Genomic DNA, 72,089 nt, shown 5'->3' with positions numbered 1-72,089 from the left:
TTGCCAGAACGGAGTAAGCATGTGCAGGTTGGTAATTCATTGCAACACAGTAACCATAGCGCGGGAAGAATGCAGGACAAAAAAGAGGCAGGACAAGCACTAACTTTCAACAAAGCGGTTTTTTTGCAGACCGGGAGCGTATATACACAGCTGATACAACCAATAGAAAGATGAAAAGACAACACAAAAAAATGCCACATGCCGTCATGTCATAAAATCGAGTTCTTAACTTGATAATGCCACATACGACCTGCTGACGCTTCCATCTCCTACCCGTGCTATCTCACGCACTTCCTTGATTTTTCTAGTCAAGTCGGTACGGTGCCGCTACAAAACGATTGCCTTATCGAACAGGGGTTGGCAAGGTGGTTCTGCGTCACATTTTTGCAATTGGCCGTCAGATGGCCGTCTGTGGTGATATTTCTAACATTACTGATTTTCTTCTAGGAGGCGCACATCAAAACACCTGCCCGTTTCCCATATGTAGAGCCTACCACATGAAAGTGGAATTTTGTATACCAATCCTTTCCTGCAAGGAACGTGCTCATTTCTGTGCTTAATTCTGCACTGAGGTTTGCACGTTGCGGTAAGGCAGCTCTTTTCGGACACACTCAACAGCTTTTTGGGTGCGCTGCCGCGGTGGTTCAGTGGTTATGGTGCTCGGCTGCTCACCCGAAAGACGCGGGTTTGATCCCGGCCGCGGCGGTTGAATTTCTTTGGAGGAGAAATCTAAAGGCCCGTGTACTGTGCGATGTCAGTGCACATTAAAGATCCCCAGGTGATCGAAATTTTTGTAGCGCTCCACTAAGGCGTCTTTCATAGCCTCGGTCGCTTTGGGACGTTAAACCCCATAAACCAATCAACCAACCAGCTTTTTAGGTGCCGTGAATACTACTTTTACGCCAGAACGCTGCCCTACCTTCCTTAAACAGTGAGAGACCTTATGCAGGTAGGAAATCACGGCTACCTTTTTTTTTTTTTTTCTTCCATTGCCCTTGTCTCTTCCGCTGTCTGTTCGTCGCTCGTTTGTGACACAACTTCCCTTCTGCGATGCAGGCCTTCGGCGACTGAAACAATGATATGTTTGGAATAACTCGCCGCCTCCAAACGTTCTACCTACTTTGTACACTTTCTTCCACAGCATGTTCGCATAACTTACAGAGAGCGCTCGACAAAAAGGAAAGAACAATGCTTCTCTTTACCAACTTTGAGTGTGCAGAGCTGAACGGTAAAGGAGGCTTGTTGGCTCTAGGCTCACACATCCAGCAGGCATGATCATGGTTGAAACGCAGCCACAGATCTAAAAACCTAACGCCTGACTGCTCGGGCAACTCATGAGTAAACTCTAGGGACCTGAAGCATTCATTAAAACAGTCTAAAATATGCTGTACTTTACGGTCAGTGAAAACAGGTCCACCTAAACAATGCAAAAATTATCAACGTACCTAAAATTTTCGAAATTCTAAGCACATCTAGCCGCTCAAAACGAGCCTTGTCACAATGAGCTAAAAACAGATCGCTTAAAATCTGTGCAATACACGAAGCTATGCAAACACCCTTCTTTTACAGGTAAAAGTTATTGTCCAAGGCAACATACGTTGACGTCAAAAACAACGATACAAACACTAAAAACTCGCCGTACTCATGTCACCGGTGTTCTGAAAATCGACGGCACCACACTGATCAATTGCAGCCTCGATGCAGGACAGCAGACCACCATGCGGCAATGAATAAAACCAGTCTTTGATATCTACAGACAAAGCTGTGATATATTTGTAGTCAGTAGATCTGAAATAGTCAATAACCGCACAATAATTTTTAATCAAGAACGGGTGAACCACAATAACCAATTTCAGGTCCCTTGCAAAAACTTCGCGGCGCACTTCTGCCACGTACCTGACTTAGAAATGATTACGCGAGAAGGGCATTCGACTTTGTGTGTCTTAGCAGAAAAAAAACATGTCCAGAACGTTAATGTCACTGCTGTCTGCTTGCTTCAGAACGTTGATCTGGTTGAGCTGCTCACACAACTTCTTCGCTCCAGACTTGATCTTCCACGCAGTCTTAAAGCAACTCCACGGGTTTCACTGAATAAGGTCAAGTCGCGAGCAAAAAAGTTGTGTGAGCATCAAAACATGATTAAAGTTCTGAAGCAAGTAGACGCCAGTGACATTGATGTTCTGGATATGTTCTTTTCTGCTAAGACACAAAAGTATAATACCCTTTTCGCTTCATCGTTTCTAAGTCAGGTTCATCGCAGAAGTGCGTCTAAAATTGCTTAGCGCGGTTGACCCTTTCTTGACTAAAGACTCTTCTGCATTTATTGACTATTTCACATCTACTCACCAGGCAGTGCAGCTCCTGCCCCTTCCTACTATTAATCAGCCACAGAAACTACTACCTCTGGCCTTTCCTCCATGGACACTCTCTCCTCTAAAGGTGAAGAAGTCTGTTCCAGGTGTGAATGCAAAGAACCGCATGCCACAGGCAGCGCTTCTGCAAGCTACTCTCGCCTACTTAATCGAAGAATATACGCTGCACGCCCATATCTTCACCGATGGTTCAACTATTAAAGAAACCTCTTCTTGTGGCCTTTATGTGCCCTCAACAGGCCATGCCCTTTCTTACCGGCTGCAGCGGAGGACATCCTCTACGACAGCTGCGCTTCACGGCATTAAAGAAGCTGTTTCTTACGTCCTGCGCCGAACCGCCGGCAGTTGGGTTATCTTCACCGATTCAAAAGCATCTCTGCAGATCCTGGCCAACCTGCTGAAGAAAACGAATCACCAGCCAGTTTCCCTGGACATCGGGTATATACATCATTTAGCTATTGCCGCAAGCCACTGCATAACATTTCAGTGGGTACCTGCTCACTGTGGCATTCTCGCTAATGAAAAAGCAGATGAAGCGGCCCGTAAGGGCCATCGAAATGAGAGATACATTCGAACTTTTTTCACGAAATCTGATGCGTCCCAAATGGCTCAAAGTTTTGCTTACGAAGAAACATATCGGCTTTGGAGTTTGCAGACACATCAGTACCAATTTCTTCACTCAATCGACCCACATCTTAGATCAAGACTGTCACCCAGAATTCCTCGACTACTGGACACACTTTATCACCGATTTCGTCTGAATGCTGCATATACAAATGGCTTGCGATACCGTTTTGGACAAATGACAGTCCGCATTGTGACAACTGTCCCTCGATAGAAACGGTGCAACATATCCTGCTTGAGTGCCCTGCGTATGCTAACGAGCGTGCGTACTATGAACATTGCATGCAGAAGCTCTGCCCAGTGCCCCTAACAATGGACAAAGCTTGAGGTCTCTTAGCCTGCTTCAGGCAACAGAGCCTTGCAATTAACTTTCTTTTTACATATTTAAAGGACATTGGACATCTCGATAAGCTCTAAATTCACTTGCACGTTTCCTTCATGCATTCTTCATGCAGTGAACTTCGTCAGCCCATTTGTCGGACTATGCACTCCATCATTACATCAATACTCGGCATTGCATCCTTAGTACCCATTTCATGGCCGCATTTTATCTTCTTTTTTTTTCTTTTACCTCTTCCACGCTGCTCTCCTTCTTTCTTTATCTCCCAAATTCCCCTCCCTACGCAGAGTAGCACGCCAGCGATATTGAAACGCCGGATAAATTCTCTGTATTTCATTAAAGAGTCTCTCTCCCTCTCTCTCTCTCTCTCTCTCACCAGAAATATATTACAGTTTTGTCTGTTGATATCAAAGATTTGTTTTATTCATTACCGCATGGTGGTCTGCTGTCCTGCGTGGAGGCTGCAATCCGCCTTTTTCACGACGCGACTGCGCATGCGCCCATCCACTGGCGGCGGTGTCGCGAAACATACTGGAAGTGTAAACAAACCGGCTTCCTACGCGCCGAGTGCTTTGCTGCAGCCGTCGGGCGTTCAGCACGACGCATTTGGCGATGCCTACGACATGTGTTGCATACGGCTGCAATGCCCAATATGTAAAGGGAGAGGAAATCCAGGGGCGGGCGAATTTCCTCTCCCTTTACATATTGGGCATTGCAGCCGTATGCAACACATGTCGTAGGCATCGCCAAATGCGTCGTGCTGAACGCCCGACGGCTGCAGCAAAGCACTCGCCGCGTAGGAAGCCGGTTTGTTCCTCTCTCGGGTTCACTTTCCTTTCACTGGCAGGTGACAGCCGAAACTCTTCTAAGTGACCACTTTCTCATCCACATCACCGCCTCTCTTTCCCACATCCCTCGATGTCATCCGGTTATTCACACTGACTGGCATGCTTTTCGCACTAATCTCGCCTCCGACTCCTTTCCATCCTACGACGACTGGACGTCGCGCATCTCTGCAGCGCTCACGTCCAGTAGCCGTCGCGTTCGCTCTCGTTACCCAATCCAAGACCCAGATCCTCACCTTCTCCGTTTATGGCGTCGCCGTCAACGCTCCTTTCGCTCCCAACCACACAATGCCCAACTTTCCTCCCGGATCACTGCTCTGCGGGCCGAGATCGTCGCCCACTGCGCCTCCCTCGAGCACTCTCGTTGGAGTGCTCTTTGTGATGGCCTTGATTCTTCTTCTTTGCACTCGCGATCCGCATGGTCTCTCTTTAAATCCCTCCTTGGCACTAAGCCTGCCCTTGCTCCCATTCTAGCTAAAGCCCTCACTCAGGGGACTCCCTCCGAAGTTTTTGATCAACTCGCCTCTCTCTACCTCCCGCCCCCTCTGGCACCCTCCTACCCGGTGTACTCAGGTGGACCTAACCCCGATCTGGACCAGTGCTTCACTCTCCGGGAGCTCGAATCTGCTCTGGCTGCTAATGCTACACGCTCGGCTCCCGGTGAGGATGCCATTACATACACCACACTCCGCAACCTTCCTGACTGCGCCAAAGAATTCCTCCTTCAAACCTACAACGAGGCCTGCAGAGCGGCTGCTTGCCGAGCTCCTGGACATCCTCCCTTATTTCTATGAATCCAAAGCCGGGCAAACCTCCCTTCCCTCTCTCTCTAACCTCCGCCCAATCTCCCTGACGTCGTGCGTTGGTAAGACCCTTGAGCGAATGGCTCTGACTCGCCTCTCTGATTTTCTTGAGGCATGGGAGTTCTTCCCCCATTCTCTCATTGGCTTCCGACGCCGCGTCTGTGCACAGGACATGTTTCTGATTCTCCAGCAAACGTTTCTGTCCCCTACACCCACTCAAATTTACGCACTTGTGGCCGTCGATGTTCGCAAGGCCTTTGACGGTGTTTGCCACGATCACATCCTTTCTCAACTCGCCTCTTTAGATTGTGGCTCCCGCATGTACTCCTATATCCGCTCATTCCTCACTAAACGTGTGGCTCGCTTTCGAGTAGATACCCACTTGTCTAACCCACACCACCTCACCCTTGGCACTCCTCAAGGTGCTGTTCTCTCTCCTACCCTTTTCAATCTCGCTATGGCCCCTCTCGCCTCCCAGCTAGCTGAAATTCCCGACCTGCATCATATATTTTACGCCGATGACATCACATTATGGTGTTCATCTGGCTCTCCCGGTCACGTACAGGACACCCTGCAACGTGGCCTAGATCTCATCGACTCCTTTCTCACCACCGCTGGCCTCTCTCCTGCTCCTGAGAAATCCGAGCTTCTCCTTCTCAACCATTCCTCCTACCAGCGCTCACACAACCACTTCGTCTCTCTCCACCTTTCTGGCTCTCCTATTCCTGTCGTCACACAGTGCAAAGTTCTTGGCTTCCCTTTGCATGCGGCTAAGAATGTGCAAGCCCTCCACCGCGCTGTCACCACCTGCCACTCTGTAACTCACCTCCTGCGGCGCGTGGTCACTCGACGCTCAGGTCTCCACGAGGCTCACGCGTGCCGAGTTGCCCACGCGCTGGCCCTCAACAAGGTCTTGTACTTTGCACCCTACGCTTCCTTCACTCAGACTCAACTTAACGCTCTCGAGACTGCCCTTGTGGGCCTCTACAAGGCAGCTCTCAACCTCCCTATCACTACCTCTACCACTAAGCTCTTTGCCACAGGCCTCTTCCATCCTCTTCGTTCTCTTCTCAGTCTCCATCGTGACTCGCAGCTTGCCCGGCTTTCCCTTACCCGTCAGGGTCAGTGGTTATTGACTCAAGCGGGTATCTCGCTCATTCCAATCTCCCCGTTTACCTCTCCTATTCCCACCCCCTTCCCAATCTTCGTATCCTTCCCCTCCCGACCAACATGTCCCCCGTCCTGCACGCCGGACGTCGTCATGCGGCCGCACAGCACCATTCCCCTCTCTTTGATACCCAGGGTGTAGCTTACACGGATGCCTCTTTCGTGGCTCCTCGAGGTCCCTGTGACTACGCCCTGTACCATCCACACCTCCCTGCTCCTGAAACCCACACCAGCGGGCCGTATCTACACCCTCCAGACGCACTGTCCCTCGAGGTTCTCGCCATTGCGCATGCCCTCCAGTCATTTTCCCTCCTTCCCTCTCCCCAAGAGTACACAGTCTATTCAGACTCACAAGCCGCTATACACCACATACAGAAACGCACCCTGACCCCTTCTCTCCAACAGGAGGTCGAACGAGCGGTCTCCGCACTGCAGCCTTCCATCGTTTTCCTCCGCTGGGTCCCTGGGCATTCACGGATTGACGGCAATGAGCTGGCCCATCAGCTCGCCCGCGACACACTTTTCCGGGCACCGTTGATCCCCTGGCCCAAGCCCTCGGAGGGCGGTGGGAGACTCACTCTTCGCCGCACCATAAAAGAGGTCTACCTTGAGCTCCGCCTCGACAAACGCCTTTACCCTCCCCCTCATCCATCACTCACGCTGCCGGAGTCTCGCCTTCTTCGGCACATTCAGATGAATGCAGTTATCACCCCGTCCCGCCTCTTCCTCTATCGCTATCGATCGGACCCTTCCTGTCCCAACTGCCCCTGTATCTATGCGGACCTGGCCCATTGCCTCTTCTATTGCCCGGCTGCTCAGCAGTCGGGTTCCTTCCCCCCACCCTCTCTATCCATCACCACCTGGCTCGACTGGCTTGGCGCTGAAGGGGAAGAAGAACAGCGGCTTCTGGTCGCCCAGGCGGTCGAAATGCTCGGCCTATAAATTTTGGTCGAATAAAAGACTTTTACTACTACTACTACTATGTAAAGGGAAGCAAAGTCGGATTTTATCGCTTTCCGAACGCTTCCCGGGACCGCCTTCGACGCGAAGCGTGGATAAAAGGAGTTCGCCGGCTCGACGATCGTGGCCGGCCTTGGGCACCGTCTAGCACGTCAAGACTGGGCGGGAATCACTTTTTGACAGGTACGGACGAGGTACCGTGGTTAAATGCGTGCGCAGTCTACAGTATCACGAAATCTTTTATTCATGGGCAGGAAGGCCTCGGATGTCACCGCGGCACCCAGACTTCCGGTCGCTGATCTCAAGATCGCGGTTTCGATGCACACCACGACAGCCGCGTTTCAGTGGAGGCGAAATACAAAAGCACTAGTGTGCTGTGTATGTCAATGCACGTGAAATAAGTCCAAGTCGCATATATTAATACCGAGCCCTCCACTGAAGCGTTCCACACAGCCCATGTGTCAGACGTTCAAGTCCACGTATAATACCATGGCGTGCGCTCATCGCAGGAAACATTTTCAAGAAACACGCAAAGGTGCACTGCAGCGGTAGCCTCACACGCTTCCAGTTCGTCACCAAAAATGGCTTTAGGTTTGTATCCTGGTAGGGCAGAAAGTGAATCGGATATATTTAAGTTATCTCAATACGTTTTGCAGTGCGTATATACATACGGATCCCTATGGACGGGCGGATGGTGGAATGGAAGAAAACATAGAGGACACACGAGGCAAAAATGTGGCCATTTCATCTGTTCCTACATTAAAACACTGCAAACTGGAATCGCACACAAGCAAGCACATACGAGTTTGCACATTCAATATCTCGGCAGTATGCAGATCAGCCTCCATGCAACTAAGCTGCGGCACGATTTTATAAAGCTAAACAGCACTAGCACCAATAAATGCGAAATGATTGTGGATATTTCATTCAACATTACGTTCCGAATGTAGCCTTCATCTTTGAAGCGGCGGCCCTTGCTTAGCTGTATCGCATGCCGGATGATCGGAGATACTGAAGAATTTGCTCTTCAGTGGGCACAGCAGCCTGCCTCGGACTTCGCACCCCGCCATCAGTCAGCCCAGAAATTCTCCAGATACCAGGTGCTGCCCAGGACACGCCATCGTCGACAGATTCCAACAAATAGTGCTCCGCAACGGCACTCAGTCCGGCCGGGTTGGGCGCGCAGTACCCTTCCAGTGAGCTTCGAGCGTTGTACGCGAGGTGGCAGCACAGGAAAATGAAAGAGGCCGATTGATGAGTGTGGTGCCGTCGATTTCCATAACGCCTGCTGCATGAGTAACGCGAGTTTTTAGTTCTTTTGTCTTTGTACTTCCCGTCAACGTATGTTGCCTTGGACAATAACTTTTCCCTGCAAAAGAAGGATGTTTGCAGAGGATCGTATATTGCTCCGATTTCAAGCCATCTGTTTTTAACTCAATCTGACAAGATTCTTTTTCAGCGGCTAGATGATCTTAGGATTTAAAAAATTTTCAGGAACGCGGAAACCTCAGTGGGAATTAAGCACAGAAATTCCCACGTTCCTTGTAGGGAAGGAGTGGTATAAAAGATTCCATTTTCTTGCGGTAGGCACTACATAGGGCAAACGGGCAGGTGTTTGAATGTGCGCCTCGTAGAGCACAGTAATAAAGTCGGAAATATTCCCACAGAAGGCCATCTGGCGGCCCATTGCAAAAAGTATGGCGCAGCTCCACCTTGCCATTCCCTTTTTGATAAGACCGTCGTTTTGTATCGGCACCATAACGACTTGATTAGAGAAATCAAGGAAGCGTGTGAGATAGCACGGGCAGGCGATCAATGCGTGAGCAGGCCTTGTTTTAGTTGTGTATATATGCTCTTGGTCTGCAATAAATCTGCTTTGTTGAAAGTTAGTTCTTCTCCTGTCCCGTCTTTGTCCTGCGTTCTTCCCGCGCTACGATTACTGTGTTACGATCTAGTTACCCCTTCTTCTCGCGAGCGGTGGGAGACCGTGCTGGCTAGCTCTGACCCGAGAACGCTGGCTCTGGCGATGAAGTGGGCTTACAAAGTCGTCTAAGGCTATGTACTCTCGACCACTTAACGCGACCTGTTAGCACCAAGCTCTTTCCGATGAATAAAATGTTTTTCCGTCAGTCACAGGCAGAAGGCGGTTTCACCTTTGGGGAGCCCCAAAATATTTTGCTCTCTAGCACCATAGCATTTGAAAGATGATATTGATAGCGCTTATCGTGCGTTAGAAGCCTCTCAATGAGCAAGTACCCTAATGCTAATACTTGAAAAGGTGTCTACTGAATGTAAGTTAACCGGCCTGCTTGTTGACACGTCTTATATTTTTCCTGTTCCACACCACTACAGACAATGCTGTGCCGAACAAATCGCTCTAGTAACTCAAAAAGCCCATTTAAAAAAATTTAACAGCGCGCCGCTCAAAGCAATAATGGCGCAATAATGCAGCCGCGAAGCCAGCATTAAGAGGTAGAGATAAAAGCCGGTAAAAAAAACTGGGGACACTTACGCTCCGCCTTTAATGGTATGACGCGACAGCGCTCTTCTTACCCACGCATACAGGGACGCTGCTTCCTCTTTCACAATCGCGATCATTATGAGAAAGACCACACGGCATACGTATAAGGCTCTGCTTTAACCAAGCCATACGAACGTGTCTGCATGGCATACCGGTAGCATGTCTGACTCACAACCCGATGGCCCGAGGTTCAGAGGTTTACAATGCACGGCTGTACGGTGCCTACATGGCCAGCGCCGTTTTCAGGATAAAGAAACCGCTCTTAGCGCGGGCATACTGCGTACCACTCTCCCGTTCGGCTGCACTGAGCGTAATGCGACGGTGCGCCGTTTCGGAGAGAAAGCTGCAGCTGCTGCGTGGAATTCAGGAAGTTTGGAATTCTACCAAGGCAGGGTCGCACAGGAGATAGTTTAAACATTGAATCGTATTGAGTTTCTCTAAAGTACACCATCTTTCCCAGCTAATCTGACGACAAAGTCGGCACCTTGTGGGCAGTCGGTGCGCTAATGCACAGGCAACGAGTTTTCAATCTGTAGGAGGGAGGGGGGGGGGGGGGGCAGGGGCCCAGTTAAAACCTTCTCTTTTTTTTCATTCTCCATCCCCTCTCCTCTAGGCATGCTCCTTGATAAGTTATACTTATTTATTTATTTTACTCCCTGGATATATAGTACTTTATAAGGGGAACGCCAATGGACAGCAATATAGAAGATCAAAAAAAAAAGGTAAGGAAGCCAAGTACTAATCCTTGAGGAACCCTACAACCAAGCGGTAGACCAGGAAGCTGACAGAACACAGTAGCCCAGATGACATTCTGTGCAGAAGGTCACTCAGCATGGGTGTTAAATACGGGTCTACGCAGACGCCTTCTATCGTCATGTAGTACTGATTTCAGAACTTGATGAGCAAGAAGTGAAGGTAACAGCTGACCATGGCTACACTCTTGCGCTTCCCTACGTAAGCAATCTGCAAGTGCACTTCTTCGAAATCTTTTATGCTTTTGCCGACATAAACATCATCGCTGTGTGTGTCAAGAAAAAGAACATACACTTCCTGTCAAGTGGCAGTGCACTCAGAGGGCCCCCAGTAACAGCTCACTGAGGTATTTGATACATCTACAGGGGACCTCACGAGGAACTAATTCTTAAGATTCAGAACACAGAGCGCTCTTTGCAAAAACTACCTCAAAGTTTGTTGCTGCAGGGACCTCTTCACAATGATGACCCAAAAAAGCGAGCCTTCCTTTAGTGTCTTTGTTGTGGAAGAAGATCCAGGAAACGGTCTTTTTGCTTCTCCATTAGTGCCAAAATGTTTTTGAGGGAGATTTTTCGGAGATAGAGAATGATTTAACAAAATGCTAAAAAAGAGACTGAAGCTGTGTGAAACAGCACCGGTAACAAACGTTTCACAGCTTATGAACAAGGAGAGAGACCCATGTCTTCATCCTTTTTTCACCCCATACACATAATGACACTTTGTCTTGCTGGGTCATCGTTTCAGAAAGGTCCACATGGCAACGGCCGTCAGTTAAATTTCTGCAAAGAGCCCATTCGAAAAACTTGAGAATCCGTTCTTTGCGAGGCACACTGCAGAGGTATTGGAATACATTAGTGAGCTGTGACCTGTAGCTGCGACTAGATTTTCACTTGACCTCAAAGATCAGTACATTTTATTGCACACTCTGAAATAATGGAAACTGTGAGTGCAAGCACAAGTTTTGGGGGAGTGCCCTTCCAAATTGGTTGTAGACAAGTGTTCTGCTTTTTTCAGATGTTACCATTGTTCCTTTCTCGCTGAGTTGTGCATTGAGTACTATGTATACAGAAAGGCATCTGCATCGAATTGTATTTGGCACCCTTCCTGAGCTAATGTCTTTTTGCACGAAATGACAGACAACTGTAACGACCTTCATGCACAGTTTCGTCTGGGCAAGGGCATTTTGTCTGCTTCTTCCTGGTCCTGCAGTTTTTACTCATTCCTGTTATGAAAAATGAATTTTGGGCAATAAGGCGTAGTAGTTCTCCGTAAAACGCTTTTGCAAGCTTTTACGAAAGCCAGTTGTTCAAAACCGGATGGTTCAAACGTATTTGTGAAGTTTATCATTGGTATTGGGTGCTTACTAAATGAGGATTATTTTTTATGCTTTTCAGATGATTCCGACAGCAATGTGCAGAGGTACAGTGTGTGCTATTTGTCATGAAAATAAAACGTATGTATCTGTGCCCATCCAAACACCACTTTTTAATTCTAAGCTACATGCTTTTTATTTATGCAATACATAACATGCGTAAAGGAAGGTCTTGTGCATAGTACTCATTTCTTCGGCACCTGGCCTGCTGTGAACATTGTGCGCAGCAGCTATACGAAAATACTTAAGCGTGCATGTGCTACAGGACGTACTATCGGGGACAAAAGTTTGCAGGACGCGAGTTCTTGGAAAAACCTTTAATGTAGCTCTACTATATACTGTATAAAGGTTTTAAAGGCCTAAATGCTCCTACTTCTGGTAACAATGTCAGGAGACTGGGTAGCGAGTTGGAGGAACAATAAACACTTTTCCGAGAACTTGCGTACCGCAGGCTTTTGCCCCCGATAGTACATAATAACAATACAGATTATATCCGCTTTTAGCTCGAATGACTTCGTATGTGTAGGTATGAGGACGTATGCGTACGCATTACGGAACCTTAAGAACACAACAGAAGCATCCGTTGCCAAAAAAGAAATTCGTTTCCGTGCATAGCATGACGTAACTTTTCATAACCATGGATACGATAATCGTCATACGAAATCTCCGTTTCGGACATTTTGTTCGCACCTCATGTTACGAAAAACCCTGTGGCAACCCATTACCAGTGGGTTTCACTGTACATTTTTTTTTACAGCACGGCTTCGAAATTGACTGCCTCTTTGTCGTCTTCAGAGCAAGACGCGGATGGCAGTGGTCATTGCACCAACCAGTGCGATAAAGAGGAAATGGATAACATGACAAGTCGGACAGCAGCGGTCACGAAGAGGGCGGGCGTTGACGACAAGTACCATGTAGTTCATTGTATCTGGAAGGGCTGCTGCCGCCGGCCCTAGTTCGCCTTCCTTTCTCTTGGCGTTTAAAACATATACACTTGAAGGGCTGCCATTTCTCACCATCATTATCAGCCCTGATCGCATCCACTGCTCGACAAAGTCACCTCCACTAACCCCCGTTTAGCCCTGTCCTGTGTGAGCAGTGGTACGCTACACCAGCAGATTTCCTTGCCTCATTTGTCTTCCTTTCTTCTGCCCTCGGTTATCTCTTCTCCGCATTACAACCCCACAACAATAAACTTCGTCCTCGTTATTTAGGTTAAGAGAGCATTAAATAGGGCTTCCCCGCGAATGAACATCCCTCGTTTTCTGTCTAAACGTTACTCAAACTGCGTGATACCACAAGAGATCAAAATGCTTAAATATTTCGCAATTTTAATTTCTTCAATTATTTTATATAAATTGCACACATAGTAGGCAAACACTGAATTTAGTTTTGTAAAATGTTGATATTTGAGCAGAAGAAAATTATAACGGTGTCGTGGCAGAGGCAACGTTTTGGCGCTCCGTTCAATTTCGCAACGTTGCACTGCCGTAAGAATCAAGGTATTTCATCAATGGTGGATATGTGTTGCGTGCTAAAAGCACAGGAGAGAAAGAATATTTCAAGCTTATTTCCTCAGTTGTGAGGAAGTTGCCGCGTCCTAGAAAAAATAGACTGGCAGCGTGGGAGTCGCTGCCACTTCCATGGAGTTGGCATCCCCAGAGGATGGGTCCCGGCTATACCCATCCCCACCGCTGGCGTTGCACCAGAACCTAGTAGCAGCCGAAGCGAGACCGATCCGAAACTGATCGCGAGGGAAGGGGGTGGGGGGGGGGGCACGAGCAGGCCGCACAGTCGAATTCCCCCCCCCCCCCCAACCACATCAACAGGCAAGCCACGTCTGTGTTCCTAGAGGTTCGCGTGCCGGGAGCAATTAAAGATGTGAGGGTGAATCGTTTTAGGAATGTCGTCGCAATTAATGTCATTGACCAGAGCACGCTTGAAAGTTTGAGCAATATCAAAACGCTCAGTGGCATCTGCGTTCGTTCCCATGTCCTTCTGGGTCAGCGGCACTACGGCAGGCGTCATCTACGAAGCCGACGTGGCCATCCGCGGCTCTGACCTACCCATTTTGATCCAACCAGCTACCGACGGTGTAGAAATGCTGCGAGCTCAAGGCCTTGGGAGGACAAGGTACATACATCAGGTTGACCTTCCAAGATGACTGCATTCTAACGTTCGTAAATGTTGGCCACTTTTGGCACGTGGTTAGGCCTTTCTTCCCGAAGCCTCTCCAGTGCCCGAAATGCATGAAGATAAGACACGTAAGTAATGCGTGCAATTTCTCCATCGTGTGCCCACGGTGTACTCAGCCACACAGCGAAAACGCATGCGTGGCACGAGTCCTAAAGCGTGTCAATTTCCGCGGCCCTCATGACGTCCCTCAAAAGATTGTCCTTGCCTGAAAAGAAAACAGGAGATACTTAAATGACAACAGACAATTCCACACACAGAGAAGCCACCGCTTAGGTGCCGCGACGTCCTCACCCTCGTTGCAGGCCTTCTAAGGGTTTAATTACCATTGCAAAGGATCGTCCAGGGATTTCTGTAACTTGTTCTCCCCTCCACATACCACTCTAAGAAACGGGAGCCATATGACTGGCGAGGCAGGGACGGTTGTGGCAGACTGGTCTTGGCCATCCCTGCCTGAGCTACACGCACCAGCAGTGACCAAGAAGGTATTGCGCACACAAAGCACCGAGGCTATTGCTAATCAAGCAGAAGGCCGAATTCCAGTAAGACCGTGCACCGGCATGTGGCTTCGTAATCGCTCCCGAAGCAATGCACACTCTCAATGATGGAACAGTCACCGCGCACGAAATTTGTTGGGCGTACTTTTGGTCGGGCAGTAGGTCAGGACCGACCAAACTCGCAGACGAGCAAGTAATTGCAAAGTTGAAGACGTTCGTGAACACCATGCGTGTGCTGCTTTCCAGCTTTCACACGCCAGCTGCACAAAATGTACTGCAGGTGCTAGATTTGTTCAATCCACTCCTTGCAGCCCTCCAATAGCTGACACAACGCCCAAGATGAAGTCGAGGTGTCTTACGTTGTCATCCCCATAATCAGCCGCAATGGCAAGCAGCCTTTCTTCACAGTGGAACATTTGGGCTGCCTGACTGCCTTGTGTTAGTGATGGAGGACTGTCGATGTGTTCTACTCAGGTAGCAGCACACGGCAGCCCTCAAGCTGTGCAGCCTACAGCTGCAGCAGCCTTCGACTTTCAGTGCCTTTATCATTGCTTGTCGTGCTTCCTACGGACCGCATTTCCCTATTTCCTCTTATCCTTTTACTCTCCCCTCGTCCCTCTGCCGCAGTGCAGAGGGATGAGCCTCAGTGTTCCGGAGCATAATTTGAACGTGAGAGATAAAAAATCTAGCAACTTGGCCGACCACCCTCGTAACTTCTCCCCCTACAGGCGACATTCCAAGCTTCGCGAAAACCAGAGGCATGACAAAAAACAAGAGCCGGCTCAACCGGGAAATAATTGAAGCAGCCATCATTGCAAACATAACAGCAGGCTGAGTAAGCGTGCCATCAGTAGCCCTCCTGGATAAAGAGATCACACTCCTGCCTGGGTCAATATCAATATATTTCATTCTAAGCCACCTTCAACACCTTCCATACCCCTTTGAGCTTTCATCTCATCACTTTTTCGCCTAAAGTGGCTCAGTGGTTATGGCGCTCGGCTGCTGACCCGAAAAACGCAAGTTCGATCCCGGCTGCGGCTATTAAATTTCAATGGAGCAGAAATTCTACATGCATATGTACTGTGCGATGTCAGTGCACATGATAGAACCCCAGGTGGTCGAAATTTCTGGAGCTCTTCCCTGCGGCGTTCCTCATAGCCTGAGTCGCTTTGGGTCGTGTAACCCCCATCACGGCCGGTCTCGACGCGCGCGCTCTTTCTTGCGGCCTGTGCATGAGGGGCAGCTGCTACCTATCGCCGCAACTCTCCGGGGGCGCTGCGAGCCAACCCTTGCAGCTCGAGGGGAGGCGCTGAAATGTACCCACGACGTAGCCTTGGCGGGCGCTGGTTCGGTTACTTTGCACATATTGCTGAACGGCTGCTCCGAGCATTGAACAAGAACTTGACAGCCATATCTTATGCAGCCACTGCTATCGGCACGCAAAGCAGGGTACCAGTAGATCGATCTCAAAACATTGAAGTCGGCATGCAATGATTGCGCATAGTATTAGCGGATAGGGCTGTATCATTTGCGACTAACGGAATAAAAGTGAGGCAAGATATTGTCACGGGTCGTTCAAACGACGCTCAAACGACGCGGGTCGTGGGGACACTAGAGACCACAGGACAGCAAGCGCCAGGGACAGTCCAAGCGGTCGCGGCCGGGCTCACGAGCGATTTCCCACCGAGCCTCTTCCTCTTTGGCGGCGATCGGCTCCCCGCTCGTTGAAGATGACGTTAAGTGGAAAATAACACACATGACAATATTACAGGGCGAAGCCATGTTTAGGAAAACATTTATTTTCATCTTCAGAGCTGGCACAGTCTCTGTCGATACATGGAAATGTGTGAAGAAAATATAAAGCACTTTCCGTTTGGAAACATTCGAAGTATCTGTTCCATTTGTTCTCACTGCGCTAAACACACCAGATCAGAAAGATTATTTGCTCTTTGGCACTCGGATATCGTTTCACATACTTAAAAGAACTGAAAAGAATAACAGGCACTGCTTGTAATGACCTATAGAAGATTGTCGTGCGGCTCACAGTTCAAGGGATGCCAGTTGCAGCCTTAAATGCTTTCGAGTTGGCTTGTGGATGAAACGAGATGGCTTGTCATTTTGGTTTGTCAATTTCTTTGTGTAGTTGACGAGAAGAATTCGGTGAATCTTCCCACAAATGAGGCGTACTAAGCATTTGGTGTGGCTTCTGTCAACCCCTTCCGCGCAGCATAGGAAGGGTGAATCTTTTAGATGTGGTTCAGCGATTAGTTACAAGGCTTCGAGAAATTTTTGATCGTGGGAGATATTTGGCCGCCTTTAAAAAAAAACCGCCGAAATCATTTCCAGGAGGGCTAGAAACTCCGGCTTTGGATAGTGAACTTCACGATTCTCTTGAGTACGCCGAAGTCTGTACAGAGGACTGCTAGTGTTGTTCGTCGTCACAAGCACGCTAGCAAGGCGCGCGAAGCATGAGGCAGGCGCAAAAATGACATCACGTGGCAAACCTTTCGTACACGCGCTTAAGTACAGCGACACAGCAGTACACCATATGCGCAGCTTCACTTCACAAATTTCTGAAACGAATATCCATGAAAAGTCCGATGCAGAAAACTTGCTGAGAAACGTGACCCTGCCAGCAAGACGCGCGAAGCATGAGGCACATGGAAAACCTTTCGTTCACGAGCTAAACACACCGAGAAAACCAACAGGTGAAAAAAAAATGGACTCGTGCGCGCCGACTGCTCAAAACTGGCTCTGGCGCAGCCGCAGGAAGGGTCGGCTCGCAGCGCCCTCTCGCGGACATCAGCGGTGGTGCAGCGCAGAAAAAAATGCCTTGTTCTCTCGGCGCCTGCTCAGGCCGTAAGGAGAGAGCGAGAAAGCGCGCGCGTTGAGACTGGCCGTGCCCCCATAAACTATAAACCAAAATTTTCGTCCTGTTAATTGCTGCCTCATACGCGATCTCTTTACCTTATTTACCTTTACCTGCTCGAGCTTGGCGCATGATAGCCTGCAATGCTTATGTGCCAGTAAACCGAACACAACACAAGCTGCTTTTTATCGCCTCACTTAGATTTTAGCTGTGCTGATTGTTAGCCCACATTCCTTTTATATCTTTTCACTGCTGCATGAATTTTTTCCATCTTATTTTTTGCCCCATCTGTTCCATCTTTTCACGTGTTTTTATGCCGAGTTTTTAGCCTTGTTATCGTGTTTGCTGTGTTAGTCGTTGGCATTTGTTCACCCTGCGTGGGCGAAATTTTCTTGCCATTGTTTTCGTGCTGGTTTACTTCTTTTTGTCGGGGTTGTGCACTCCGTAAATGTCTGATCACAAGTGGCTGCTACAGATCGTCCTCTTCATATCTGTGTTGTAGATGCGCTTGGATGTCAATATCCTTCTGTCAAATATAAGGCATGGATCAAAACACATCCAAAATAAAGCACACTTCGGCGCAGTATTGTGCGTGTCCTCTTTGTGTCCTCGTCTGCAAGCGCAGTGATTCCGTGATGTCTGACAAAAACAAACTAGCCGCGCAACGAACCCTGGATAAGTTTGTTTCTTGTAAGGAGGGCTCCTTCCAAGTCTTTTTTGTGGACATTTGCCTCATTGTTTCCCTTATTGCAAGAGCAACGTGCAAAACAAGGTCTTTGGGCACCTGCATCCGCCACAGGATTGTACAACCTGAAATTCGGGGCCTGTTCGGTGGGCTTCTTCCCTCGGCTGGCCGCGGACACCGAATGTGCAAGATACTGCTGTCGGAATGGTATCGTTTGCGTGTCGTCGTCTCGGAAAAAGAGACTTCGCAAAACTTCATTTCAACGTTTCTGCAATACAAACTGAGTATGCTAGTAATAGACGATTCGTTTTCTGTTAAAAATTCAAAGGACACCATTCTCTCCTTGCAAAAAAAAACAAGAAAAAACAGTACAGCCTTTCTGCCTGTTTTCGTCAACGTTCAAGACTTGTATTATAAATCCCTCATCATGAAGTGCTCCAATATGTTAGTGAGTGCATTGATCAGTATTGCAGCATTGCCTTCCAAAATGGCGGCAGCAACGCAGCTGTTGTTTGGCGTTATTATCTATTCCTCTCACATTTCCCACACTGAGTGGAACGGCTCGCTTTTCATTTAGAAACAAGGTATCTGTATCGGGTCAAGTATCGCCCATCTTGAGCGACTTGTGCCTAGCCAACCATGACGGAGCACTCAGCACAAACCTGAAAAATTATCCGGTTCTTAAAATCTTAAGGGACGTGGATGATTATCTTGTTCATTTAGACTGCCACGATAATGATTCCTGCAGCAGGTTGACAGTACGTTGGCCAGAGGTGGGCGTCCTCACGAGGGCGAGCCTCCTTGAGGAAGTCCTCACCCTCACCTCATAAGGATTTCACTTGGTGGGGAGACGGAAGATCGTTGCATGAAAATTCTTGAGGACGAGAGTGAGGGAGGGAAGACATGATGAGGTGAGGGAGGGCAAGATGCAAGGTCTGAGGGTAAGGGTGGAGGCCCGTACCCTACTCCGGGCTAACGTTCAGCCCGTTACGGGTTCCCCTTTCAGAGCGCTAGTTCTTAGGGCTAAGGTTCCCGTGTAAGACGTAGTTTCTGCAGCCAGGAGGTACACGAGGCGAACAGGAAAGGCGGGTAGCCGCACGCCTTCTACGTCGCCGCATCCGTGTTGTAAATAAAATAAAGAAAGGAAGCCCGCACGAACAGCCACAGCTATAGACTTAGAAAGGAAAGAAAAAACACAGGAAACGACGATGAAGCGGGAAGAAAAGTAATAAAACAGTCGGAACACTTGGTGAATGACGGCCTACGCAGTCGGGGATAAACCAGCCAGCGGGCAGCGCTACATTTAGTGAAGAAGTATGCGCTGATGAGGAAACGAGTGCCGACGCGCGGCAATAATTGTAACGTTGCGATATAAACTTGGTCATGTCTGCTTAAGAAGAAAGTGGATGATTGGATGGCTGTGTCGCGCGGATGGAGCGTCTCTCGTTGTGTGCATGTTTGCGCCACGGAGGAGCCGCCGCTGGCTAAGCAGTACTCCTCACCATTCGGTTTATTGAATGGGAGCTGTGTGTTCTGGGACTACAAAGGTCGTATCAGTGTTATTGGAAGCACCACTTGTTCTAACAAATTCGTCGTAATAAGTGGTGAGGTTAGATGATGCAACAATGTTGTTATTCAAATTCAAATTTTCTTTATTTCAGCATCGTTTACATCGATACTAGGGGGCCGTAGACTAAAAGCAACACAAACGGCTTGACAAGGCCCACGGCCCCATACACTCGACATAGGATGACAGAGCAGGAAATCGTATACAGTGCAGGAATTTACACACACTGCCCGCATGCAAGCAGGAAAATAAAATTGAAACCAAAAAAGAAGTAAATACAAATTCACAGAGAGAAATCAGCTTACGCAATGCTATTTAAATAACTGGGTAGCAGAAAATTAAGCATTTGCTTTCCGTAGTTAGTGCGAGTGCGTGGAACTTCCCACTCTTGCGACGTGCGAGTGTCACGCACTTTTCTTCTTTTTGTGAGATGGGAAACAGTGTTAAAGAAATTGTTATTGTACTTTATGGCCACTTTATAGCGCTTAAGAAGGGTAATTTTATGAATGTCACGTATTGAGAGTAAATTGAGGTCTTTAAAAAGGGGTTCTGTATGACAGCCATGCGGAGATTTAGTTATAGCACGGACTGCTTTCTTCTGAATCTGATGAAGTTTGGTAATGTTGGTAAAAGTGGTGATTCATTGATGATGTTCCCGTTTGTTTGCTGGCCCAGCGACAGGTTGTGACGGACCACATTTCCTTCAACTGTACCCATTTATTGGCATTTATGTTACAAAGTGGTTCGGCAGGTGCGCCCTGTAAAACCTACAAGCTCTGAAGCAGGCCGGAGGCCGCACCAAGCGGGATCCCCGTCAGCTTCCGACTATTCAAGATTCTAACACACAAACTAGAAGTTAAACATTTCGGAACCAGCCAGAACCCGCCGCCAAGCGAGGTATATGCCTTCCGCTCTCAAAGAGGCCGCAATCCGCAACAAGCCGGATCTCGATCAGCCCCTGAGTCACGACCGGATCGGACTGTCTCGCTCGGTGACCGCCACGCAACTGCCCTAGCTCTCTCTCGGACGCGCGCATCCCGTCCGTTTCACGCTAGTTTCTCACACCTAACCAATCACTGGTCTTCTCGCTCCGTCCCGAAGAAATGAAACTTTATAAAAACAAGGCAAAATGACAACTATTCACTCTCCACTTCCACCAACCGGAGTTCAGATACATAAATTTCCGCACGTGCGTGGCGCCTCGGGTCCGCCAGCACCCAAGACCTTAGCTCAAGCCTAGCAGTGCAAACAGCAAAACCTGTTTTTCGACCGGACGCTAAGACTAGCACGTGTGGCCAGCATGCGGTGTTCAGTAGCCATCTCCAAGGGCTTCGATTCCAAACGCAATGAGGGCGTCCTCTGGAACAGTGTGATCGCGCGACCCGAAAGGTGATAAAATATGACCATTTGAAACCGCGATAGTTCCCATTGAAATTGACATGCTCTTGCCATTTTGAAAACTGTATTTTCAATATCTCATCTGAAAGTGAAGATATTACAGGCTGTCTGAGTCCAGAATAGTATGCCATAACGAATTCATCAAATATTTTCGGCTTCAAATGTAGTCAAGGCGATGTCAATACTTTATTGGTATTTCATGGGTTATTAGATGCGGCTCCTCAGCCGATGGGGCAGGCGGGGCTAGGAGAGGCATCGAACTTCCCTTCATCGCACCACGCGACTTTCGGTGGAGCGTTCGGCGCTTTCTCTCCCCGTATGCATGATACATCGTAAGTGCCATTAGCATAGGTTACAATTTTTTGACAAATGAAGAAAATTCGAAGAAAAGTTTCTGTAACAAGTTCAGATGCTGTATGGCAGGATACTAGAACTCATGCAGTTAGTCCGGATATTCTTGTGTCCACCCTTCAAACGGTTCTCAACGGTCACACCTATACAACGAGGGAACGCAGATCAGCCAACTCCCGACCTTCACCTTCTACAACTTTGGGCACGCCGAAATCAGGGGAAGATATAGGCTGGAAGATATAGGAAGTGGAACGACAGGTGCAGTCGTTTGTGCTCAGGAACAACCAACAGGAAAACGAAAAAATGAAAATTGATTTTGAGAAAAGGAAATTACGCAGTTACTCTCACATGATGTCTCGGTGGACCCCCGAACCGCACTGTAAGCGAAGGGCGGAAGGCGAGAGTAAAAGAAGAAATAGAGAAAGAGGGGCCGTAGTGGAGGTCTCCAAAATAATTCCGAGAACTTGGGAATCTTAAACGTACACTGACATTGCACAGCACATGGGCGTGTCTTGCGTTTCGCCGCCATCGAAACCCGGGCGCCGCGGTCGGGTTCGAAGCCGGGTACTCCGGCTTGGTAGACGAGCGCCTTAACCACTGAGCCAACGCGGCGGGTATCTTCTCTGGTTTTTAGTCAAATGTAGCGTGGTGCATGACCCTGAAGGACTTTCGGCGGCATATAAGAGGATGATGATGATGATGGCTTTTTATGGCACAAGGGCATCTGACTTCTATGCCCAGAGCGTCATCGCACAAGGTATTTCCTTCTACTCAAGATGGGGTCAAAGACCCATTTCCAAAGCATTTCACCGTAACTAAGCCGACCACCAAACTAGGGGAAAGCTTGCACCCATTCTATCACCGGTGGGTACCCGGCGGCACTGGGGATCGAAGCCCGCACCTCCTGCAAGCGGTGCGCTGACCACGAAGCCAGTGCTGCTGTGGCATGGAAAAGGAGCGAAAGATCAAAGGTCATCCTGAAAGTATTAGACTCGCCTTCCAGCTAATGCCAGAGTAGTTTGCGGATCGGGCTTCCGTCTTTTTCTTCCCAATCATGCACAGTATCCGGCCGTCCACCGACAAAGCACGTGGTTGATAAAACGGGGATAACACCACCATTTACAAATTAGAGTTATTCGCTGCTATCGAAGAAGCTAGTGGCAAAACTGCGCCTGGGCATGATGATGTTCTTTATGAGGCTACCGTTTTGGCGAAGGGATGCGAAAACGTGTTAAATACCAAGATCTTAGAGAACATGGAACGTATGGGCATTTCTCTACATGTCAGAAAAGCGGTACACAATCTTCTTAAGTTCTGACATGGTAAAGTTGCGCTAAAAGAACACACACACAAGACAGGGTGCAGGACAGGAGAATTACCATGTCAGAAGTAATTCACCAACTAGCCCGACAACATGTTCTACTTAAGCATAAGCATAAACAGCGAGAGGACCGCGTGTTTTCTTTCCGGATAAACGGGCAACAAATCGGCAATTGCACCCTATACAAAGGCGTGCCACAGAGTTCAGTTTTGGTACCTTTGCTATTTGACATCGCGATCACACCATTGACTTGGAAATTAGCTGAAATACCTTATATGCAGCTCACTATTTACGCTGACGATGTCACGTTTTGGACTACTCATAGACAGCTCTGAGACACAGAATTTTTATCTGCAGCAAGCCTTAAATACACTAAATGAGTGCGTCCAAGATGTACGCCTGACACTGTCGCCGCAAAAGCGGAGATACATTCATGTTGCAAACAAGAATGAATGACAGCAATTCGCAACTAAACAGTGAATCTGAAGTTTAGAAATCAGGCATTACGAGAGATACACGAGTTGAGAGTCCTTGGCCGAGACAGCCTTCCATCTGGCAAAGGAACTGAACGGCTACATAGAATGAAAAAAGCAGAGGCGAATTCCTTGAACTTCATCAAATGCATTTCGTCTAGGGGAGGAGAAGCCCAAATGGAGAAGGCAAGGCATCTTGTAGAGTCGGTGCTTCAGCCCAGGATACTATATTAGGCCCAGTTCTAACGACTCACGAGGCAACAATGGGCCGAGTTGGAAACAAAAAAAAACAGGAATGTAATGAGCACCATGACGGCCTCTCCGAAACATACTACCATCTGGTTTCTCCTGGAATTTGCGCAGTTCAATACACTGACAGAACTGATCAGCGAGAGGCAATAACTACCTCCCTCCCTCCCACCATCCTTCCCTCACTCCCTCTCTCCCTCCCTCATAACTTAATGCGATTGAAGGAGGTATCTTTTAGAAGGATAAGGGCTGGGGCGGCCCTTACCCGTCGGCCACGTGCCGATGGGGCTCTGAAGAAGACGTAGGACCCACCACCTGCCCGAGGTGCTCCACACCGGCTGCAGGGGTGGATGTTCGCTACCTGCAGTGGACTTCTTCAGGGCCAAGGGCCTCAAGCACACGGATTCTACTCGAAGTGCGACTAACGGTGACAGGAGAGGAGGATTTCTTCAAGTGGCTGACCGACAAAAAATAAGAGAAGGAGCCTTCACTGGTTCCTGTATGAAAATACCTTACATGATTTCCTGTAATATACAGCGAACCCAAATTATGCCTTTATAGCAAGTGTACAAAAAAAAACTTTTCAAATGAGGTCTTATAATTATACCAGCTCCAAAACTCAGCTTAAAAAAGTAGCAAGTTTCCGAGGCCATTTTCTGTGTGCTTAGGGATGGTGACGCCATCTGGAAGTGGTAAACGAAAGCTACTGCCGTACGTCTCCATTGTAGTATGAAAAGCTTTTCTTTATTGCTTTTTATTTCTGAATTTGTATGTGGAACAGTTCACTACGTGCATTTTTTTTATTGCGTCTGTTTCATTTAATTTGTTGGGAGGCGCTGGTGCGTTTATCAATAATCTCGAAGTTTGCAGCCGCACACTTAAAATCTATTAAATTCACCGCGAGCAGCGCGGATATCTGTATTCACCCGAATATCGGCCACGTCAAACTGCCGTTTTTTGATACGTGGACCCTATGGGAAGTTTCGCAACTGGTAGTATCAAAGATCTCTGTTCATATGTGCGCCGCAGGGCCAAGTGCTGCCACAGGGGTCAGAAAAGGTGTAACGAAAATTGCCGCCCTAAATCACCTGAAATCAGTACATTTCCTCAATATTGTGGTCACTTGTTTAAAAACGTTTTCTCTTTACGGTGTCGGTTATTCATTCATTACGGTACGATATAGTGACAAAAGAAAAGTACCACTGCTCTAGTAACGAAAGCCAAGGGGGTAGCAACATCAAGTGACACGCCGGCAACTGCCGGCACCGCCAAACAGGGATATAGTATAGTGCTCTAACAAGGAGGCACTGGCCGGGCCGTGCGTGCGGCCTCCGGTCCATCGGGAGAACATTTTCGTTATGAGCCGTGAGTCTGTCAGATGTTCAGAGCGCAGAGTAAAAAAACATGTAGAAATTATACCTGGTCAGGTTGCTGAATTCCAATCATCGAAGTCTTGTTTCACTAAACGAAGTCTGATTTCAGCTCAGTGAGGTTGCAAAGAACTGGCTAAAGAGCAAAAAAGTGCTTCTACGAAATTCAACCGACAAATCAAAGTAGGGAACAATGTATTTGTGTGGATTTTTTTTACTCTCACTGTGAGTGATTCAGTACAGACGAATCTTATTTCTATTTTCTAATTTCGCTGGAACTGCGGATTAGCAAAGTAGAGCCGCCAAATATGGTGGGTAAAGCCAAACACTGTAGTCTTATCATGGAAACAGAGCAGCAGCTTAACCACCGTGGTCCGAATAATCGCTCGGTCGGCCTTTCATTGTACGAGGTGGTAAAAAACAAAAAGCTGCACTGCTTTCCCCGTAACAGGAAAATCTCGTGGTATATTTCTATCCCTGGCGAGACGGCCAACTACATAATCGCCCGCCTGATTTTATAAATGAAATTGCTTGCAGGCATGGTCCGGAATTGATACTCAACATTTGAGCAATCCGTAGACGTGGGAGGAAAAAAAATCATCAGTGGTTTAGCTTGCGGATGACCACACATTATTATGTGCTAGCACCATTAGCCCAGGTTTTGCATGGTTTATCTTCAATTTGTATGATGTTGCTTGAACTGAACTTGCTTACCTTGGTTGATATATCATATGATGTTAATTTGCGTGATAATACAGACTTCTACTGCGCAGACTTACTGGGCAGACTTCTACTGCGGTAGAATTGGCCATTCTCTATATTCACCGATCTCTGGGAGTCCTGATTCCACGCCTGGCGCAGTCGTGCAGCAGTTAAGCGACTCGCCAGTGCCCTGCGATGGCAGGTGCTGCCATCGGTGGGGCTTGTGAGAGCCAAGTTGTTGCTCCTGAGGAAGCTCTCACGACTAGTCATTAACTGAACTGCCATGGTGGGAAGGTTTTCATGATGTCACGACGTCACATGACCTAGGTGGCCCACGTGCCAGAAGCAGATTTCAGACAGACAGACAACCGCTTTTAGTCGGAGTGGAAGGGCAATAAAATGGCAACCACAGGAATCCTTCACTCGAGACTCGGGAGGTTTTTGATTACCATAATTAAAGCCAAAAATTGTATTTTAGGCCACCAGTGGGATTTTCAAGTGACCTGAGTAATGTTTTATTTTAAGCGACAGCATAAGCGCCTCACTGCTGCAGGAAGCCGGCATCGCACCTTCGAAAGGCACGAAGACAATGAAAAACTTCACAGGCGGGTCAGCTGGATTCGAAGCCGCAGCGGCGCAAAAGGTTCAGTTCCGCTGACCGGTGCTTCAGACTATAGTGTACTAGATTAGTTGCACTGGGGCGAGGGAAGGCGCCGGCAGGCTGCGCGCGGGAAGCTGGAATTCCGGAAATCTGAAGCGGCCGAGAGGCGGCGCCGCTTTGGCTTCACCTGAGCCTTCACAGAACACCACGGAGAAGTAGGCAGGAGGAATAGTAGGCTGATACAACAAAGAACAAATTGCCAAAGAATAAAATCAACTTGCAAATAACAACTCTGTCATCAGGAACTATTGCCGGTAAAAGGACGTGGCTAAGGTAGATTATTTACGGACGCGGCACAAATGCAGGCAAGAAAACAAGGATCTTGTTTAGTGTCTCAGTGATGATATAAAGGAGTTTGGAGACGATGTTGATATTATTCTGATGGGTGACATGAATGGCCACATCGAGGATCTGGATGGATACACAGATTGTAACGAGAAGTTAATGCTTCTGTGAGCGGCACAACCTAGTCGTGCCGATCAAAAGAGAGATGCAGAGAAGTCAAGAATAGAGCGCAGAATTAAACGACGAACAAATAGCGCTCATAGTACCCGGCATAAAGGAAGCACTAAAGAAGCGCTTAATAGAAAAGTGAGATTGTAATTAAAAAAAAATAGAACTTCTCATCAGTGCAAAAATGAAACAAGTAAAACGGGTAAACCGCTGCACAGGAAAGAGGAAGCCATGAAGCTAGTGGAAAGCGAAAACTAAAAAGGGCATCAAACAATGACGGGCGGCTTCAATTTACCACAGAGAAAAAAAAAGTTGCAGTTATCTCAAGGGGAAATAGGCCAGAAATGAAAATATTCTCGGCAAAAGAAGCAGCTATTGCCGGTCCTTCTCCAGGCTAAAGCAAAGCCTTTGATCGCTGGTTGGCTCAAGCTCGCTATGAAACTAAAGGTGGGCCAAAAAAATTTTGTAACCATATAAGCTGGCTGGGTAGAACGAATCAAAGCAAGCAGGGACAGATTCAAATTCCTGGGGGAAAATATTTAGAGGGAGACGATACGGTGAACTTTATTACGCCAGTTATAACGGCGTCATTTAGCAACGGCAATAGGGTAATCTCCCCAAGGGAGGGAGCAACACAGGACAGCACAATAGAAAGCAGCTTAGAAATGAGCAGTGCTAACTAGAAAAGGGCGGAAGCAAATACTTCTAAATCCATATCCGCAGTGATAGATGAAATTCCAATCAAGCTGCCCAAGAAGCAAGGAAGTGCTTATAAAAGCATTGGAGACAGTCATAACAAATAAGCAAATTCTGCACACCTGGAGACAGAGTAAAATGAATTTGATTTATAAAGAGAAAGGAGCTAATATAAACATAAAATCCTTCCTACGGATTACGATAACATTTTTATATGCAGGCCGGCAATAATGCCGGTGAAATTAGAAATGCAGTCATGGGTGCAAAGTAATAGGATTCTCGGAGAACGTTAGAACGGGTTCAGAAGGGGTAGGCTCTTAGATGACAGCCTGTTCGTGCTTAACCAATGCATAGAAATAGCTAAGCCGGAAAGCAGACCTCTGTAATTAGCCTTTCTGGACATAAGCGGTGCATACAACGTGAGCACGGAACTCATGTGAAACATATGAAAAGATGGAGGTAGGTGTCGGTCATGAGGTAACTAATTTTCTACAGTAAATCTACCGCGATAATAAAATTGAAATTACAAGAGAAGGGACAAAAAGTACAACTGTGGACGTACACAAATTATTATGGCAAGGTTGTCCTTTATCATCGCTGCTGTTCGTGCTTTATTTGATAAATATGGAAAGTAGGCTGCAGGGAAGTAATCTAGATTATAATCTGTCCTACAGATTAGGCGGACATTTCGTCGAGCATCGGCTCCCGTTTTTAATGTATGCTGACGGTATTGTGCTGTTAGAGATAGGGAGATTTGCAATCTCTGGTTAATTGTTGTGGATACGAAGGAGATGTTCTAGATTTCAGTTTTAGCGCAATTAAATCAGGTGTGATGACTTTCAACGATACAACTGATCAGGTGCTTACCATGTATGGTCATGAAATACCGATAGTGTCCGAATAAAAATATCTCACGGAAGGGTACACAAAGGACATTTATACACGGAAACGCATTACAGGGGTACAACAAATATGAAGCACCTAGAGGTGTTTGAAAGGAATAATGGTTACGGGGCTTACTTTCGGTAATGCGGTTGTGTCCTTACGAGCAGAAGTTCAGTCGAGATTAGAAGTAAATCAGAGAGCTGTTGGAAGATTAGCACTATCTGCCCGCGGCAAAAGCACGAAGAGATGCAGTACAAAGGGATATGGGCTGGGCATCCTTCAAAGAATGTGAAGCTCATGTTAACATATCGTATCACGAACGGCTGAGGAAATTTGACGATAACAAGTTGGCAGCTGGGGTATTTAAATGCTTACGCAGAAAGAGGCTCTAGGGTTTAGAGATTACAATGGTCATGTAAATAAATCTGCGGTAGAAGTTAGCAAAAAGCGATTGGAAGATTGGTGGCTCAAAAGCAGAGAGGTGATATAAGGTTAGAAGTGTTGGTCTGAATCCGTATTAAAAGAAAATGCCGAAGTTTAATAACAATTTACAGCAAATCTAAAAAAAAATAGAGGGAAAAAAGCCGACCATGGTGGCGGCTGCCACCACCCCATTTCAAAGGGAACGCTCTTATCTTCCATCCATCCATCCTGGGCGCCTGGGCCCCTGCTGTCGTGGCGTTGCGGTTGCATGCCGGCTTGCCTATCCCGTCGTGCTTGCACTGCGTAGCGTGCTGACAGTTGTGCATTGCGGCTGTGTTGCGTGCACTCTTCGTGGTCCACACGCAATGTGTCTCGGCAAGACTTTCTTTGGAGTTTCCGACGACGAAACCAAGCGCCGGATTTTGGGAGCGGATCCTCCATCGTGCTGACAAGACTTTGGAAATGACTGACGCTGTTTGCGAGCTTCATTTTCAAGATAAGCACATTTTGAGAGACTATATATACGCGTTGTCGATGTCACGCAAATCCGCCTTCAACGTGGAAAACCATCGCTTTCATCGAACGCCGTGCCTACCATTCTGTACCAACTTACCAAAGGAAACCGAATGGTGAATGACCGTCAGTGAAGAGATGTGAAGAGAGTGAAATGCCACAAAGCACAGGAATTGTTTGCACGATGTAGGTGACTGCAGCACAACTTCGCCACCTAGCGAATCGGACTAATGCGTAGAGCCAGCCGTCCCATTCTACATTAAAAATGTGCCAAAGCGGACTGACCAATGCTCTAACCACAAATTTGGAAATTGTGATAATGCTGACACCCAAACTCCGCACAACAATGAAGCTCACTCTGCCATTTTTTTTTATCTGCGGTATTAATCCCGATGAGGTAATTTGTGGAACATACTGGCGGAGGAGCCTGAATCAGATCAAGTTTACCGTACTATGGACGAAACAAAGCGTGAGCAAAGCAAAGGTGTGAGCAAACCTACATGTTTCATTTCTGTGCCCCTCACAAAAGCAATAGAGCAGCAAGAGTAGCATGAGGACGGGGCTTAACTCGAAATGCAGGAGAAGCGTGACTGCGAGTCCTGGTTTTAAATACCGTGTCGTAATTCTTTAATAGTAAAACTATAGAACTACATTACTGTGTCTTGCATCATACTGCAATGCTGCGGCGACTGAATGGGCTACAAAGTCTAGCATATCTGTTTATTTAGTGTTTATAAAATCTTGCACTTTTTACTGGAACAGTATATATGCCTATCTTGTAAATACCCAAGGAAGGCAAACATGGATGAGTGAATACTGGAAAATTGCAGTGCAGCAGTAACAAGGACGAGATGAGAAGAACGCAAACACAAGCGCTGACTAACAACTGTCCAGTATGCAGAACCTACTAGCCATTGCTATGTTTTAAGGATGAGTGAGGTGGAGCGAAGTACGCTGCGCAGCACATTTGCCGCCTACAGTGCGACTGCTTAGTCAGAAAAATCGCCATGCGAATGAAAAATTCATCATCCAAAGCTTAGCACCAGCTCGAAAACACCATTCACTCAGTCAGAGGCCGTCGTCAGATTTTATTCCCTTCTCTGCATTTTTATGCGTACTTTTGCCTTTAATAAATGCAACTGTTGGTCTTTTAACTTTTTTCCCGGTCTTTACGAGGTCTTAGTGTGAGTTCATATATGCAAGTGAAAATGCGTTATTGGTAGCCTGCACGCGGTACTAAAAATGCTGCTACTGCTAATGATAAGAATTGCCGGGAAAGGAAATGCACCATCTCTTTCACTGTTGGTGCACACTTCACCGACACCGGTGCGGAGAGTCATGATGAATGGAAACTATTTGGCTTTTTGGGGGGTTACACATCTTATAGCGACTCAGTATGTATAAGGGAGATAAGACTCTCGACTATCTTGGGTTCTTTGACGTGCGCCGACATCGCGCAGTCTACACGTGCCTCTTGCATTTTGCTTTCATCGAAATGGGGAAAATGCAGAAGCCCCTTGTACTGTGCATGTTTGTGCACATTATATAAATACCGCATATACTCTTGAATCAATACATAAAACAAGCATAACAAAGAACTTATGAAATGCGGCTTCCGAGTATGGCAGAACGGCGGCCGGAGAGCACGGGAGACCACCGACGTGAAGAGTACTGCAGCGCCATCTATACGCGTCTGGGAAAACAGCCTCACAGCGAATCCGGTTAGTACAGGCTACTTGAGACTATTACGCCATCACCGCAGCTTTCTTTTTCATCGTATTTATTACACTAAAAATGAATTCTATTTACATCAACCATTTACAAAGCTTTTAGGAAACGCCACGAAAGACATCTCAAAAGAAGGAGCAACAGTGCACTAGACGGGAGGTAAGGCTGAGAACGTCAGTAAAAGGGAGTGCCACTACGGTTTAATTTCAGTCGCTACATACGCTTCCCTCAGACGACCAAACATTTGGCAGAAATCTTAACGTACTGATTGTTCGAACTGCCAGGCTATGGAGGTCTGCTCGCAATGTCGTCGTCTCTGTCATCTACAACAAAACGGAGAGTTGAGCTAGTTGGTACATGTTGCTAGGAAAAAACAGCGCTAAGAGGAAGGACAAAGAAAAGAGTACAACAGGACCGGCGCTGACTATCAACTGAAAGCTTTAATAGAAACAACAAGCAATATAGACTCCATCGACAACCAAGAGCGCATGGCAACGCCAAATGCAACAATGATACGTACCCCCATTCTTAATGAAACTAGGATCTTGTACAAGCACAAAGATTAACTAACACGGAAAATCAGTGAAGCCTTTCATATCCAAAAAAACAGTGCATGACTCGTGCGTGAGCATCCCCTCTGTAACAGTTCATGACTGTGAACTAAAGTATCTTGACCCAGGTGATTGATTGATCATTGTAGCTTTTGGTGTTGCCATGCGCTCTTGGTTGTCGATGGAGTATATATTGCGTGTTGTTTCTAATAAAGCTTTCAGTTGGTAGTCAGCGCGGGTCCTGTTGTCCTCTTTTCTTTGTCCTTCACCTTAGCACTGCTTTTTCCAAGCAATCCGTCACCCACCCACGTTCACGCGTCTTAAACTGCCAGTCTCTCTCGGTGTAGTTTGATAAGGTGGTCTTCATCATCTTCCATCCGTGCTGGTGGAAGCGCCATCCGACGAGCATGCAGCAATCCGCACAAAATGTCGGGAGCTTAGAAGCAGTGAAATTCAGTTAGAAGACAATGCTATCGCAGTGCTATCGGGTAATGGTGATTAAGCGACCTAAAAACTTTCCTCCTTCGTAGTAGATTCTTTGCTTAGCAGGTATTGTAAGTCTTGTGGTACATGCTACTGCATTGCTTGCGGAATGTTCTTAGCGTATTACTTTCCGTACACCGACACAACAACGCACTGACTCATTTTAGCAGTGCATACAGATAACAATGAAATGTTACAAGTGCAGGGCGCATGTATGCAGGCAGTGCGTGCCAGAAGTGAAGCCAGAGTGATACCGTGGGGCTCAACTCGTGACTATCTCGATTTTGTCTCGAGTATTAGCTCGGACAGCTCACACGCCCAAACACACAACAATTAAAGCATCTAGCCTCTCGTCCAACTCTGCCTTTGAAAGCTTCTCTTATATTTTATTACTCAGTAATATTGCCAGAAGTTGCGGACTAGAAAAAAACTACTTGGAAAAAACGAACGAAACTATAAGTGAGGTTGAGGGTGAAGAAGGGTTGGCGATGTGTGTGTGAGGGCGAGGGATGGCCAGCCAATTTTGCGAAGAGAGAGTGGTGGATGGCCGGATAATTTCTCAAAATTAGGGCGAAGGTGAACCAGGGCCATGTATTCAAAAGTGACGTTAAAGAAGGAAAATAAAAATGGGGGCATTTTGCACCTCTGGTCGAAAAACAATTATCGCTAGAAAGGTATAGTGTTGTCTCCATTGGTGCTGGCAAATGGTGGATGGGCTAGGAGTCTCTGCGTACTCGCTGAGTGATGCGGCAGAATCCGATTGCTGGCCGCACGTGACACATGGTCTTGTATTGTGTCAGTGTCGTGTATCTCTGACGCAGCCCATAAAGGGGAGTATTTTTCCACGCTTGCCGGGGCCAGACGTCGGGTCTCGTCTCTCCACCGAGCACAGGATGCACGGTGTCGGTTCGCGTCAAAGGAACGGCACCGAAGCGGCACCGTGACTAGGGCAGGAAGGGTGTGGTGGGTACCTCAACTATAGACTGGTTCTGAAACCGCGAATGCACACTTTATAGAGGAAAACAAAAAAAGCACTGTATTACAGAACTCAGTACATGAAAGGTCCTTACAGGATGGTCAGCAATTGTTGTCGGAGTCGGCGCTTCTACGCTGTCTTGCTCCATTTCCTGTCGCAATCGTCGGCGCCAGCCTCTTCCGCTCAGGTCGTCTAGCGTCGGAGCCATCTCGTATTCGCAGCGGACGTGCCATGTGTGGCCGTGTGGCATCCATGCGGAGTCTCGCTTTTGTTCCCACCATGGAAGGGGATACTCTTCACGTTAGAGGCCTGTTCTCACCAGGCTGCAATCCCGTGACGCGGGGGGAGAAGACAGCCGAGCGATCTGTTTGTACCTGACTTTTTTTCTCCCTCTTCCTTTGCAGGTGTATCGCTCTGGCAGAACCGCACCAGTGCCCTCACCTGAGGAGCGTCGAGGGAAGTGCGACCTGCCAGACTCTCATCAAAGCATCCTCGACCGTGGAATCGGCTGGGCACGTCGAGAAGAGCGTGGAGAACAGAAACAGTAAGGCTTCCTCCGTATACGTCCATGCGGCGTTATCTTTTCAAAAAAGTTGAGAGTTACCAGCGTGTTTATGCGATCAAAAGTTTACGGGACGCGTGTGTGCGGAAAGAAATGATTTTTCAGAGCACTCACGTACTCTAGTCGCTTGAAATGCCCATAACAATACCACGCGGCTGAGTTGGGAGGCGAAGCTACGATTTTTTTTTTCGAAGAACTAGTGTCCCGTAATCTTTTGGTCGCGATAGCACGTGCTGGTCCTTCCGGTAACAGGATAAAGTCGTCGTCGCGTTTTCTGTCCACTAGGTGTTCGTTCGTAGGCTGACGTAGGCAGTCAATATTTTAAGCGATCGATGTCACAAATGAGGGCTTAGATATGTTTTTTTTTTCGGGCACCAGTGGCGGAATTCAACTGCGGCGTTTATTTGCCGGTACTAGAAAAAACTCGGGCTATCTTTTTGGTATCATTCCTAGGAATAATTGTGGCTTCCGAGTGCAGCTCGCGGCCCACTGTGCCCACTGTCCCGGGTGTGATCCCCAACTCACATCCTCATAGGCCCGAAACTAAAACAGCCTGTACTATTCCTCTCAGTATGAGTGCAACACACAAACTCTGGCAAGGGCCCAATTCTCGAAACACTGCGAGCACAGAGCTGATAAAATTCTTGCATACAGCCGTTGATGGAAGAAAAATTTTGGATTGAATGTTTGTGCTGGTTGGGTGCGGCTGTGTGCAAGTTGTAGCAGGCTGTGCGTGTAGCACTAGCCACCAGTCGTTGTTAGTTGCACGCCCAGGTTCACTGCAGTAAATATCTAACGACTTGGCTAAGCCCATAATTATCTGCGCTTCTAATTTTCAAAGCCTGCACTTTACCTATTGATGTGCGTCCGTCTGCTGTGTGGAATCGATGAATACATGTGCATGCAGCCCAGGGGGACGAAAACGCGAGCCACTACTGTTCCGGCTAATTCGAAGAACCCCCTCACACTAGGTGGATGCATACAGAACAAGAGGGTTATGATAGGCGGAAAGGTCTCTCCCCCTCTATCCCTTTTGAATTTTTGTATTGCGCGGCCGTTACAATTGCAGCGCGCCCTTGTTTAGTGTGCGACGCCAGGCGTGTTATCTCGGGCGCTATCACCTGCTATGCGATGCCGGTCACTTTGGCGTCGTGTTTCTTTCCACTTTCCTATAACCTGAGCCATTCTTAGCCCAGGGTCTCTTTCCTCTTCCACAAAAGTGGAGAGGGTGAGAGGCGAGAGGAGGAAAGTTGGGAGCTGTGAGGACGGCGGGCTCTAATTTTTCGCTCCAGCAATGCTCCTATACTATCAAGTTATAAGCACCAAGATCTCTAGCTCCAGCGCATTACCGCACACGGCACCACTCGAATCTTTACTTGCCTCCACGAGAAATGCTTTGGGCTACTCGACTCATCCGCATTCGACGAATCATGCTTAACATTTTGGAGACTGTCAGTAACCAGGAGCTGATGAGTAACCGGCCACCGATGTGGTCGAGCAGATGTCACTTCAAGGCATGGCAAATAATGGCCGCCCCCAAATCTTGCGCTGCGTTTGCATGTTTTCTTCAAGACTGTACCCGAGCAGAAATCACAGGCGTTCTGAATTTGTAAGCGTACTTGAATATAAAAGGTGTTGGCCTACTGGCATAGTCAGGTGCTCTCTGCACTGCTCTGTATCTCGGTGCGTTGTTTGACATTCTCTTTTCTTCAGAGATCAATCCAATTATGTGCAGAATTTTCGTGAAGTGTTCTAAAGTTGGCTCTGACAAACTGCATTTATATGCTCGCAAAACGTGGTCATCTTTCTCTTGGCATACAACAGCAAATACGCATCATGTGATGTCGCAGAAAGTAACCCCCCCCCCACCTCCCGGCTTCTCGCTGACTACAAGACTGTCGACATCCTGCTCCAAAGCTGATCATTACTACTGAATGTCATAAGCACGAAGTGATAACCGGCAGTGATGAATGGGCAAGTGGTGGCACTCTGCCCTGGTGGCTGACTAGTGTGTCCCAGCTAACCTTAGCCAGTGTTTGTAAATATGCCGAGCTCCCTAAGACGGTGGGACTACATGCATGTTTGTTACTCGCTATTGTATGGCGCAAGTTGCGCTATATTTTTATTCTGGTTAATTGCATAATTAGTCGAGGTTAATTGACCAGCTTCGCATGCAACGAAGTTTGGCAAAATAAATTTGTCCAGAAAGTCCTAGGATGGTCCGAAAAACGTCCGATTGAAAACTTTCTAGCTTTCCATTTATTACGTATTAGGTTTTGCCGCTCACTGCAGATCCCCCGAAGTACAAAAAAATACCACCCGACATGCCTGCTTGCACGCCGCGATTGCGCGACTCTCAAACGTTTCGCCTACAAACGAACTGATTGTTCAACTGGGGGCGCTGCCGCTTAAAGCACGACAGGGCAGTGACGGAGACGTGGCTGTGCGATTTGCGCCAGCCTAAGCGATAAGCATCTGCTTATCCTTATAATGAACCCCAGCGAGGGAAGCATGTCGCTGGCGTAAATGGCAGAGCGAGTGCCTGCGTCGCTGCCCTGCCTTCTTTTAAGCGGGAGCACACCCGGCTAAATGTTCTGGTCGTTTGTAAGCAGGACGTTTGTAGCTTTGCAATCGCGGCGCCCCTGCCGAAATGTCATGTGGTATTTTTTTTTGTATTTCGTGGGCATACACAGAAAGTGAAAAAAAAAACTAATACGCAATGGATGGAAAGTTTGAAACCGTTGAATCGGTACTTTGGGGATTGGTCTAGAACTTCTCAATTGGAATTTTTTGCCCAACTAGGTCGCTTGCGAAGTTGGTGAATTAAACTCGACTATATATGCATTTAAGCAGAATAAAAAAACAGTAATTTCAGCCAGCCAGATGTATGTGTTAGCGTCATCTTAGGGTGCCTAGGCATATTTATAAACCCTGGCTAAACTTAGCTGGAACGCCCTGTATTTGCTTTTCTTTTTTATATTGCGACCTTACTAAAACGATTTATGTACGTTCGGTGAAGTTCACGTAGCCTAAAACAAAAAAAAAGTATGTTTCGGGCCGGCAAAGCATGGTATGTAGAAGAACTCGCTAGGCGAGTTGACGCGTAGCTTTCTTGGGGTGGCTTCCATCATGTCTATAATATGCTCCTCGAGCACAGAAAGCACTACTTCCATTTGATTCGGCACATTCAAAGATTGCGAAAAGAGCACTTGCAAACTCGTGCCTAGAATCAGCCTTAACCAAATCATGCGAGCATGAAATGCATTCTAGCTTTCATAATCAGATCACCAGGCTTCTTTCAACCGGTTTCCCCTGCTCGCTCATCACAGCGGTACCCAGGAACCTTCTCCACAAGATAAAGAAAGGCAAGCGCAGCTGTGACCTTCAACGCTTTCGGAGTACAAAGCCGTCAGTGGTTCGAAACTTGCACAACATAGCCCACAATTTTAAAAAAGTGGGAAACAGGCATTGTGTTTCGGTGGTTTTTTCGGCCCCCAAAAAAGCTTGCTGGGTTATGCCCCAGGATCACCGAGGAACGAGGCCCACGAAGCGCATGTATGTACGATGAAACATGCTGAACAGTATGTGAAATGTGATGTACAACGGGCGTGGTCTATCAAATCCAGCTCAAGTGTGGACGCGTGTGTGTCGGCAAAGCTGGACCTGCGCCAATGAACGAGCAGGGGAGCATGCTCTTTCTATACGAAAAAGAAAAGGGGCGAACTTGCCCGCCCATTGCATTTCATGTTCTGGTAGTGAGCCGATGTTCAAAGACATGAAGATTCAGGGCAAGAGTAAAAACAAAATAGCCCGTGAACTTTTAGAAGCATTCTTGACCGTCCTCTTGACCGTCCAGGGCCACCGCGTCATGTTTGACTACCGAGGCGTCCGGAAGGTCTGTTCCCGCTGCGGGCAGGACGGCCACATCGGCGCGGCGTGTCGAACGCCGCGGTGCGCTCGCTGCGAGGTGTTCGGCCACGACACGGCCGGATGCGGAGCGGCCTGCAGGCGCTGCGGTGGAAGCCACGCCACAGCGGACTGCCTGCGGCCACGGTCCTATGCGGCGGCCGCCGCCTCGAGGAAGGAACCGAGTAAGGACAACGTGGCCGCAGAAACGCGGAGCCCACCAACCGTCCGGACGCCTGTCGCCGACGCAGGCCCAAAGACCAGCCGCCCGGGCGAGCCCGAGCCCGCCCCCGCGACGGAGGTGCCCGTGGAGGAGCAGCGCGAGGGGACGCCTTCAAACGAGGCGGAGCCGTTCGCTGCAGTTTTCGCCGAGCCCTTGCCGCCGCTTCCCGCCACAGACACCTACGACACCGTGAGCAGCGGCGACGAGTCGAGCGTGGCGTCGGTCGACCTGGTGGACGTACCAGACAAAGTCACGCCGCTTCGCCTGACAGGCGACTTGACGTGCGGGCAGGTGTCAGGGCCGACGACTCCTCGAGGTGCGGACGACGCGCGCTTCCCGTCACCAGCCAGCCACACCCTCCCATCGGCGACCCTGGCGTCGGCATCAGCTTCAGCTGCGAGCGTCGCCAAAACCACGCAGCAACCGGTGAGCACGGCCACAAGCGCTGACGACCCCGAAAATATGGACTTCTCAAGACCCGACTACAAGCGTGCCCACCCCCAATCATCGGAATCCGAGGGGACTGTTAACGAACGTTCTAGCAAAAAAGTGCCGCGCGCGCCAAGCGCCGCCCATGGCAGCGCTCTTTAGGTTGTATGCTATGCCGTCGGTGCTTTGGCAGTCATGGCGGTTGTGCATCTCCTCTCCCTGAATGTTCGGGGATTTCAATCCGTAGACAGACAGAGAGAGGTGATGCACTTTGCCAGGGCTAGGGGCGTCGACATCCTGTTTTTACAGGAATGCAACTTCCGTACTTCACTTGATGTGCTGAATTTCACCACCCGGTTTTCTGTTTTTGCTTATTTTTCGTTGACTGATTTTCATATGTGCGGTGTTGGTGTCGTTTTTGTAAACCCCTGCCTGCGCGCGGGTGCTCATTGCACTTTCGGGCTGGACGGCCGCACTCTTGCGGTCGACTTCACACTAAACCAGCGGCGGGTACGTGCGTTGGTTGTATACGCGCCAGCACGGCAGACTAGTAGTTCTGATTTTTTTGAGCGCCTCGACTCATTCCTCTTTGATCCCTACCCCACTTTCATCGTCGGTGACTTCAATTGTGTACTTAACATCGACCGTGACGTCCGCGGACAGGGTCACGGTCGCCGTTATTGCGGTGCCCCCGCGCTCCGCGATCTCGTGACTCAGTTCCGCTTGTCTGACGCGTGGGTGCAGCTTCATGGGGATGCCTTTGGAGCGACGTGGGAGAGAGCACAGTCAGCGAGTCGGATAGACAAATTCTATTTTCCAGCAGAGCTCGCTTCTTTTGTCGTTAGCTGCGAAGTTCTCGCGTTCCCTGCAGGCACGCCGGTGATTTCCGATCACCACCCCTTGTCAGTCAGGCTCGACTTTGGTGAGGACACCCCACGTACTGTTACGTGGCGCATGGACACGAGCCTACTGGCGGACCCGGAAAGCATGGCGTCACTGCGTACGGCGTTAGCCGCATCGTGCAAGAGCTTCGTTGCGACTGATTCATGGGTCACACTCAAGGCTCGTTGGCAGGCAACTCTGGTGGCGGCCGGTCAAGACCGCAGACGCCGGGTAACTCATGCACTGAATGGCACCCTCAAGCGCATCCGTATAGTGCAAAGGGGAGCACCCTTAACCTTTGCCATGAGCGATTACCTGAGCCTACTTAAAGCACGTTACCACGTGTTGCTCTGCCAGTCATCACGGGCAGCTAGTCGCGCACACCAGCTCGGGCGGCCTATATCAGACCCGGCTGTGCTACGACACGTACGCGCAGGCACGGCGGAGGAATTCGCTCCCGCTACTGTGCCTTTCGTGACACTCCCAGACGGCACCCAAAGCAAAACCGCGTCCTATATCTGCACGATCTTTGCAAGTCACTTCTCGACCTGTTCTCTACGGACAGTTGGCTAAATCTTCAAGATGGTTATGACGGGCTTCTACAAAGCTTTTTTGGAAACTTGCCACGAGTAGCTGAAGAGCTGCATGAAAACCTTTGCGCACCAGCCACAAGCCAAGAGCTGCACGCCATCCTGCAGAGTATGAATGCAGCCTCTGCCCCCGGTCCAGACGGCATTCCAACAAGTTTTTATTCAAAGTTTTTTTACGAGATCCAAGGAGCGCTCCTGAAGCTGGTCAACGGCTTCCTCACGGATGGGTTGCGTCCAAACTCTTTCCGCGAATGCCGCATCATACTCATTCCGAAAGCGAGCGGTGACCCCTCCGACCCGCAAGCATGGCGGCCCACAAGCCTCTTAAACGCAGGCTACAAAATAGTCGCATCTTTACTCAACACAAGAATGCGGACGATCCTGCCTCACCTAATCCACCGGGCTCAAACCAGCAGCGTGCCTACCCGCTCTGTGTTTGATGCATTGGCACTCACTAGAGACCTGTTCACATTTGCCAGCAGGACGGGCTTCAGCGGGTGCTTTGTTTCGCTTGACCAGGCGAAAGCATTCGATCGGGTGGAACACTCGTATCTGTTCGGAGTCCTTGAAGCCTTCGGATTCCCTCCGCAAATTGTCAGCAGGCTGCGCTTACTTTACGCAGACCTGAATGCTCGAATCTCGGTAAACGGCCACCAGAGCGCTCCCTTCTCAGTCACCCGGGGCATAAGTCAAGGATGCCCTCTCTCCCCAACATTCTTCGTGTTATGCCTGGATCCACTCATCCGGCACATTGACGACAGCCCATCCATACGCGGCTTCCCTCTGCCTGGCCAGGGCCAAATCAAGGTTTCGGCCTACGCCGACGACGTGTCGCTTTTCCTCAAGGACGAGGATAGCTACGCCGCTTTTTCGCGGCTGTTTCTAGAGTACAGCGAGATATCGGGGGCCCTATTGAACAAGGGAAAAAGCAAGGCACTAAGGTTTGGCGCCTTCACACCGAACCTTGCGGGCGAGGTGGAGTGGGTGCAGGGAGTGAGAGTCCTGGGAGTAGTATTCCTTGCCAGCGGGGAAGTAGCCCGCGAAACCTGGACTAACCTCCGCACGAATGCTGAGAAACGCCTCTCGGTGGCGTCAACTTTCCGCCTTTCAATGGCAGAGCGCAGCTATGTAGTTAAGTCCACAATCCTAGCCGCATGTTTTTTTGTCGCCCGCGTCGCAAACCCACCGCGCACGTTTGCTCGCAGGCTAACGTCGGCCTGTGGCTCTTTCGTTTGGGCGGGCAAAACCGAACTTGTGTCACGGCTGTTTATGCGCCTTCCATCGTACATGGGTGGGTTTGGTAAACCTTGCATCCGCACCATGTGCAATGTGCTCGCCTTGCGAGAGGTACGAGATCTTGTACGCAACCCAGACTATCCCGGGAGAACACTGCTCACATACTTTCTGGGTACAGCACGTAACGTGTTTTTTACACAACACGTGGTTGGCCCTACAGCCGAGCAGCCGCCGGCATTTTTCGTTAACGTGCGTCGCACACTGGCGTCGTTGACTGCCAGCGTGCCCGATCTGGATGTTGATGAAACCCCGCCCTCCAGGCTGTGTGAAGCACTAACGGTCGCTGCACTGACCCGCGAACAACTCCAGAAAACGAGACGGGCACGCTGGCGCCAACTGACCTCAGCTGCGCTTCCTGCAGATGTCAGGGACTTCGGCTGGCTGCGAGGCTGGCGGGTCCTGCCCACAAGAGACCGCCTTGCGGCGTGGGGCGTGGCGCCCTCCGCCCGATGCCCGCAGTGTGGTCTCCTTGAAACTTTGCAGCACGCAATGTTTGAGTGTGTAGTTGCGCGCACCTTTTGGACATTAGTGTCACGCATGTTTTTAACCCGCCTGGAAGCGCGCACTAGTTCTCCCGAAGTGTTTACAAATATGCTCTTGTGTGTCGGCATGTTCGTTTTGTGGCGGCAGCGCGGAGTGGCATCCTTAAATGGGCGTCCGCAATGAACAATGTTCCCAATGTTGCAGCGCCTCCGCACGCGCCTCTTTGAACAAGTATGCGTGGACGCTCTGTCAATGAGCGAGGCTGAGTTCTTGCGCAAATGGTCGACATACTTTATCGTCCTGCGCGGCGGTCGAGTATCGGCTTTCTTACTGCATTACTGACGTGCTCAGTGCTGCGTCACTGCGCATATGCTTGATTGATCAGAGCATTAAGTTCATCAGTTTTATTTTGTATTTTCTATGTTAACACAGAAAAAAATAAACTTCTCTTTCTACGCCCTGCCTTCTTTTAAGCGGGAGCACACCCGGCTAAATATTCTGTTGGTTTGTAAGCAGGACGTTTGTAGCTTTGCAATCGCGGCGCCCCTGCCGAAATGTCATGTGATATTTTTTTTGTATTTCGTGGGCATACACAGAAAGTGAAAAAAAAAAACTAATACGCAATGGATGGAAAGTTTGAAACCGTTGAATCGGTACTTTGGGGATTGGTCTAGAACTTCTCAATTGGAATTTTTTGCCCAACTTGGTCGCTTGCGAAGTTGGTGAATTAAACTCGACTATATATGCATTTAAGCAGAATAAAAAAACAGTAATTTCAGCCAGCCAGATGTATGTGTTAGCGTCATCTTAGGGTGCCTAGGCATATTTATAAACCCTGGCTAAACTTAGCTGGAACGCCCTGTATTTGCTTTTCTTTTTTATATTGCGACCTTACTAAAACGATTTATGTACGTTCGGTGAAGTTCACGTAGCCGAAAAGAAAAAAAAAAGTATGTTTCGGGCCGGTAAAGCATGGTATGTAGAAGAACTCGCTGGGCGAGTTGGCGCGTAGCTTTCTTGGGGTGGCCGCCGCGGTGGCTCAGTGGCTATGGTGCTCGGCTGCTGACCCGAAAGACGCGGGTTCGATCCCGGCCGCGGCGGCTGGAATTTCTTTGGAGGAGAAATTCTAGAGGCCCGTGTACGGTGCGATGTCAGTGCACGTTAAAGAACCCCAGGTGGTCGAAATTTCCGGAGCCCTTCACTACGGCGTCTCTCATAGCCTCAGTCGCTTTGGGACGTTAAACCCCATAAAACCAAACCAAACCTTTCTTGGGGTGGCTTCCATCATGTCTATAAGAAATATGCTCCTCGAGCACAGAAAGCACTACTTCCATTTGATTCGGCACATTCAAAGATTGCGAAAAGAGCACTTGCAAACTCGTTCCTAGAATCAGCCTTAACCAAATCATGCGAGCATGAAATGCATTCCAGCTTTCATAATCAGATCACCAGGCTTCTTTCAACCGGTTGCCCCTGCTCGCTCATCACAGCGGTACCCAAGAACCTTCTCCAGAAGATAAAGAAAGGCAAGCGCAGCTGTGACCTTCAACGCTTTCGGAGTACAAAGCCGTCAGTGGTTCGATACTTGCACAACATAGCCCACAATTTAAAAAAAGTGGCAAACAAGAATTGTGTTTCGGTGGTTTTTTCGGCCCCCAAAAAAGCTTGCTGGGTTATGCCCCAGGATCACCGAGGAACGAGGCCCACGAAGCGCATGTATGTACGATGAAACATGCTGAACAGTATGTGAAATGTGATGTACAACGGGCGTGGTCTATCAAATCCAGCTCAAGTGTGGACGCGTGTGTGTCGGCAAAGCTGGACCTGCGTCAATGAACGAGCAGGGGAGCATGCTCTTTCTATACGAAAAAGAAAAGGGGCGAACTTGCCCGCCCATTGCATTTCATGTTCTGGTAGTGAGCCGATGTTCAAAGACATGAAGATTCTGGGCAAGAGTAAAAACAAAATAGCCCGTGAACTTTTAGAAGCATTCCACATTAAAGGAAAAGGCGACAATTGTGTTAGCGATACATCTGTCACATTATCTGATAGGGAAAGGAATTTTTTTCGTTGCTTTTTCTGACCTATGCATGCTTGACTCGTCATCCCTTTCTTTTTCCTTTCTTCTTCCCTCGCCCCTTTCTTTATTGCGCGTGTGAATACTGCATATATATGCTGTTGTGGAAGCAATAAATTCAGTTGATAGTTTGCGCTCTATCTGTCATCTTCTGCTCCTTCCTATGTACGTTTTTAGTGTGCGCAACGCCATCCCAATAAAGACTGCTAGTCGACTGATAAGCTTGGTAATGTATAGGGCATGTGTGCTCCGTGGACTGGGACAAAACCCACTCGTGAGGCACTGCATACTTTCAGCTTGCGAAACCAGGCGCGCTACTGCACACATTTATGTTGGTTCTTATTATGCCTGCAGTCCATTTCTGTGAGCATATAAGCTTCGCACTCACAAAATCTGCGGAACAAATGTGATGTTACATGTGAGCGGTGCTGAACCAACGTGTACCAGTGCGCTGTTTCATCGCGCATGCGGCATCGGAAGGCAGCAACTGTGCAAGAACTCCGTGATTTGTGGGCGTGATTTACAGATTGACGCCGAAATAACAAAGTGAAACGACAAAACAGCTGAACAAAGAGGTACAGTGGTGAGCAGCCTTGTCTAGAGCGCACGGGCGGTGCATTTCCTTGCAAACAAATCCAGATTTTGGGGCAGCCTCTAGGGTCCAGCTGCAACGCTTGCACGGAAGTAGCGCCAGATAGCCTCGTAAACAAAGCAGGCACGAAAACTTTGCCCTGTAATGAGGGGCTGCACTCTAATTTTTGTTTTTGTTACCAAGTGCGCACTGCTCAAGCGCTCTAGACAAGGCTGCTCACCACTGTACATTTTGTTGGCATTGCAATCCTGTCTCTTTCGACGCGATTAAGCATCCAGCGTTCTCGACACATAAGCCACATGGGGTCGAGCCCTCAACAACGTACACAGCAAAAACAGCGCATCACTTATTAAACCTCATTTTGAAGGAACCACAAAGCTCAAACGGGGAGGGTCGACGAAGGACGAAGATACAAGCGCCGTCCCCCGTCCACTGTCCCACCTCGCGCTATGTTACCCCTTCAAAACGAACGCCACTCCAGTAAACCAACTTGCCACCCGACTCATAAACCGCCTTGGCACTCGTTTACTGCAAAATGAGAGATAGCTGTAGTAGCGACAGCTTGGCTTGATATATATACATATAACAACAACTTTATTTGTTAGCAAATAAACTGAAGGGTCTGCAGGGTCAATTCAGCCTCTCCAGCTGGCCGGCAGTTGTAGTCTGTCGGCGACCTCTACACTGTCGTCGTCGCCCTGGACTGCACGCCGGAGTCCGAACTGACGGGAACAGCTTCCCATTGTTCTGAGGAGATGTAACTAGATCTATAGCGGAGGCGGATCCTCCGAACAGTTCCAGACTACTATGTGGTCCAAAGTGGCAGGCTCGCCGCATAACTGACATAACGGGTTTACCAGATCGGGGAATATGTTGTAGCATGTCCACGGGTCCGGCTGCGACCGCGCCTCCAGCCATCGCCACGTGGTAGCCTGTTCTCTGCTGAGCGAATCGTGCGGAGGAGGCCAGCGCCCTCATAGCTATCTGTAGCATTGCGTTATGGCCTGATACGAGCCCAGGGCCTCACTTCGATGCTCTCCCGTGTCAGAAGCCTCCTCACCTACTCGGCTGACAAAACCTCGAGCGCAGCGGTGAGCGGCTTCTTTACCTGGATCGCCCTCATGGGCCGGGGCCCAGACTAGGTCCTCTTCGCTCCTGTCTTTCGGTAACGTTTTTGGAGTTTTATTGGCTGTGGCACAGATGTGTCGCCTCACAAAATGACAAAGGGCCACCTTTGAATCACTAGGAATTGTTTCGATGAACCATCGGTCATGGCGTCGAAGGATACTGGACTCGTCAAAGCAGCGCCGTGCCGCGGTCGGCGCAACGAAATCTGTGACCCACCTCGTATGCTGCGCCGAAGTGGTACTAACGGTTGTCGGTGCGTTCCAGGCTGCCCTAGCTGGCGTTCCTTATACTCTCTGTCTGTGAACCGCAGCAGGTGGACATCGGAGACCAGCGTGCACGGCCCTCGGTGGGTTGTTTGGCGGGAAGCCTATCTCTCCTCAGGCGCTCTTGGGCAACGGCTATCCGCGCCGCAACTCGCCCTGTAGCCCGCTTCCACTTCGCAAAGTCCAGGCCGTGCATCGTACGGTCCTGCAAGCTGCGAGCGCGTGAAACTAATAATAGCAGCTATTCTTCATGGTGGCAATAAACTATTCCCATCTGCACAGTTATAGCGACTATGAAACGATAGTTATTGAGGTAAGGAAAAGCGCGTTATGTCAGTTATGCGGCGAGCCTGCCACTTTGGACCACATAATCTGGGACTGCTCGGAGGATCCGCCTCCGCTATAGATCTAGTTAGATCTCGTTCTCCTGAACAATGGGAAGCTGTTCCTGTCAGTTCGGACTCCGGCGTGCAGTTCAGGGCGACGACGACAGTGCTAGAGGTCGCCGACAGAATACAACTGCCGGCCAGCTGGAGAGGCTGAATTGACCCTGCAGACCCGCCATTTTATTTGCTGGAAAATAGTCATTTCTATATACAGGGTCTGTTCTGAAAGTAGTAGGACTGGTTTTTTCCTGGTCGAACGGGCGGACGAGAGGTGGCCTGCGCGTGCAGGATCGTTGAAGGGGGATATTGGGAATGCTGGGGAAAATCGGCAAATGGCTCACGGCCGTTGAAGGGAGGAGGTCGCTTGTACTGTGAACCCCTGGCGAAACGTCTCGTCACGCAGAATCGTCGAGCGTTTACTGGATCAGCGATACGCGATTAAATTTTGAGTAAATCTTGGTAAAACGGACAAAGAGACTCACAACATGACCAAGGAGGCCTACGGTGAGGCTTCCATGGGTAGATCAGGTGTTTTTTGAGTGGCACAAGCTGTTCCGAGAAGGTAAGGAAAGAGTGGAGGAAGACGACCACTCCAGACGCCCTTCGATCAGCAAGACCAACGAAATTGTGTAGCGAGTGAAACGTTTACTTAACAGTGATCGTAGAATGAGTATTAGAATGATGGCTGATGACTTGAGCATTCCTCAAACCCAAGTTTTTGAGATCGTGATAGAAAACTTATCCATGAGGAAAGCGTGCGCGAAGTTGGTGCCAGGAGTGTTGTCAGAGGAGGAAAAGGCCAACCGGTAGAATCTTCTTCATGATGTGAATGAGGACCCCGATTTTTTGCCCAGCACAAGGCGGCAACGCTGCCTCAGCCCCCCTACAGCCTCGACTTGGCCCCGCCAGACTTTTTTCTATTCCCGAGAATAAAATCGACGCTCGAGGGGAAACATCACGGATCGGTACAGGTGGTTCAACAGGCCGTGACGAGGGAGCTAAACAGCATTCCGGTCCAGGCGTTCCTGGAGGCGTACGAAAACTGTGAAACTCATTGGCAGCAGCATGTAGGTGCGGAAGTGTGCTACCTTGAAAAATTGTAATCGTTTGTACTATTCTCTTGAATATGTTTAGTTTAAAAAAATGAGTCCTACTACTTTCAGAACAGACCATGTATATATATACAGGGTGTCCCAGCTAACTTGGACCAAGATTTATAAAATAACTAAGCGTTTTTCAGGACTGAAATCGCGTGGATGTTGTTAAGGTTTACCTAAAGTTACGGTACCATTTTTTCGCTCCTCCTATTTGAATAATTAGTGGGGATAAATAAATTAAGTTTTTAAATATAGCTTGAAACGTTCAGGCGGCAATAGGAAAGTTGTGGAGCTCCACAAATATCGTCCAACCCAGGCACTTCCAACGAGATAGACTTAGCGTCACCGTTTTTATTTGGGAAAAACGAAAGCCCCCGGAGTTTAAAAAATACCACGTGACAGCGCGCTCCGTGCGCCCGGATGCGCCGCGATTACAGCGCTCTCATCCGTGCTTTGTAAGAAATATCACCCGCTTCGGGCCTTTCGTGCTGCCCAAGACAGGGCTTCGCGATGTGCTTCGTTCCAAGATAAGCGGCAGTGGGTACGGACGGGAGTTGAAAGAATGCGCGGGTGCTGTTTTGCGGCGTAATTCACACGACGTTATCAGGCTTGTTATATGCGTCTTTGCTTGTTGAGATCTTGTTCCCAAATTCAAACTCATGAGATTGTCATCGTTCCTCCGCATGCATTCTGCTAACCTGAGTGTGCAGTTATTGCAGCAGAAACGTGAGCCGCGCTTTCAGCTCCCGCCCGTACCCACTGGCGCTTATCTTGGAACCAAGCACATCGCGAAGCCCTGTCTTGGGCAGCACGAAAGGCCCGAAGCGGGTGATGTTTCTTACAAAGCACGGATGAGAGCGCTGTAATCGCGGCGCATCCGGGCGCACGGAGCGCGCTGTCACATGGTATTTTTTAAACTCCGCGGGCTTTCGTTTTGCCCGAATAAAAACGAGCACGCTAAGTCTATATCTTTGGAAATGCCTGGGTTGGACGATATTTGTGGAGCTCCACAACTTTCCTCTTGATGCCGGAAAGCTTCAAGCTATATTTAAAAAGTTAATTTCTTTATCTCGACTAATTATTCAAATAGGAGGAGCGAAAAAATGGTACTCAAACTTTAGATAAACCTTAACAACATCCACGTGATTTTAATTCTGAAGAACTCTTAGTGTTTTTATAAACCTTGGTCCAAGTTAGCTGGGACACCCTGTATAATATATATATATATATATATATATATATGAGAGAAGCCAAGAGCTACAGAAACCAAGGGGACACAAGTGATTTTTCAAATTATTTATTTTATTTTGTGGTGTTGATCAATTAAGAATATTACTGAATATGTTATCGCTTAAAGCTAATTGATTAGAAAAGCAGAAGATCTGACGGTCGTTGCCGAGCTCAGAGGTAGAGCACCGGACGCGTAATTCGGAGGTCATAGGTTCGGATCCCACCGGCGGCATGTGGTTGTTTTTTGTGTTGCTTTTCTAATCAATTAGCTTTAAGCGATAACATATTCACTAATATTCTTAATCGAACAACAGCACGAAATAAATAAATTAGGAAAAAAATTTACGCTAACTTCGTTAAAACCGTAGATATCGACGATTAAAAATGGTGCTTCTCCTCTTTCTCCCCCAACTCATACTCACCGAAGTGCGCTCCAGGTCCGCGCATCTCTCTCTCTGTGCGCGCGTGTGTGTGTGCGTGTGTGTGTGCGTGTGTGTGTGTGTGTGTGTGTGTGTGTGTGTGTGTGTGTGTGTGTGTGTGTGTGTGTGTGTGTGTGTGTGTGTGTGTGTGTGTGTGTCTGTGTGTGTGTGTGTGTGTGTGTGTGTGTGTGTGTGTGTGTGTGTGTGTGTGTGTGTGTGTGTGTGTGTGTGTGTGTGTGTGTGTGTGTGTGTGTGTGTGTGTGTGTGTGTGTGTGTGTGTGTGTGTGTGTGTGTGTGTGTGTGATGAGGTAATTTGTGGAACATACTGGCGGAGGAGCCTGATTCAGATCAAGTTTACTGTAATATGGGCGAAGCAAAGCGTGAGCAAAGCAAAAGTGTGAGCAAACCTACAGGTTTCATTTGTGTGCCCCCCACAAACACAATAGAGCAGCAAGAGTAGCATGAGGACGGGGCTTAACTCGAAATGCAGAGGAAGCGTGACTGCGAGTCCTGGTTTTAAATACCGTGTCGTAATTCTTTAATATTAAAACTATAGAACTACATTACTGTGTCTTGCATCATACTGCAATGCTGCGTCGACTGAATGTGCTACAAAGTCTAGCATATCTGTTTATTTAGTGTTTATAAAATCTTGCTTTTTTCACTAGAACAGTATATATGCATATCTTGCAAATACCCAAGGAAGGCAAGCAAGGGTGAGTGAATACTGGAAAATTGCAGTGCAGCAGTAACAAGGATGAGATGAGAAGAACGCAAACGCAAGCGCTGACTAACAACTGTGCAGTATGCAGAACCTACTAGCCAGTCGCTATGTTTTAAGGATGAGTGAGGTGGAGCGAAGTACGCTGCGCAGCACATTTGCCGCCTAGCGTGCGAATGCTTAGTCACAAAAATCGCCATGCGAATGAAAAATTCATCATCTAAAGCTTAGCACCAGCAGGAAACACCATTCACTCAGTGCGAGGCCGTCGTCAGATTTTATTCCCTTCTCTGCATTTTTATGCTTACTTTTGCCTTTAATAAGTGCAACTGTTGGTCTTTTAACTTTTTTCCCGGTCTTTACGAGGTCTTAGTGTGAGTTCATATATGCAAGTGAAAATGCGTTATTGGTAGCCTGCAGGCGGTACTAAAAATGCTGCTACTGCTAATGATAAGAATTGCCGGGAAAGGAAATGCACCATCTCTTTCAGTGTTGGTGCACACTTCACCGACACCGGTGCGGAGAGTCATGATGAATGGAAACTATTTGGCTTTTTGGGGGGTTACACATCTTATAGCGACTCAGTATGTATAAGGGAGATAAGACTCTCGACTATCTTGGGTTCTTTGACGTGCGCCGACATCGCGCAGTGTACACGCGCCTCTTGCATTTTGCTTTCATCGAAATTGGGCGAAATGCAGAAGCCCCGCGTGCTGGGCATGTTTGTGCACATTATATAAATACCGCATATACTCTTAAGCATATATAAAACAAGCATAACAAAGAACTTATGAAATGCGGCTTCCGAGTATGACATAACGGCGGCGGAGAGCACGGGACACGACCGACGTGAAGAGTACTGCAGCGCCATCTATTCGCGTCTGGGAAAACAGCCTCACAGCGAATCCGGTTCCCACTACACCTAATTTAGTACAGCATACTTGAGACTATTAACCCGCCGCGGTGGCTCAGTGGTTACGGCGATCGGCTGCTGCCCCGAAAGACGCGGGTTCGATCCCGGCCGCGGCGGCTGAATTTTGATGAAGGCGAAATTCTAGAGGCCCGTTTATTGTGCGATGTCAGTGCACGTAAAAGAACCCCAGGTGGTCGAAATTTCCGGAGCCCTTCACTACGGCGTCTCTCATAGCCTCAGTTGCTTTGGGACGTTGAACCCTAATAAACCAAACTAAACTTGAGACTATTACGCCATCACCGCAGCTCTTTGTTTACATAGTATTTATTACACTAAAAATGAATTCTATTTACATCAACCATTTACAAAGCTTTTAGGAAACGCCACGAAAGACATCTCAAAAGAAGGAGCAACAGAGCACTAGACGGGAGGTAAGGCTGAGAACGTCAGTAAAAGGGAGTGCCACTACGGTTTAATTTCAGTCGGTACATACGCTTCCCTCAGACGACCAAACATTTGGCAGAAATCTTAACGTACTGATTGTTCGAACTGCCAGGCTATGGAGGTTTGCTCGCAATGTCGTGGTCTCTGTCATCTACAACAAAACGGAGAGTTGAGCTAGTTGGTACATGTTGCTTGGAAAAAACAGCGCTAAGAGGAAGGACAAAGAAAAGAGTACAACAGGACCGGCGCTGACTATCAACTGAAAGCTTTAATAGAAACAACACGCAATATATACTCCATCGACAACCAAGAGCGCATGGCAACGCCAAAAGCTACAATGATATGTACCCCCATTCTTAATGAAACTAGGATCTTGTACAAGCACAAAGATAAACTATCACGGAAAATCAGTGAAGCCTTTCATATCCAAAAAAAACAGTGCATGACTCGTGCGTGAGCATCCCCTCTGCAACAGTTCATGACTGTGAACTAAAGTATCTTGACCCAGGTGATTGATGTATCATTGTAGCTTTTGGTGCTGCCATGCGCTCTTGGTTGTCGATGGAGTATATATTGCGTTTTGTTTCTAATAAAGCTTTCAGTTGGTACTCAGCGCCGGTCCTATGGTCCTCTTTTCTTTGTCCTTCACCTTGGCGCTGCTTTTTCCAAGCAATCCGTCACCCACCCGCGTTCACGCGTCTTAAACTGCCAGTCTCTCTCGGTGTAGTTTGATAAGGTGGTCTTCATCATCTTCCATCCGTGCTGGTGGAAGCGCCATCCGACGAGCATGCAGCAATCCGCACAAAATGTCGGGAGCTTAGAAGCAGTGAAATTCAGTTAGAAGACAATGCTATCGCAGTGCTATCGGGTAATGGTGATTAAGCGACCTAAAAACTTTCCTCCTTCGTAGTAGATTCTTTGCTTAGCAGTTATTGTAAGTCTTGTGGTACATGCTACTGCATTGCTTGCGGAATGTTCTTAGCGTATTACTTTCCGTACACCGACACAACAACGCACTGACTCATTTTAGCAGTGCATATAGATAACAATGAAATGTTACAAGTGCAGGGCGCATGTATGCAGGCAGTGCGTGCCAGAAGTGAAGCCAGAGTGATATTGTGGGGCTCAACTCGTGACTATCTCGATTTTGTCTCGGGTATTAGCTCGAACAGCTCACATGCCCAAACACACTACAATAAAAGCATCTAGCCTCTCGTCCAACTCTGCCTTTGAGAGCTTCTCTTATATTTTATTACTCAGTAATATTGCAAGAAGTTGCGGACTAGAAAAAAACTACTTGGAAAAAACGAACGAAAATATAAGTGAGGGTGAGGGTGAAGAAGGGTTGACGATATGTGTGTGAGGGCGAGGGATGGCCAGCCAATTTTGCGAAGAGAGAGTGGTGGAGGGCCGGATAATTTCTCAAAATTAGGGCGAAGGTGAACGAGGGCCATGTATTCAAAAGTGACGGTAAGGAAGGAAAATAAAAATGGGGGCATTTTGCACCTCTGGTCGAAAAACAATTATCGCTAGAAAGGTATATAGTGTTGTCTCCGTTGGTGCTGGCAAATGGTGGATGGGCTAGGAACCTCTGCGTACTCGCTGAGTGATGCGGCAGAATCCGGTTGCTGGCCGCACGTGACACATGGTCTTGTATTGTGTCAGTGTCGTGTATCTCTGACGCAGCCCATAAAGGGGAGTATTTTTCCACGCTTGCCGGGGCCAGACGTCGGGTCTCGTCTCTCCACCGAGCACAGGATGCACGGTGTCGGTTCGCGTCAAAGGAACGGCACCGAAGCGGCACCGTGACTAGGGCAGTAAGGGTGTGGTGGGGTACCTCAACTATAGACTGGTTCTGAAACCGCGAATGCACACTTTATAGAGGAAAACAAAAAAAGTACTGTATTACAGAACTCAGTACATGAAAGGTCCTTACAGGATGGTCAGCAATTGTTGTCGGAGTCGGCGCTTCTACGCTGTCTTGCTCCATTTCCTGTCGCCATCGTCGGCGCCAGCCTCTTCCGCTCAGGTCGTCTAGCGCCGGAGCCATCTCGTATTCGCAGCGGACATGCCATGTGCGGCCGTGTGGCGTCCATGCGGAGTCTCGCTTTTGTTCCCTCCATGGAAGGGGATACTCTTCACGTTAGAGGCCAGTTCTCACCAGGCTGCAATCCCGTGACGCAGGGGGAGAAGACAGCCGAGCGATCTGTTTGTACCTGACTTTTTTCTCCTTCTTCCTTTGCAGGTGTATCGCTCTGGCAGAACCGCACCAGTCCGCTCACCTAAGAAGCGTCGAGGGAAGTGCGACCTGCCAGACTCTCTTCAAAGCATCCTCGAACGTGGAATCGGCTAGACACATCGAGAAGAGCGCCGTGACGTCTAAGAAAACAAAGGCTTCCTCCGTATACGTGCATGCGGCGTTATCTTTACAAAAAAGTTGAGAGTGACCAACGTATTTATGCGATCAAAAGTTTACGGGACGCGTGTGTGCGGAAAGAAATGATTTTTCAGAGCACTCACGCACTCTAGTCGCCTTAAATGCGCATAACAATACCACGCGGCTGGGTTGGGAGGCGAAGCTACGATTTTTTTTTTCGAATAACTCGTGTCCCGTAATCTTTTGATCGCGATAGCACGTGCTGGTCCTTCCGGTAACAGGATAAAGTCGTTGTCGCGTTCTCTGTCCACTATGTGTTCGTTCGTAGGCTGACGTAGGCAGTCAATATTTTAAGCGTTCGATGTCACAAATGAGGGCTTAGATATGTTTTTTTTTTCGGGCACCAGTGGCGGAAATCAACTGCGGCGTTTATTCGCCGGTACTAGAAAAAACCCGGGCTATCTTTTTAGTAGCATTCCTAGGAATATCTGTGGCTTCCGAGTGCGGCTCACGGCCCACTGTGCTCACTGTCACGGGTGTGATCCCCAACTCACATCCTCATAGGCCCGTAACTAAAGCAGCCTGTACTATCCGTCTCAGTATGAGCTGCAACACACAAACTCTGTCCAGGGCCCAATTCTCGAAGCACTGCGAGCCCAGAGCTACTGAAAATTCCTGCACATAGCCGTTGATGGAAGAAAAAATTTTGGATTGAATGTTTGTGCTGGTTGGGTGCTGTGTGTGCAAGTCGTCGCAGGCTGTGCGTGTAGCACTAGCAACCAGTCGTTGTTAGTTGCACGCCCAGGTTCACTGCAGTAAATATCTAACGACTTGGCTAAGCCCATAATTGTCTGCGCTTTTAATTTTCAAAACCTGCACTTTACCTATTGCTGTGCGTCCGTCTGCTATGTGGAATCGATGAATACATGTGCATGCATCCCAGGGGGACGAAAACGCGAGCCACTACTGTTCCGGCTAATTCGAAGAACCCCCTCACACTAGGTGGATGAATACAGAACAAGAGGGTTATGATAGGCGGAAAGGTCTCTCCCCCTCTATCCGTTTTGAATTTTCGTATTGCGCGGCCGTTACAATTGCAGCGCGTCCTTGTTTAGTGAGCGACGCCAGGCGTGTTATCTCGGGCGCTATCACCTGCTATGCGATGCCGGTCACTTTGGCGTCGTGTTCCTTCTTGTTATACTGATGTCGGTGCAGCGACAGACAGGTACGGTGGTGTTTGGTTCTGTTCTCCCGACCTTCTAAATTGCGAATAGCACAATGAGACCCTCAATGATGCAGCGAGCCCTGCTACCTGCGAACGTTTTCTCGCGCGCCTCCGCTAGTTGCAGCGATTAACTATCATTTAATCCCTGCTGTTGATGAAACAGTCATCGTCTTTCGGCCGAAGAAGTGTCGATACATTGTGCGAATTCATTATGCAGCTGTATATTAGCTGAATTTGATTGATTTCGCCAATTATTATTATGGAAAGTGAAGATCTTGCATGATATTGATTTGTTGTAATTTGTTTTCGTAAATACAAAACAATTTTTGCAATTATCTGGGATTTCAAAAAGCATAGAGCAGGCATTAAACTGCGTACGCTAAGTGTATGGACGGTATGATCGTTCATTAATTTGCTGGAATTCAGTGGGCGCGAAATGATGCTGTGGAAATGTCAGCTGCACCATTTCAGAATTACTTCACACCTCTTCACGATGCACCATTATATGTGCACTGTACGGAATATTCTAACTTGGATATGTAGCGCCTCGTCGTCGCTGCGGGATAAAAATAAACTTGCTGACAGCGTGCAGATTCCGAGTAGACTGATTATATTCTCCAAAAAACAGAAACGAATTCGAAAGGAGAGCGCGGAGGCAACGAGTAAGAGAGGGAGCCGAGCGACTATACGTTTTGATGATGCCGTGCCGTGCAGGTGTGAGGCATCTCAAGTTATCGACGACCGGCGCGGATGCGCGAGGCATCTCGAGTGTCCGACCCACGCCGGCGCGTCCCGTCGCCTCCTCTCCTCGCCCTCTACAAACATGTAGTACATTTCAAGAAGAAATATACTACGTTAAACCCCATAAACTAAACTAAACTACTCAAGAAGAAATACCTCTTTTCGACTGAAAGTAGCGGCAAGGATGTGTCGGTATAAACATTCAAAGTGTGTTCTCTGCTAACCCTAAATTGGTCCAGCGGTTTGGTTAGTTGGCCGGCAGCGCGACCGATTTTAAAATGCTACAACAGCAAGGAAAGGGTGTGCGAAAGCCCAAGAAAAGCGCGGCGCGCGCCTGCGCCCCGAGAAGTCGAACACCGAATCACTCCCCGCACCCCCCCCCCCCTTTTCCCTACAGTGAACCCGGCTTCGGGCCAATCCGCGCACGAAGCACATGTCATGGGAACAATCCTTGCGCCCACGAGTTTCGGTCGTCTGTTGCAATGGAGATTAATGTTGACCGTTGTTGCGCCCACCACCAGATATGAACACACCTGACGGAAGAAATGGAGCTAGAATCTGTAGTATACATGGCCAAGAGGAGGTATAGGAGCTTGCAGAGCCGTGCTTAGCCTGTCTAAGCTTTGCCGTAAGGTCCAGCAGCGCCACGTTCTGCCTTCTGGGGAAACAATGTATTCCAGTGGCAGAAAAATTAGGGCGAGGTCAACTGTAGCGTTGCGGAGCAATTGCGATAGCAATGCACTCTTCTATTCCTCTCTAGGTTGTGGACCAATTTCTACTTCTATTCGCTGATTCTATTCTGGTACAGAGCGCTTCTTTACTTATTTCTGCTCTTTCCGCCTTAGCCATTTTCATATGACCTGAGTCATTCTTAGCCCAGCGTCTCTTTCCTCTTCCACAAAAGTGGAAGCTGTGAAAAGCTGTGACGACCCCAGGTAGCACCGAACATTAGAATAGTGTTATAAAAATGTTATGTAAGTCGGAGTAATGTTGCACATTGCATAGTAACTTTAAATTAACATTAAAAATTAACATATAACGTTATAAGTTACATAGGAAACGTTACTTTCACATTCTAAACAAACGTTGTTTTAATATAATCTTCTAAATTTTATTATAATGTTAGAGTCGCAACTATAAAACAACATTGCAAATATATTTCAAGCACGGATTTCCAGACATTTTCTCACTGTTCTTAGAGTAAAGATGTTTTTCAACTAACAGTACCTTGTAACCACATCTCTTAGATAGTACTCGCCATAGATTACGTGAAGAGCCCCATTATTTTGTCACAGAACTTTAGTTATTACCCATTCCCCACTGTCACTCATGGGACATCCCGCAGTAGCGAGTACATAAGCTCGGCGGCATGATATCCGTTTGGAGGTGAGTGAATACGAGTTGCTGTGCTGTAGTAGTGGAGTAGTGTAGTGGTGTCGCTCTTGTTGTTGGTTCTTGCAAAGTGTTGTAAGTTGTGTGCCGTCACCACTGGCAGGCCTGCATGCTTGTGCAGGGCTTCTTCGCCATTTTCGAGAAAGTTCCATTTACGTTGTTTACATGTTTCATGAATGTTTGGGGAAGGTTATTCGAACATTTATACGTAACATTACAAAAACATTACAAAGAAAGGACATTGAAATAACATTTGAACGTAACAAAAATGTAACATTATCGCAATGTTTCGGTGCTACCTGGGACGGCGCGCGCTAAGTTTTAGCTCCTGCAAGGCTCCTATACTATCACGTTGTAAGCACCAAGATCTCTAGCTCTAGCGCCTTACCGCACACGGCACCACTCGAATCTTTACTTGCCTCCACGAGAAATGCTTTGGGCTACTCGACTCATCCGCATTCGACGAATCATGCTCAACATTTTGGAGACTGTCAGTAACCAGGAGCTGATGAGTAAGCGGCCACCGATGTGGTCGAGCAGGTGTCACTTCAAGGCATGGCAAATAATGGCCGCCCCCAAATCTTGCGCTGCGCTTGCATGTTTTCTTCAAGACTGTACCCGAGCAGAAATCACAGGCGTTCTGAATTTGTAACCGTACTTGAATATAAAAGGTGTTGGCCTACTGGCATAGTCAGGTGCTCTCTGCCCTGCTCTGTATCGCGGTCCGTTGTTTCACATTCTCTTGTGTTCAGAGATCAATCCAATTATGTGCAGAATTGTCGTGAGGAGTTCTAAAGTGGGCTCTGACCAACTGCATTTATATGCTCGCAAAACGTGGTCATCTTTTCTGTTGGCATACAACAGCAAATACGCATCATGTGATGTCGCAGAAAGTACCCCCCCCCCCCCACCCCCACGACTTCTCGCTGACTACAAGACTGTCGACATCCTGCTCCAAAGCTGATCATTACTACTGAATGTCATCAGCACGAAGTGATAACAGGCAGCGCTGAATGGGCAAGTGGTGGCACTCTGCCCTGGTGGCTGACAAGTGTGTCCCAGCTAACCTTAGCCAGAGTTTGTAAATATGCCGAGCTCCCTAAGACAGTGGGACTAAATGCATGTTTGTTACTCGCTATTGTATGGCGCAAGTTGCGCTATTTTTTTATTCTGGTTAATTGCATAATTAGTCGAGGTTAATTAACCAGCTTCGCATGCAACGAAGTGTGGCAAAATAAATTTATGCAGAAAGTCCAGGGATGGTCCGAAAAACATACGATTGAAAACTTTCTAGCTTTCCATTTATTAGGTATTAGGTTTTGCCGCTCACTGCAGATCCCCCGAAGTACAAAAAAATACCACCCGACAAGCCTGCTTGCACGCCGCGATTGCGCGACTCTCAAACGTTTCGCCTACAAACGAACTGATCGTTCAACTGGGGGCGCTGCCGCTTAAAACACGACAGGGCAGTGACGGAGACGTGGCTGTGCGATTTGCGCCAGCCTAAGCGATAAGCATCTGCTTATCCTTATAATGAACCCCAGCGAGGGAATCATGTCGCTGGCGTAAATGGCAGAACCAGTGTCTGCGTCGCTGCCCTGCCTTCTTTTAAGCGGGAGCACACCCGGCTAAATATTCTGTTGGTTTGTAAGCAGGACCTTTGTAGCTTTGTAGTTCACGTTTGTAGTTCACGCGAACTGTTTACAAATATGCTGTTGTGTGTCGGCATGTTCGTTTTGTGGCGGCAGCGTGGAGCGGCTTCCTTAAATGGGCGTCCGCAAAGAGCAATGTTTCCAATGTTGCAGCGCCTCCGAACGCGCCTCTTTGAGCAAGCATGCGTGGACGCACTGTCAATGAGTGAGGCTGAGTTCTTGCGCAAATGGTCGACATATTTCATCGTCCTACGCGGCGGTCGAGTGTCGGCTCAGTGCTCAGTGCTGCGTCACTGCGCATGTGGTTGACTAATCAGAGCATTGAGTTCAGCAGTTTTGCTTAGTATTTTTTAGTTGACATTAGAAAAAAATAAACTTCTCTTTATATGCCCTGCCTTCTTTTAAGCGGGAGCACACCCGGCTAAATGTTCTGGTCGTTTGTAAGCAGGACGTTTGTAGCTTTGCAATCGCGGTGCCCCAGCCGAAATGTCATGTGGTATTTTTTTGTATTTCGTGGGCATACACCGTTGAAACCGTTGAATCGGTACTTTGGGGATCGGTCTGAAACTTCTCAATTTGAATTTTTAGCCCAACTTCGTCGCTTGCGAAGTTGGTGAATTAAACTCAACTATATATGCAATTAAGCAGAATAAAAGAAGAGTTACTTCAGCCAGCCAAATGCTTGTGTTCGCGTCATCTTAGGGTGCCTAGGCATATTTATAAACCCTGGCTAAAATTAGCTGGAACGCCCTGTATTTGCTTTTCTTTTTTATATTGCGACCTTAGTAAAACGATTTATGTACGTTCGGTGAAGTTCACGCAGCCGAAAAGAAAAAAAAAGTACGTTTCAGGCCGGTAAAGCATGCTATGGAGAACTCGCTGGGCGAGTTGGCGCGTAGCTTTCTTGGGGTGGCTTGCATCATGTCTGTTAGAAATATGCTCCTCGAGCACAGAAAGCACTACTTCCATTTGATTCGGCACAGTCAAAGATTGCGAAAAGAGCACTTGCAAACTCGTGCCTAGATTCAGCCTCAACCAAATCATGCGAGCACGAAATGCATACCAGCTTTCATAATCAGATCACCAGGCTGCTTTCAACCGGTTTCCCCTGCTCGCTCATCACAGCGGTAGCCAAGAACCTTCTCCGGAAGATAAAGAAAGGCAAGCGCAGCTGTGACCTTGAACGCTTTCGGAGTACAAAGCCGTCAGTGGTTCCGTACTTGCACAAAATAGCCCACAATTTAAAAAAAGTGGCAAACAGGCATGGTGTTTCGGTGGTTTTTTCGGCCCCAAAAAAAGCTTGCTGGGTTATGCCCCAGGATCACCGAGGAACGAGCCCCACGAAGCGAATGTATGTAAATGAAACATGCTGAACAGTATGTGAAATGTGATGTACCACGGGCGTGGTCTATCAAATCCAGCTCAAGTGTGGACGCGTGTGTGTCGGCAAAGCTGTATTTATTTATTTATTTAGTAAGGAACCCACAGCGCCGTGGCATTACAGTGTGTGGGGGGGGGGGCAATGTATAAAAAAGAAGCACACATGACACCTCCGCTCGCCGGCAGAGTTACAAGCATAAAGCGTTCGCCATGTACATCTCACTTCAAAACAACACATCACAATCGCATCACATCATTAAAGAACGAAAAAACGCATCATCTGATGCCACACTCACAACATCGCTCGGTAGTCTGTTCCATTCTCTAATGGTTTTCGGAAAAAAAAAGACATTTTAAACAATTCACTTTTTGCCGCGAATTCGCGGACTTTAAAAACATGGTCAACACGGTTGGATCTATAAAAAGGCTCCTGCACATACCTTTCGCGTTCAACCCGAACAGTTGAATAATAAACAGCATGAAATAGCTTCAGACGCAACTTCTTTCGGCGCGTGTCAAGCAATTCCCAGTTGAGTGCATCCTTCGTACGCGATGCACTGTAATGAGCCCCGCGAGTGCCAGACACGAAACGAGAGGCAATGTTCTGCACCCTCTCCAACTTATCTTTATCTCTAGCAGTAGGCGGGTCCCAGACAGTGCACGCCCCAAACAGTGCGGGTCCCAGACAGTGCGGTTCCCAGACAGTGCACAGTACCTGCGTCAATGAACGATCAGGGGAGCATGCTCTTCCTATACAAAAAAGAAAAGGGGCGAACTTGCCCGCCCATTGCATTTCATGCTCTGGTAGTGAGCCAATGTTCAAAGACATGAAGGTTCTGGGCAAGAGTAAAAACAAAATAGCCTGCGAACTTTTAGAAGCACTCCACATCAAAGAAAAAGGCGACAATTGTGTTAGCGATACCTCTGTCACCTTATCTGAGAGGGAAAGGAATTTTTTTCGTTGCTTTTTCTGACCTATGCATGCTTGACACGTCCTCCCCTTCTTTTTTCTTTCTTCTTCCCTCACCCCCTGCTTTATTGCGCCTGTGAATACTGCATATATATGCTGTTGTGGAAGAAATAAATTCAGTTGATAGTTTGCGCTCTATCTGTCATCTTCTGCTCTTTCCGTGTACGTTTTTAGTGTGCGCAACGCCATCCCAATAAAAAGTTGGAGGCTTATCAATGTTAAACCCAGTGGATGCGAAGCAGCCTTCGTTTTGCATTCTTATTATTAACGTCCTTAGCGTTTGGAGGCATCTTGACCGCATACACGACCGGCGCAAAGACGCTGGCGCGGTTGCGGGCACAGAGACTGACGCGACAGCGGGCGTGCGCCGCTTCATCCCTGGCGTGACGTCACATATCACGTGATGCAGCGATGGTGGCGCCGCCGCCGCGTCGCGCGCGACGGCGCGAACCGAAGCGTGGAAGCCTCCGCCGAGCCACGTCCGACGGCGCGATATGAGGCCCCATCTGCAGCCGGTGTGACGTCATCTCGTGACGTCACATCATGTGATCTCACTTCAAGGTCAATAGTGGCCACCGCCGGGCGTCGCGCGAAGGCCCGAAACCTACGTTAATATGCTACGCATAGAAGACTGCTAGTCGACTGATAAGCATGGTAATGTATAGGGCATCTGTGCTCCGTGCACTGGGACAAAACCCACTCATGAGGCAGTGCATACTTTCAGCTTGCGAAACCGAGCGTGCTACTGCACACATTTATGTTGGTTCTTATTATGCCTGCAGTCCATTTCTGTGAGCATATAAGCTTCGCACTCACAAAGTCCGCGGAACAAATGTGATGTTACGTGTGGGCGGTGCTGAACCAACGTGTACCAGTGCGCTGTTTCATCGCGCATGCGGCATCGGAAGGCAGCAACTGTGCAAGAACTCCGTGATTTGTGGGCGCGATTTACAGATTGATGCCAAAATAACAAAGTGAAACGGCAAAACAGCTGAACAAAGAGGTATATTTAGTTGGCATTACAAGCCTGTCTCTTTCGACGCGATTAAGCATGCATCGTTCTCGACACATAAGCCGCATGGGGTCGAGCCCTCAACAACGTACACAACAAGAACAGCGCATCACTTATTAAACCTCATTTTGAAGGAACCACACAGCTCAAACGGGGAGGGTCGACGAAGGACGAAGATACAAGCGCTGTACCCCGTCCACTCTACCACCTCGCGCTATGTTACCCTTTCAAAACGAACGCCACTCCAGTAAACCAACTTGCCACCCGACTCATAAAACGCCTTGGCACTCGTTTACTGCAAAATGAGAGATAGCTGTAGTAGCGACAGCTTGGCTTGATATATATACATATAGCAACAACTTTATTTGTTAGCAAATAAAATGAAGGGTCTGCAGGGTCAATTCAGCCTCTCCAGCTGGCCGGCAGTTGTAGTAATTTATGATATCAGTTTGGTGCAAAAAGTTAATGCAAAGCCTCTTTAAGTATCCACGACGTCTGTCTCATGCGATACTACAAAAGCTGTTGCCTTTCTTATTAATTTCTTATTCACGATAGATCCATTTATTTAGACTAACTTGAAGGGTGACCGGGTAAAAAAAAAGATATAAGTAACATATTCAGCCAAAAGATAATAAAATAATTACAAAGATTGGTTGATTCTGTAGCAATAGTTAAGGCGTTTGTGAACAAGTGCGGATCCTGAATGGCTATAGTCGATGCGCAATGGCGATTCCACTCCGTTCACAAACCTGTTTGCTGAAAGTAAGTGGGCAACGGTGGTTGGTTTCTTAGCCCCGTGGCGAAGCACTTATGACATCGTTTAATTTGAGCTATGAATCTGTGTAAAGCAAGGTGAACCCTTGTCCTCACGTGTTGACACCTTTCGGTCCTCGGAAAAGCCTCCTTCAAGCAAAACTCTGTTGCTCGTTTTCTTTTGGTAAAGGGGGTAAAGGGTATACGTGGCAGAAATGACAGAAAAGAAGCGTTTGGTCTCCGGTATGGTGCGCCGTCCATTAAATTATGATAAATACACGCATAATTATGATTCCGAATGTGTATATTTTGAAGGCGTGATTTTGGACGATAAAATATGTTATAAAAAATAGAAAGCAGCGAGATGGGCAGATTATAGATTGGACTTCGTTAGGAGTCTGCTGGCGGTTATGATTAGAATAACACAAGCTTAATTTTGTTTGCCCAATTTCTAATGAGTGGATGAGGTAATACTGATGAAGGACCCAAAGAGATGTGCCGTATTCGTGTTTGAAACGATATAACAATAATGATATCAGAAATTCCACGCCCATATTTTTAAGGAAGTTCTGCCGAGCCCAAATCAAGACTGCTCCCTCATTTCTCGTATTCCGCGCTTTTCCAATGTCTGCCCCTATCCGAGGCTAACAGACTGCTGTCGCTGTGCGCTCCGCTCCTTTTCCTGTTCACAGATGTGCGCAGTGCGTGAAGCACCGAAGCGGGAACTGGATTATGGGTCGCCGCTGTGCTTTCGTCAGCAGTGCGCTTATACGTGGAGGCCTCGTAGGCAGGCCACTGCGCGCTGACGACAGCGGCCAGGAGCGTCATAACCAAGCGCTATGTGCGATGTTTTATGCCAGCAAATAAAGAATTCATGCAGTGTCATTTTCAACGTCTGGGTGTGATTTCCTACCTAACACACACCGTCGTTCTCGGCGTGAAGTCGTGCCGTTTTACGGGATATTTACGACAACATGCAGAGCAATTTTTTTTCTGGCAAACAGCATAAACTCCACTAGAACACGATGCAATTCAAGCTGAGATATTCTGAAGTCTTCATTGCCACTTTCTTTACAAATTTCACTGGCAGCTTACCTCGTTCATTTTAACAGCTGACGCAATGCCTTGGTTGTTCATCCTTTGCTGCTGTTCACGCATTTTCTAGAGTCCAATCCCATAGCGCTTTCGGCTTGTCTCCGCTTCGGACAGGTTCGCATCCCGCGCTGCCACTGCCTGGGACATGTTTCGATGGGGTCTCACTGCCTCGTTTCAGTGACATTGATTTAGGAATCTGCCCATATACTTTGACAGAACCTCGGACAGCGAACGTAGAAGGCAGGAGCAACTTCTCGCTGTTAAGGGCATACAACAGCACTGGTGTTATGCTCAAAAATACGAACTGAATTAATCTTGGAGCTAGAAAAAGGACGCACTAATCAATTTAGTCAAGGGTTCGACAGAATCCGGTCTGGCGAGGGAGAAGCATAGTAGTAAAAAACATCTCTGCTTCTCCCGTAACCGAGAGTAGAGTAAGCATGAAATGTTTACGGGCCTAATGTCATCACGGTGGACACCCGAACCGCACCGTACAGGAAGGGAGGAACGCCACCACCCGTTCAGCGCGATGCCTTGCCATTTGAACGCAAGGCTTTTCGAGGAAAGGAAATGGCGCAGTAATTCTCTGCCATCTCGGTGGACACCCGAACCACACCGTAATGGAAGGGAGGAACGCCACCACCCGTTCGGCGCGATGCCTTGCCCTTTGAACGCAGTACTTCTCCCCCGGGCCCCTGTGCGCCTGCGCGGCTTTGCTTCGATGCGCGAAGCCCCTAAGAGATCACGTATGACAACGAAGTGTATCGTGGCATTTATGTGCTTTGTGCACGCGTTATTAGAAATCGGAAATTATAATTCCGTGCATTATCAAACGCACAGCGACTGATATCTTGATAAACATTGAGAAGGCACTGGCAGCAGTTATTTTTTGTGACACCTTTGGAGACCAACCAGCGCTTGCATGTCGGTCGCGTAGGAGGGCTTGCAGAGTCTCGTTAAATCTCGTTAAGTCCCGTACGGTGCCCGGATGCCGTTACGCTGCCCGTCGAGCCAGCGGATCATCGAGCTTTTCCTGTCCAGGCGGGCCCCAGGATCCAGCGTCCCGGAGGTCCTGCCTGCCGTCCTGCTGCCCGGCGCCACGCTCCTGCCGTGCTGACCCGGGCCCCGTCGCGATGGAGAGACCCTGCCCTGCAGTGCGCCCCACAAAGGCGCAATGCTTTTTGTTTACTGTGCCGGAACCTGTTCCGGCCGATCGCCTCATCGACCTGCTCGAGGAGGTGCTCGGAGTCGGAGGGCTGACATATTTGCAGCACCTTAGTGGTTTACGTTTCCTGGCGGCCGTGGCTTCCATGGCGCAGGCAGCGAAAATGGTGGCGTTGGGCTCGCTGCTCATCGCCGGAAAGGAGGTGCCACTGGAGCAGATGGGGGTTCTAGTGGTGCACGTGACGGTTTTCCGTCTCCCCCCGTGCGTCAGCGACGAGGACCTCGCCGCGGCGTTCCAACCGTACGGGAAGGTGCGCGCCATCACCGAGGTCGCCTTCCAGTCCAGGAACCGCATCGGAAACGGGACGCGCCTGGTGAAGCTCGAGATGACCCGGGCTCCACCGAACTTCCTGACGGTGGCCGGTGTTCGAGCCGTGATTGAATACCGAGGCATGAAACGCGTCTGTTCCCAGTGCGGCGCCGAGGGCCACTTCGGCGCTACGTGTAAGGCGGTGCGCTGCGGCCGGTGCAGCGCGTACGGACACATCGGCGCCAACTGCAAGCCGGTATGCAAGAGGTGCGGAGGCGACCACCCGTCCTCCGACTGCGTCGTGCCGCGGTCCTACGCGGCGGCCGCGGCTGCTGCGGCAGCCAGACCCTCCCAGGAGCCTGGTGTGCAACCCGGGCCGAAGGCGAGACCTGAGGGGGCTGGCGCCGGTTCGAGCGGCGCGGCACAGGAGGCGGCGGCGAGCCCTCTCGAGGGGGCTGACGTGCGGGACGACGCCGCGACCAAGCCCGATGACGACCAGGCGGGCACGGAGACGGCGGGCACCTCGTCCGGCCAATCCGCGACGGAGCTGTCCACGGGCAACTCCGACGTCGCGGAATCGACCTCGTCCGAGTCTGACGACTCGCAGGGCGAGTCCTCTTTTGTGGAACCTCCGAGTTTGGAGGTTTCGCTGCTTGACGCGCCCACGGCGGCGCAGCACGAGGGCACGGGCACGGACACCACGTCGCCTGGCTCGCCCTCCCCCAGTGACGCCCTGCACACACCCGTGAAGGACGCCCCGAGCAGCGACGGCTCAAGCGAGTCGCGACCGAAGCCGCCGCACATCCCGGTCGCCCTGCCGCCGCAGGGCCCGTGCGCAGCTAAGTTGGTGCGGCGGGCGCGCAAGGCTCTCGAGCTCGACGACCGCAAGCGCCAGCTCTCCTCGTCGTCGGACGGCGGCGCGACCTGCTCTTCGGCCACCCAGGCGCCGAAGAAGAAACCGAGGACGGCAGACGACGACGGCGACGGCGTCCACATGGGCGTCGAGGGAGACGAATAGTTTCCGCCATGGCGCCTCCTCGCCGGACTTCAGGCCCTGCTGGGCCTTTTCCTCCTCCGCTCCCTGCTCGGCGGCCGCCCGAGCGCCGTTCTTTCGACGCTCTACGGCGCCGTTATCTTTTCGGCGCGCTGGCTCCGTCGGCGCGTTTGGCGAACGATGGACGGTGTTTGCGCGGTGGAGTGTGTTGGTGCGTGTGTGACTGTGTGTTGCTACCGCAGCCGCGCGCATCGGCCGGACCTTTCCACCGCGCAACCATTAGCACCGCTTGGCATCGTCGTCCCGCCGCCGCGGGGCCGCCAGCCAGGACGCCAGCAGGGACCCGGGACGCCTCCCAAGCGCCTCGACGCCCCCCCCCCCCCCAGCGCCGGTGTATCAACGCACTCGCAGACTCTATCCGCAGAACTGTACTGTGAGTCCGTCAGCGTTTTGTTTTGTTTACTTGTTTCGTTGTTTATTTTTGTTACATTGCTTCCTTTATTTTCATGATGGCTGTTTTTCGTTTCGCCTCCTTTAACGCGCAGGGTTTTCGCTCTCCCGATAAGCAACGGGAGGTGCTTCACCTTGCGCGTTCGTACCAAATTGATGTTTTGTTTTTGCAGGAGTGTAATTTTCGCACCCCTGCAGACGTTATTTCTTTCCGTTCACGCTTTCATGTCGATGTTTTCTTTTCCTTGACGGACTCACTGTCTTGCGGTGTGGGCGTTGTTTTCCTCAGGCCGGCTTTCCGCGCAGGTGCGCATTGTACCTTTGGTTACGATGGTCGAGTACTGGTTGTGGACATTTTCCTCGACGGGCGGAGGACTCGCTTTGTAAACCTGTACGCGCCCGTCACGCGATCTCTGACAGGCGAGTTTTTCCGCTCTTTTACATCCCACCTGCTTGAATCCGTATCATATGTCCTGCTGGGGGGTTTTAATTGCGTCCCAGACTCGTGGCGTGACATTCAGGGCCCCGGTCAAGGTGCGTCCAATTATTACGTCAAGGAGCTAGGCAAACTGGTTCGCCAGCTGCACCTTACGGACGCGTGGGTCGAACTGCACGGGAACCTTTTCGTGGCCACACGTGCTAGGGGCCGCAGCGCCAGTCGAATCGACCGGGTGTACCTACCTCCAGCCCTCGTGCCGCAACTAGTATCCTGCGAGGTAGTGCCATTTCCACCAGGCGCCCGAGCACTCAGCGACCACTTACCTGTCGCGGTATCCTTGAGGTGCGCTTCGGGCCGAATTGCGACGTTCTCTACTTGGAGAATGGACATCTCACTCTTGGTGGACGACCAGAGCATTCGCGACATCCGTGCAGATTTGGTGGACTCTGTTGCCCTCTTTGAGTTCAGTCCCTTGATTTGGGACGCCCTGAAAACACGATGGCGAGAAGTTCTCATTCGGGCTTGCAGAGCAAAGCACGCGCGGAAGACTGCGGCGCTCAACGACGTGCTACGCCGCATGCGTATCGTGAAGCAAGGGGGTGAGCTCACCTTTGCGATGCGAGAGTACCTGGACACTCTTCGCGTCCGGTACAACCGCATCCTGGAAGAGGGGTCCCAGGCCTCCTGCACCGCAGCGAATCTCCGCATGCCGTCGCAGGAACGCGCTGACCTCTTTCACGCGAACAGCTGTCGCCACAAGAGCGACCGACCGGCCCGTATTGGAAGCGTAACTATGCCAGATGGCACGATTTCCGAGCAGGTCCAAGACATCGAGCACGTCTTCCGTGATCACTTTGCCCATCTCTTTGCGTCGCAAGGCCTGTGCGAGTGGGATGGGTTTGACGCTGCTGTAGACGCCTTTTGCGCCGCCCTTCCCCACGCGCCCGACGACGCGGAATCGGCTGTTTGCGCTCGCGCCACGCGGGAGCAGGTCTACGCAGTCTTAAGCGACATGAATCGCGCCTCCGCACCCGGACCAGATGGTCTAGTCTCCGGGTTTTACTACACCTTCTTTGATGTGCTCGGGGACTTCCTCACGCATTTGGCGAACGCCTTCCTCGAGGAAGGAGCTAAGCCACCGTCTTTCGGTGCGGGCCGAATCGTGTTGATACCAAAGCAGGGAACAACGTCGTCATGCCCGGCGGCGTGGCGGCCGATAACCCTGCTCAATACTGACTACAAACTGGTCGCCTCGATTCTCGTCGCTCGCTTGCGTCTTCTTTTGCCAAACCTCGTTAGCCCCTTCCAGGCTTGCGCTGTTCCTGGCCGTTCGGTCTTTGCGTCGCTCACGCTCACGCGCGATGTGTTCGCATACGCACACGCGAAAGGGACTAGCGGGGTTTTTGTTTCCTTAGACCAAGCTAAGGCCTTTGATAGAGTAGAGCATCGCTACTTATACTCCGTTTTGCGGTGCTTTGGGCTGCCTGCCAGCTTCATTGAGCGCATCAAATCGTTGTACTCGGGCCTCACGGCCGAACTCTTGGTGAACGGGTCAGTCACCGCTCCTTGCCCCGTAACACGTGGCGTGCGCCAGGGATGCCCTCTTTCTCCAGCTCTGTTCGTCCTGTCTTTGGACCCCCTGCTGCGCAGCGTCGCCTCCAACGAACGCATCCGCGGCTTTCCATTGACAGGACAGGAAACAATCGTCGTCTCGGCCTATGCCGACGATATTTCAATCTTCGTCCGAGACACCCGGAGTTTTGAGGCCTTCCTGGCCGTATTTACTACTTACGCGGCGCTGTCTGGTGCCGAGCTCAACGCCAGCAAGAGCAGGGCGCTTCGTTTTGGGACCTTCAGCGATCCCCTCCCGGTGCCCATTCCTTTCGTGGACGGGGTCCGAGTGCTAGGAGTCCTTTTTGAGCAGAGCGGTGTGTCGTCCCGGACATGGGATGAAGTTGTTGCGCGCACGACGAGCGCGCTAAGGATGGCAGGGAAGTTCGGCCTCTCCATGGAGGCCAGGGTGAGCGTCATCAAGGGCCGCGCGTGCGCCTTTGCCCACTATGTGGCCCGCGTAGCAGTGATGCCGCGTCGTACGGCGGGTCGGCTCGCGTCCCTTGTGGGCGCCTTTGTCTGGGACGGTGGCACGGCGCAGGTCGCTCGACGCCTTTGCCAGCTGCCGCCTTCTAGAGGAGGACTCGGGCTGCCCTGTGAAGCCACCATGGCGCGTGCGCTCAGCGCCAAGCTCGTAACTACGCAGGTGGAGAGCGACGCATACCTTGGGCGTTCGCTCATGTTTTATTGGATGAGCACAGTGCGGCGCTTCTTCACCACTGAGCGCCATATAGGTCCACAGGCCGAGAGGCCTCTGCGCTTCTATAGAGCGGCTGCTGGTTTTAAGCAGTCTGTTTGTACTGACTTGCCAGGAGTCGACCTGACTGAGACGCCCGCGTCTCGGCTGAGCGAGATGATCGCGTGCGTGCGCCTTGGCGCCGACGACCAGCGGCGCACCGCGGTACGCAAGTGGCGCACGTGGTGCACAAGTCGTCTCCCTCCGCAGGTCCGCGACTTTGAGTGGAGTGGAGGAGGAGATGGAGAGTCCTCCCCACGCGCGAACGCCTCTTATCATGGGGCCTTGTGCCCAACGCCCAGTGCGCGCAATGTGGAGCGCGAGAGACAGCGCGACACACTTTCTTTGAGTGCCGTGTTGCCCGGATAATGTGGTGGCAGGTGTATCGGATGTTTTCAGTTCGTGCCGGGCCAGGCATCCGGCAACCACGGGATTATTTTGGCAAAGTAGTGTTTATGTCCGCTATGTTTGTTTTGTGGCGTCGCCGCTGTCTGGCCGAAGCCCGGCGTCAACCGGCGACGGCTATGTACCCCGCGTTGCAGAGCCTGCGTCTCCTTATCTGGCAATACCTGTCTGAAAGGCTTGCAGCGGATGGGGAGGCGCGGTTTCTGCGACGGTGGCACACACGCTTCTTTGTCGTGCACGAAGGTCGGCTGGTTATGCCGGCGCTGCGGTATTAGCCGGGCCGACCCCACCCCCCCCTCTCTTTACCGACTATGCTGGTTTGTTCGAGAATGGTGGTGTATAATTTTGAAAGGGCCAATCACCCTGAGAAAGATCCTTGCCCCCCCCCCCCCCCCCCGTGCTTCGTTGCTACGGGAGGCTGATTCTTCTTTGTCCAGTGTTCGTTCTATGCACTATAGGCTGTAATTTGTGATATGTACGGTGTGTTAAAATAAGGTCATGGTGTTTCTGGGTGGCCACCCACTTTGTATACATTTGTTTTGCCCTCAGTCATGAGTGTGTTTCCAATGTTTTGTTTGTTTGCACTGCTGAATAAACTTCCCTTTTATTCAGAGCCCGGATGATTGGAATTCAGTGCCCGGATGAGTGGATTTCAGTGCCCGGATGATGGCTCTCGGTCTCGGCGTGACGTCACCACACTGCCGACAACGGGGGCTAAAAGCATTTCATGCTTAATAAAACATACACTCGCCAAAGATGGTTTTTAAAACGTTTTTCGGGACCCTTGCGGGTCCCTTGTTTTTAATGCTGAAAGATGGACGGAATGGGCCGCTTCTTATATGCGCACTTGACAGCGCAGTGAGTGCGCGTAGTTATCAGGGCGATTACCCTCTGTCCTGTTAATTATATGATCCGTGATCTGTATATAAAAGATTCTAAAAGCAGTCGTGACGATAAGGGTTTCATGGTATCTAAGTTTGTGGCGTTCTCCCAGTCAACGGTGTTGTTCATTCCTTGAGCATGCTCTGCCAAGCCCCGACTTATCGGACAACAGAAGTGCGCGAGCGTACCTTACGTGCGGTGGACAACTGGCACGGATATTTTCAAAATAAGACGTGAGCATTGCGCATGTGCCGTCCAGCAAGCTGAAACTACAGCTCTGTCACGTAAAAGACCGTCTGGAGCGCCCACGTTTCCCCGGAGTGGTGTACAAAATCCTGTGCAAAAACTGCGATGCATCATACATTGGCGAATCAGGCGATTTCAAAAAAAAGATTAAGAGAACACAAGAACGACGTCAACAAATGTCGCACCTCATCCAACCCGCTGGCAGAGCATGCTCAAGGAATGAACCACACCATTGACTGGGAGAACGCCACAATCTTAGATACCATGAAACCCTTACCGTCACGACTGCTTTTAGAATCTTTTTATGTACAGACCACGGATCATGTCATTAACAGGGCGAAGGGTAAAAGGGTGTTGAAGTTCTCATGAACACACTCAACATGCAATGTTGAATTCATGCTGGTGCCAGGATGACCTAGTGTTTTTGAATTATTGAGGCCGAATTGAAACTGATTAGAAAAGTGGCCGTCGTGCTGGAGTTGAGCATTCTCAATAAAATATATGCATTGGTTTCATGTTGAAATTACTGGGGTGAATCAACACATCATTTTTAATCTCGGCTGGGGCCACAAAAAAATTAAGCGCTGTGTGGCTGTAATCAGGGGGATATATACGTTTCCACTGCCATATAAGCGCCGCTAACAGTTCAAATCCGCCAACCGCACGCTGTGATCGCGCGCGCTACCGAGCGCAAGCCGACCACGGTGGGCCTAGCTCTGAGGGAGACCAAAGGAACGACGCACTTGGCACCGAAGTTCGAGCCCCGTGCCTATTATGGTTGGGAGGATTACAGTTTAGCTCCTCATTATCGATATTTTAAGCCGAAGTTCTCTGAATATGAATTCTCTCTCAAAGTTCCATCGAGAAACATCATGCGAAAGTATCAGGAGGTGGGGAAGAAAACGAACGAATCACACGCGCCATCATCCTATTCCTTCTTTTCTTGTCACGTATCTCAAATGCGCCGTATTTCTCTCTTATCGGGGCTGTTGCGGCCCCGACCGCCGAGCGCCCGCAAACAGAACTCTAGTGCGGCCGGCGCCCAATAGCTCAAGGCAGCCGCAAATCTTCACTCTTTTCGAAACCAGGCGCCAGGGGTTAAGGGGTGTGACGGGTGTAGACGACGCCGAGAACGGTGGTGCCATCACTTAGCCGTTCATACAGCTGTCGCACTAAAAATAAGAATGTTCAACCTGCTAATCAATGCCCAACACGCTCTTCCCACTACTCAAAGGCTTTGCACTTTTTTTGCCGGCCTAACGTGTTTAGGCACCCTTAACGCGTGAAGCTTCAAAAATGTGACTGCGCCACTCACCAACGCTGTTGATTGCCGAATGGTTTTATTGTTATTGTTGTTGTTGCGCCCTCAGACCATCGTACATACCCACGACAACTTTTGGACAGGCAAGAAAAGAATCAAAGCCTGATAATAGAGCACAAAACTTAGGCAGAGCGAAAAATAAAAATCACAAAATGAGCAGCGATTTGATTGCCAAAAATAATTTAAAAATCTGGCCAGTTCAGGCAGCGGCTTAGTAACGAGTTTCAGCGACAGCCGGGATGACGATGATGTCCTCAGGCTTAATGGCATATACCCACGGCGGCGGATTGGCCTGGGTGCATAACTGATACAAACGCGCTGATGTCCCTACATTATCCCGCTTTCTTCGTCCTCTTCGCCTTGCGCTTCTTTACTGTCTTTTTGTTATTTCTTTTCTTCTTCTTTATTGGTGTGCTTCATGTCGCTTTGGCTTCATACTTCTTCTCTTGTTTGGTCTTGTATTTCTTTCTTTCAGCGTTATTCTCTCCTTCT

At 49.2% G+C, this 72,089-nt stretch overlaps 1 protein-coding gene across 1 annotated transcript; it reads left to right on the top strand.

Annotated features, from left to right (window-relative positions):
• The first annotated feature begins 37,225 nt into the window (after positions 1-37,225).
• LOC149357841 (uncharacterized) lies at positions 37,226-66,021 on the top strand. The gene is made up of 3 exons (XM_089584952.1): positions 37,226-37,454; positions 37,521-37,918; positions 64,081-66,021. The coding sequence occupies exons 1-3, from the start codon at positions 37,354-37,356 to the stop codon at positions 65,529-65,531; spliced, it is 1,950 nt and encodes a 649-aa protein (XP_089441078.1). The 5' UTR covers positions 37,226-37,353; the 3' UTR covers positions 65,532-66,021.
• Positions 66,022-72,089: the final 6,068 nt, after the last annotated feature.

Source organism: Amblyomma mixtum, chromosome 3 (assembly GCF_055824585.1).
Source record: "Amblyomma mixtum isolate Tamu chromosome 3, ASM5582458v1, whole genome shotgun sequence".
NCBI lineage: Eukaryota > Metazoa > Arthropoda > Arachnida > Ixodida > Ixodidae > Amblyomma > Amblyomma mixtum.
The sequence above is the reverse complement of the archived record's forward strand: the minus strand, read 5'-3'. Positions and strand labels throughout refer to the sequence as shown.

Bases quoted from the DNA above. Each gene is read 5' to 3' on its own strand.
- LOC149357841 (XM_089584952.1), top strand. From the start codon at position 37,354: ATGCGGAGCGGCCTGCAGGCGCTGCGGTGGAAGCCACGCCACAGCGGA. The intron at 37,455-37,520 runs GTAAGGACAACG...TCGCCGACGCAG, and splicing joins CGCCTCGAGGAAGGAACCGA to GCCCAAAGACCAGCCGCCCG. The intron at 37,919-64,080 runs GTGAGCACGGCC...TTTCCTGTCCAG, and splicing joins CCAAAACCACGCAGCAACCG to GCGGGCCCCAGGATCCAGCG.